This window comes from Labrus mixtus, chromosome 12 (genome assembly GCF_963584025.1).
Source record: "Labrus mixtus chromosome 12, fLabMix1.1, whole genome shotgun sequence".
NCBI classification, from domain to species: Eukaryota; Metazoa; Chordata; class Actinopteri; order Labriformes; family Labridae; genus Labrus; species Labrus mixtus.
Window position 1 is genome coordinate 22,468,739 of NC_083623.1, and position 72,089 is coordinate 22,540,827.

Here is a 72,089-nt window from a genome sequence, read left to right on the forward strand (position 1 = left end):
CAGCAAAGAGCTGTTTTTAGAGCAGATGAAACTTTTCTTTCTCTCACCTAATAAGGCAGGGAAAAAATCTAATTACAGTTAATATAACCAACAGAAGCAACAGAATGAATTGTTGGTCATTACCTTACATTATTAAAAAATTTGTCCCTCTACAATCTGACTGATTACCACTCACAGCTCAACAATGTTTAAGTTTTATAACCACGATGCTATATAATTAATAACGCTCTACAACTCTAACAGGGATCAACTGAAATGTATTTTATCTTTACCTATTAACACCTTTTAAAGTCCTGGTTTTATGAAGTAAGTATTGTCGGCAAAGTGCTGCGAATGTAATGTGTCTGGGAGATATTTATTGCAACGGGTCTTGGTTTCTTTCCCAGGAACTGGTCTGTTTATCGGAGCCAAGACTCAGTCCTCTGTTTGCCACCCAGCGTTATCGGCCTCACTATGAAATTCAAATCAATATCCTCGTAATAAAAGTCCCAGGCCTGCAGCAAATTTGAATCTATAGCTTGGAAAGCTAAAGAGATCTATGGAACTGCCAGGGCCGGTCTAATGAATGACCAATCACTGTAACATACAAACACACACACACACACACACATACATACACACACACACACACACACACACACACCCACACAGCTGCTCACTCAGTTAACCTGCACAGGTACCACACATCCATAGACATCCCACACACACATGCAGACCTGTTGTGTCACACATGCAGTCAGTCAGGCTGGTGTGAAACATGACTCTCTCATTAATAATGGATGGTAAACCAGGATCTGCACAACACCACTATTGTTTCACTAGACACAGCATTTCCATCCCCTCGATACTGTGTTTACACTTATTGACTCTTTTGAGAAACAGAGACAACGTGAGCACTGAATCCATCTTAGCATGAAATTACAGGAAATGGATTTTCTTTGAACCTCAAACTGTGAATATATTTCGTCGCCGTAATTTTTTGAAGTTGTGCTCTGTAGCAAATAGTTTATTTTATCATGAATTGAGATTAGAAATCAAGGCTTTTTCCTAAATGAGATTGTTTCAGTGATGTTAAATTATGTAAGTGAACTATGTGTTTGTTCTGACTGTTCAAATCGGATTTGAAACCGTTAGATAGAGATAGAATACATCTGCTTATACTCGAGATAAATGACACATTGATACATAAATGCATTTGATTTTAAAAAAAATGCAGTCTTATTAAAGGTCACATATTTTGCTCCTTTCCAACCAGTTTAAGTAAGCCTAAGAGGTCCCAAAAGTAGGTGTCTGAAGTTTCATGTAAATCCTCTCTGATCCTGTTTTTGATCATGCCTATAAACCCCTCTATTTCAGCCCTGCTCAGAACAGGCTGTTTCTGTGTCTGTAGCTTTAAATGGAAATGAGCTGTGTTTGATCAGCTCAACTGGAAGGGCTTGGGTGTCTCAAGCTTTCTCACTTCATGCCCAATCATTTACTGTGAGAAGAGGGCAGAACGAACGCCTAGCTGTGGGAGTGTCACACACCTGGGGGAGGGGTTACTGCCATTTGTGATGTCACAAAGGGAAACTTTCCAAACAGCCTGCACACATTTTCTGAAAAATGGAGCAGGCTAAAGACTGAGAGGATGGACTATATTTATAATTGGGAGTTTGCAGACAGACTATGGACACATATTAGTGTTAGAAAAACATGGTAAAGCATAATATGTGTATGTGTAAAATAAGTGTAGGTTCTAGAAATTTCAATATATTGCAATGCCATATAAGACCATGACCTCAATGATAATTTATACATATGAAACCAAACTTAAGTTTGCAAAGGTAGAAATGCAGCAGAGCTGTTGTGCTGGATTACATCATTTTGTATATTTGCACAGGGCATGTATTAGTTTGGGACCTGCTCATGCAAATCTATACCCTTGCTTTAGTTTGTGAAATAAAAACATTGACTTGAATATTTACCGACACAGATATCCTGTGATAATACTAGTCCCATAAAGTTTTCTGTTTGCTCTGAGACTTTGGCCAACCTTTTACCCGATCAATACTTAAGGAAGCAGTTCAAGCCAATTTAAGAGAAACCATGACAGTATTTGAGGTTTGAATTCAGCAGGCTCGTCTCACATCACAGCATTAAGACAGATTCTGAAGAAAAGGCTCAAATCCATCAGAGGAGTGAAATCTCATCACAATGAGATTGATGACTTGCATGAAATAAGGTTGTATGGATTTTGTTTTGGATCTTTCAAAGGCTCAAATTGTAAATGTAACCATTGGGTTGTAGATATAAACAGTTTGATTATATGTGCACTGTGTGCCTTGATGTTTGATTTGGGTGATGTGTATTTAAATATTTCACTTTCTATCCCAATGCGCCTCATGAAGCACAGACATGGTGGGGATAGGATCCAAATCATGAGGGCCCAGGGTAATATTAGGCTCATGGGATCCTGCTCATGTGTAGGTAATAAAATACCCCAAAAGTGTTTTTCTTTTCCACTGAAACACAAAGTACTGCCAGTATTTCAGTGTTTTTGCGTGAATGTCAGAGACTGTAAATATTAATGGATGAAGCCTGAGTGACGCCCCCCCATCTGTTACAGCAGGGGGCTCCGGAGGCTCATCATCTGTAGCTGCCATGCTGGAAATCTGTCTCAGCCTAACTTTCAGTCAACCTAACAGGAGTCTGAGAGCTGGAGCTGAGGCAGGTTTTAAGCCTCCTGACAAACGCTTACATCACACCCACCTGCCAATCTGGTCAGCTACGCACCTAACTATGGATAACACATCGTTCATAAAATCAAAAACCATGATGACAATAATGATCAGACCAATATCATTTTTAGTACCAGGCTGTATAAACTGGCGTTTTTGAATGGGGTGTGTTTGTGACTTCTGGTGTTCTTGGAGCCAGCCGCAAGCAAACTTCCACTTCCACATTGGCTTCATTGCCGCTTGGTGAATGTGTATGTGATGTCCAGAGTGTCTGTGTATGCTTGCTTGCATATGTAATTATTGGATTATATGCATGTGTGAGCACATCTGTTATCATCTATACTTAATGTAAGTAATGCTTTAATAGATCTGAATAATAGCATACTTTCATGTGGAAGACGGTCATAATATGATGAGTGGTTATGTGTCTGTGTGTGTGTGTGAGTGTCTGCGTGTGTGTGTGTGTGTGTGTGTGTGTGTGTGTGTGTGGGTGTGTGTGTGTTTGAGTGTCCCAGTGGATTGTTTTGGGAAGTGAAGGGTTGGAAAGCTGAATGCTGAGTAAGCGTTGCAGGACCAGAGCTGGGAGACTGCAGTGCTGCTGGCAACACACTCAGATCAGAGCTCAGACTGATACTCAGCAGAGGGGGGAGGTGTGTGTGTGTGTGTGTGTGTGTGTGTGTGTGTGTGGGGGGGGGGGGGGGGGGGGGGGGGGGGGCACTTGAAAGTTTTAAAAATATCCTATAAATTCTATGTATGTATTGCATATTGCATTTTAGCTAAACACACATGCAATTCCACTCGCAGACAATTTCAACACCTACTGCAGTGTTTTCCTTACCTGATGCAAAGCAGAGCCTGAGTAATGAAACAAACAAAACGTCCTCGTGTTCACACAAACAAAGGCCTACATGCTCATCATGCACATGGTACAACATAAACACAAACTCACCACTACAAAGATGTTATCATTTTATATTCATAAGGCAAACAACCGTCAATACCTTTTATCACACTAATAGAGGAGCATCACTATTTGTACAAAAAGTCAAAAATATCTCTGCATACTTTCTTAATTAGACACACTTGCACAACCAGGAGAACCACGCAAGCATGCGTACTGCAAGAGCCTGAGCCCACGCCCCGACTGACACACTGCGTCACGGCCGACAGTCAGAGCCAGCAGCCTTGTTTACTCCCTCTAACCTGTGTGCCACTTATTGTGCTAGAAAAGCCCTCATCTTCTCCTCCTGCCCACTTCCTCCGCTCCCATCTCTTCCCTCCACCGCGCTGCCTCCCCATCTTCTGAGTCACCCTCTGCTGCTCATATCCACCCCACCCCCTCTCCTCTCCTCTCCTGTGCTCGTGTCCTCTTGCCTTCCCTTCCCTCACTCTCAGTCGTCTCCTTCCCCTCATCTCTCTTGCCTCGTTATGAATGGCTCTGCTGGGCTTACAAGGATGTTTGTCACTCTCTATTCACTGTCTCCATTTCTCATCCTTTCTTTCATCACTTATGTGCGATCCTCTTTCAGCCTCCTCTCTGCTTTCCCTTCTCTCCCTCTTATGTTTGAATCCATTGCCTCTGTCTTCAGATAAGTGTCATCAATAACACTGTGACTTGGTATATTTACAAAAATCCAGGCTGATATAATGACCCTCAAAGCCTCTCGCCCCCACCCTCCCCCTCTGCCTGTATATTAGATTATATAACTGTGTCCCCATGGACCTTGAGGACACTGCAATCTAATTTTATCTGTTCATGTCGGTGGTGATGATGGGAGAGTGCATCACTGCAACATTTAACACAGAAAATGATCTCTATGCTCTCAGACGATTCTTGATAAAAACATCAATTAAAACATGACCCAAAAAACAAACTGGCTGCAGTCAGCCTCCCTGAAGCCAGTTATGTATTCATCCAGGCAAAGAGGATGTGGCTGCACTGTCTCTTCATGATACCCTGATTATTTTGGGATGTGAGATGCAGATTCCTGTTTGAAAGCAGTGTATGAGGCTAACATGAGAACAGTAAACACAGAGCTGCCATTTTGATGTCTTTCTGTGAAAGGAACTCGGGAGCTGCCTCCAAGTTTTTTTCTGTTCTCCCAAAACGACCAGACCCCTGCATGGGCTAAGTTTGCCAAACAGCGCCATGTGCTGGTTGCTACATGGAACTGCATCTGGTTTGAGATTAGTTATTTTCTGCCAGCAGATTGACGTCTTGTTGTGGCTACATTAGTTGACAGAATAAAAACTGCAGCAATCAAGGGGTGATATTTATACCTAAACTAAAGGCAGCATTAAAAGTAAGAGTTAATTACTCCATGTGTGTTATGCTTGTGTGCCTGCTTGATTGTTGTTTCAAGCAGTGTAAAGAATGGTTAGTGTTGTAAAGAAAGAAAGAAAACGGAATCATAAAAAAAGCCATTGGCCACACGTCTCCTCCTCTCATCATAGATTAGTGTTTCTATTTGTTTGACCGCAGAAAGGAAGAAAGAAAGAAAACAAACGTGTTAAATTATGTGTCATGTCCAGCTCTTCATCTTAAGTTATTTCAGTTTTTTCCTTGTAGTATTTCCTGTTTTATTTTTGCGTTACTTACATCTTCATTCCAGCATTTTCTCCTAGTGTGTTTCTTCCCTGTTTTTTTTTAATCATTGCTGTTTTTTGGATTTAAATTCTGCCTGCTCCCTTTGGATTTTGTCTGCTGATCTTGCTTGTCTATTTTTTTTGCAAGTAAAGACCTTTTTCTTAACCTTGAGACTGGGTGAGTGTATTGTCGTGCTTGTGCTTCTTATCCACAGTGGGTTTTTTGGTTGTACATTATGTAGCTGTGATGGGAGAAATGTGACCCACAGCGGTAGAAGAAAAAACTTGAAAAGCTTGCAAATACGAAGGGGAAGAAGAATGAAAGGATTGAAGGAAATATGGGAAATTAAAGAAAGAAAGTCTGCTGTGAGACAGCAGACTGTCATTTCCTCTCCTCAGCAGCTTCCTCTTACCATTTCTAACAGACTCTTCACGTCTCTCACTGCAGACACTACAGAGTCAGAGGAGGATTTTTACACAACTTTATGACTGCAGCATGTACGTACATTACCGTTTGTTACCCTGCACAATATTACTTGTGTTATTTTAACAAGAATTCAATTTAACTAGGTCTATTAGCAGTTTGTATTTTTTGTCTGAGTCACACCAACCAAGAGCCCTGTCATAAAGCAGTGCAGAAACAACAAGCACACATCCATTCATACTCATCACTGAGTGCCGATGTCAGTGACGGAAAAGGTCTGATAAAGTTGAAACTTTTACAGTATATTAGGTCGCCCTTAATGTCAGTTTAATGTCAGTTTACACGGGAGGAATTATTCAAGTAAGAAACAAACCTGTTGAGTTTTAGTGTGGACTCCTGACTGTTTTATGATACACTCCCCGCCTCTGTTATAACTATTTGTCAATTTCGTCACTCACACACGTGGTTTGGGTTACCACGGTAACTTATTACCTTTTACATCATTGTCAGTTTACCATTTTTTCCTGTTTATTTATTTTCTCTTCTTTGTAACAGAGAAGTAATGACAAGGCCATTTAAGTGGACATACACACACCTGCAAGCATGCACGAACACACACACACACACACACACACACACACACACACACACACACACACACACACACACACACACACACACACACACACACACACACACACACACACACACACACACACACACACACACACAAGCACCAGTTTGTCTTTTTTTCTTGAGTTTGTCTTGAATTAATTAAAAGAAGAAGAAATACCTAAAAAAAGGAAATATTTAAAAAAGGAAATCTTTCTAGGTTTAAACCAGACCCAATAGAGCAAGTTTAGCAGCCACCACTCCTTTATGTGTAAAATAAGAACATGCACAGACGTACTGACTGTCAGATGTTGTCTTTTGTCTGACAGTTGAAAGAAAACAAACAGAACCAGCATGCTGTCAATGTGATTTGACAGTGTGTTCCTGAGAATTCTGTCTTTTCTTTTAGCTAGTTTTAAAATACTTACAAAAAGTCTTTGTCATCTGATTATTATAACAGCTTCTACCCTTTGTGAATAACTGTTGTGAAAACCTACATGTACTTCCTGCAGACTATTTCTTACTAAATTGACACTGTCAGTAGCAGAACTACATAATTAGATTAACAATAGAGGTAACATGATGTCCAGCAGTGTCGCTGTGAAGAATTCAACAATCAAGTGTGGCTAGCTGCCACAGGTGGCCGCTACGCTCAGGTTACAGACTATAAGTCCAGAATGTCTGAGTGTCTCTCTCTGCCTAACCTCCTTTGGGTCTAGTCTGTGGTTTTGGACGGCTCCAGCGTTTTCCTCTGGGTGTTATGGCTGAAAGGCATCATGAAGTCATCAAAGTCCACCTCCAGGGACAAGATCTCCTTCCGCCGGTCCATCTTTGACATAAGCTGGCTGGTGGTTGGTGGCTTCCCCCACATCTGAAAAAGACGGACGAAAAAGATACAGAGTGACACGGTGAAAAAGACAATTTGATGTATTTGTTTACTAAGGCAGGTTAGTGTACACATTCACCCACTGATGGCAGACGCTGCTATGTAAAGTGTGACATCAGAAGTTACTGATCACATTAATACACATTTATACACCGCTAAAGAAGCAGTGGGAGCACCATGGGGTTAGGTGTCTTGCCCAAGGACACATCAGACCACAACCAAGACGGCCAAAATGTCAAAATGTATCAAAACCGGTCCAAATGTATTTCACAGGCAGATTATCAAATCATCTAATGTATATTAAGACCACATAATCCATCTTGTGATACAGAAATGTATATTTTCATGTCCCGATACGGACCATAATATGGAAGTTGGTCTAGTAGCTGGAGAGGTGCCCTTGGGCAAGCCACCAAACCCCCAACCACCATGGTGCCCTCCCTGTCTGTAGCAGCCCCACTCTGACATCTCTCCACTAATGCATGTCCACAGGATATGTTTGTACATGTGTGTGATTCGGACCTATGTGTGTGAGAAACATGTCTCTAAATAACAGAATTTAAACCAGAATTTCCCCTCAGGGATTAATAAAGTATATGATATTAAAAATATATATATTTTCAATAAAAGCAATCAGTGGCTTCAGTACAGTAAGGAAACCTGAGGAGACTGATGATGAGCCCTACTGTTTTTGGCACAAAGGTGATATCCACGGTGTTGGATTTTCCTGTAGTGATCCTGGTGTTTTCTGTGATGATGCTCTTTGAATCTTTCTGAGGAGAGGTCTTTCCTGCTGTTGCAGTTGATGTCTCTGTGTGCATGGACACTTCTGCAGCAACATCCTAAAGGGGACACAAAGACTTTTAAAAATGACCTTCATTTTATTAATGTATGCTGAGCAAAGGTTCTCCTGTGTCGCTGTGAAGTCAGTCAGATTGAGGAGGGTTTCAGATCAGACCATCTCGTAGTTTAGTGTCATCACAACAGTGAGAGAGAGAAAATACTCATTATGAGATCAGGAAATGAATGCGAAACATCTGTCAGTTTGAGAATTAAAACTTTGGGAGATTCCAGCAAAATCGACTTGTTCCAACGATGACATACAACAGTGTTAATCATCAAAGAGCATTAGAAGTGCTGTGATTTCAGAATGAAAACTGTGAGAATATGAAAAATACAAGAAGTAATTAAATCACAGAGCTTGTAGGTCCAGCTTACTTCTCTAAAGAAACGTACTGGACATGAAGAATATCCAAACTCTTGACACACTAACACACAGATCTGTTAGCTACACGACTAGAAAGTGCAGCTGTGTCAATACAGAGTAAATCCAGATGTTTACAGCTGCCACTGATGGACCTTTGCCCCTCCACATGCAAATGATCGTCTTGTCCTCTTTTCAGGCGTCTGATATATGACACCAAAACTGTTTCCTTATTTGGACCCCTCACTTACACTTCAATCAGTTAGAGACAAACATGTCCGTACACCCTCGCGTCTGACTCCACTTCACTTACTACAACTACTGTATAAAACTATAAATATCAAACTTAGTTGTTAATGGTAATACTACACATACTTTTAACATTATGACTGATATTGTAGCTATACATCTATCGTATTCATTGTTGTTGCTGTTTGTCTCCATCCTTCTCCTTCCTACACCTCCCTCTGGTTCACTTTCCAGGCCCAACACAGCCACCAGGTACCAGTAGATATCTGTTCATCATGAGTCTGGTCCTGCTTGAGGTTTCTGACTCTTATAGGAAGTTTTTTCCTCTCCAGTGTAACTTTGCTAAATGTTGCTTAGTGATGGATTAATGTTTGGTCTTTGAAGATAATAAAACAAAAAGTCCGGCCTGTGGCTCCTTTCCCACATGTCATTTCTCACTCTATTTCTCACTCACTTCTCCACTGTCCTATCAAATAAAGGCAAACAAACCCAAAATAAATCTTAAAAGAAAAATGTTTTTTTTAAATGATTTGTGAATATACTAAATGAATCTGTGCTACAACACAACCTGGTACTTTCAGAGTCTGGATGACAAAAAGACAAAAAGACAAAAAGACTTTGTCAAAATGAAAAGAAGCAGCAGTGTGTTCTTGTTGTAACGTTACCCTTGTGGTCTAATTTGCTTACTTGCTTACAAGTCTCTACCTTACAGTAATCAGATCTCTTCACAGGCTTAGGTTTCTCATGCTGACAGAAAAAGCAGCAGTAAACAGACACAAACCATGTTGGAGGAAAGCTTCCAGTCAAGAGTTGTTTGAGTTTTACTCTGTGAGAATTTTGCTTGTGTTCAAACAAACGTAGCTGCTGCTGTGAATCCATAACTAGACGCAGCAGCAGGAAGGAGAGTGGGAGAGTCGGTGGGTGAAATGTTCTTCTCAAAGAAACACACACAGTAAAATAGGAAAGTTTTGAAGGCAGACAGTTTTAATATTTTTGGATTGGGGTGGTAAAAAAGAGATGTTAATTGCGTTTCTTTTGTACCTTTCCTTTAGTTTTTTTAGCATTGCCCCCTGTTTTTTTTCCTGTGTCCTTTGGTTTCGGTAAAGAATCCATTTTGTCTTTTACCAAATCAATTATCCTGGGGTCTCCAAAAGCTCTGGCAATATCCATGCAGTTTTGTTCTAAGAAAAAAAAAATATAGAAAGTTAAAATAACAGTAAAGTCACATTGTCAATCTTCAACGAGGAACAGCTTCCTACCATCCCTGAAGGGTTTTTTGAGCGTTTGAACATTCAAGGTCACATATTATGAAAAATACACTATGATGGTTTTCTTACACTAACATATGTCCCAAGTCATTCTACAAACCCCCCAATTATGACAAAAGTCCATCCTCTCTGTCATTTAGCTGCTCCACTTTTCAGAAAATGTGTCCTCAAACAGGCCATTTGGAGAATCTCCCTTTGTGACATCACAAAGGGCAGTAACCCCTCCCCCAGGAAGGTGAGACTCCCACAGCTAGGTGTTTGTTCTGCCCTCTGAGACTGCCTTCTCACTACAAACAATCGGGCATGGTGCAAGAAAGCCAGAGCGTCCTGAGCCAACACAGCTCATTTACATTTAAAGGTACAGACACAGAAACAGTCTGTTCTGAGCAGGGCTGAAATAGAGGGGTTTATAGGCATGAACAAATATCGGCTCCAAGTGGATTTTTACCACTACAGTTCACAGACATGTTTTGGAGAGCTCTGACACTTATGGAAACGTGTTGAAAAGTTGGATATGTGACCTCCAGAAGCTTTTTCACATAGTATTCATATCAACAGTAGAGTTTTAAAAATCTTCATTAATATATATATATATATCAGATGTACAGTCGAACCTTTCTTGTTCTCGGAGTAAACGTTGGCACCTGCCTTGATGAGAAAGTCCACACAGGAGGGTCGAGAGCTCTCGATGGCCCTCATGAGGGGTGTGCCTCCACTGAGGCCCTTGGTATCTATGTTGGCCCCTGCCTTCACCAAGAGCTCAAGAAGTTCCACTTGTCCAGCCTGAGCCGCATGGTGGAGAGGCGTCCAGGAGAACTGGTCACACGCATTCACATCCGCCCTGTCCGAAAGAGGTATTACAATCATGTGAAAGAAGGACAATAAGCAGGGGACACAAACCTGCTTGTCTTTCAGTATAGTACAAATGTCAAGATATTTTTTTAAACAGGATATTTCCCTTTTGTTGTCTATTATTTTCTGCTCTTCACTAATGAATTAAACAGTAAAAAGACTTCATTAAAAAGTAATGTGTACCGTATGATATGTCTACTGCTGACTCACAACAACTCTAGACTCGAAGCAATTTAAAAAAACAATCATGAAAATGAGAGATTTTTCTTAAAGAGGATGTCCTGTCCTGTTGACAGTGAACAGGCTGATCAGCTTCTTGATGTTTTAAAACCAGATCACCCTGATTCTAATTCTGTGATGTGTCTTCCATTATAACTCCATCCCATCTGCAGTACTACAACCAGTAGTGCTTGATATCTTCAAAATGAAACCCTTTTAACTTTTTTGTATTTACGTATTGTATTTTGTATAGTACCAATTCATAATAAATGTTATCTCAAGTCACTTTACAAAGAGCAGATAAAAGACCTTACTCTTTGTTATATTATCTGAAAAAAAACAAAATTAATCTACCATGAGCACAAAGCAACATTTAGCAAAGTTTACAGTTTACAGCAAAAACATTCTTTTAAGAGGCAGAAACCTCGAGCAGAACCAGACTCATGTTGAACAGACATCTACCACCACCACAACAACAACAATGAATAAGCTGGATTTGAAGCTACAATATCAGTATTTAACTATCTCTATACATTTTAGCATAAAGGTTTAGGGTGCACTCACACTAGAACATTTTGTACTGTACCATGTTTAAGCACGATTGTCACTTTTCTTAATATGGCTGCTTCATAATAGAAGCAAAACTTAACACACAGTGTGCTTCTGCTTTATTGCTTACAAAGAAGCTGCTGAAGGAGTGTCTGCTGATTCAAGAATTCTGGGATATGTACTTTTTTAAACAAAATATCTGATACCACACATAACCATAGGATAAATTCTGGACTGATAGCCTACCTGTAATGCTGTTAAGTTTATAGGCCCAATGTTGGCAAATAGTTGTTTGTGTACACAGAAATCAGCTATGAAGCAACGTTATGAGGCCATGCTTCGGCCACCTCAGGCTGGTTTAAGCTTTGCTACAGACTTTTTGTTTTTGTTTTGAAGAGCTGAGCAGGTAGTGTACAGTGACAACAGCTGACTTCTGCTACCAGAAACAACACTGATGGAGCAGTGACAATCAAGCACAAAGGTAAAGTTGATGAGCTGATGGAAGCTTTAGAGGTGTTTAAAAAAGGAGGAAGCAGCAGATTCAATCAATAGTGTGCACTATGATAGCTTCATCACTACACAGACTATGAAATCGTCACATTGTTTTCACACTTTTCATTTGATGAATGATCTAAACTTTAACCCTCTGAGGTCGATGCTGTAATAACGGGGTTGTGTTAGCTCTAAAAAGGAAAGGTACAACAGAGCAGGTTACTGTGAAATCCACTCTTTTCGTCAGCTCGGCGGCTTTCCGGTGATAAGCGAAATCCAAAAGCTTTTCTATCCCACTGAGAAAATCAGTTTACAGTGACTGTCCGGATCCAAGCCTCACAAAATGAAGGTAATCCATTATGATTTAATCATTTTAGTGAAATTGTTTCATTTCTGTTAGCTCACTCAGCTAACACGGACGCTGCCATCTTGTTTTGGTCTGTCAACCAATCAGAGGCTGTATCTGTGATCAACAGGTAAGGGCCAATGAGAAGCCAGTGCAGCCTGAAACAAACTTTGTCTGCTCTCAGCATAGAAATACAACAGATAGAACTGTTTAAATGGATTCATCCTATTCAGCTTATTCTAGTATCAGTAGATCTTTCTCTTTTTACTAAACATCTTTAAATAATGTGTAGATTGTCCTTTGGAGAGGGTTAAATTCACTTAATTGCCATAAAAAAACTTAACTAAACTAAAAGCAAACTGTAACTCTTTGTTACAAAAAGTGTTGAAATATTTGTCCTCAAATCAGAATACAAAAGAAAAGAATATATGATCTTCCTTACCCATGTGTCAGGAGATATTGAGCCACTTCATAGTTGCCACTGGCGCAGGCTGCCATCAGTGGAGTCTTGTAAAACTGATCTTTAACATCCACAGGAACTCCCTGGTTGAAAGCAAGGTTCAGCGACTCCAGGTCTCCACTTTTCACACAGTAGTTGATGTTGACGTAGACCTTTTCTGGCTTTTCCAAGTACCACCCTGAGTCATTCATTATGGGATGTTCCGGCGGGTGATCTCGGTCAAATCGAAGGGGGTCTGAGCAGTTGTAGTAAGTCTCAATCATAAAGTGAGGAGGGCCTCCATCTGCTCTTCGGGGCATCAGCTCTGGGAGAAGTGTGCACATAGGCATAGGAAGGACAAATTTACCCTTCTTCTTTCCTCCTTTCCCTCCCTTTTCCCCCTTCTTCTTAGGAATATACGAGGAGATGAGGAACGGTTTCTTGATGTACTTGACCCCTTTGAAGAAATCATTGATGTTGACACTCCCCTTGTCATGGGCTGAGATGACGTGATTGACCTGTTCTACATCAACTGGAGCGTTTAGGTCTTCCAACACTGAAGTAAACATTTCTGTGGTTACCGTTTCTAAATTGGCCCCAAAGGCTTGCCGTAATTCTGTCTCATACTCATAAGACCAGTCATGGAGGGTAAGGGCCCATAGGTCTGACAGGAGGCTGTCACTGCTTGATTTTTGGCCTTTTCCCTGTTTTCGCTCTGCTTTCTTCAGCTCCTTGGCTGCAGCTTTGTGACCAGCGTTTTTGGCAATCTGACGTGGCAGGAAACCTTCCTGGTTCTTCACTTTCGGATTACAACCTAAACAAAGAGCACTGTTTCAGAAAATCGTTTACAAAAGGTAGAATTACCTTGTTTCATTTGGTTTCTAATATTTCTCTTCTAGCCTTTTCTTGTTTTTATTTTTTCAATATTTGACCATGACGTAAATTTAATTTCCTGGCCCTACACGTATCACAACACAGATATTGGTTTACAGCAGACAACAATACCGGTTCTGTCTTGACACTCTGACCACACCCCTCTAAGAATAAGTGAGCACAGAGAAACCCATATCTTGTCTCTGCAAACCAAAAAGGCATGTTATTGTAAACTCTCTCATAGCACCTCTTTGTGCCAGGAACTTGCAGCAGTTGGCATTTCCCGAGGCTGCAGCGTAGTGTAGAGCTGTGCAGTCATCTAGGTTGATCACACCCATGTCTGCTGAGTATGCGGACAGCACCTGAATCACCTGGAAGACACAGAACACCAAAGAGAAACACATCTAAATCCAAAATGTCAAATACCACTGTAACCCATAGACACCGCTGTGATATGGGTTAAGGCCTGAACAATACATTTAGAAAAAAATGGAAGATGTTTGGTGAATGTTGGGAGAAGATTACACTGCTATAATCATGTTCTCGAAACCATACATTCTGCTAAAAGCTCCTTCACTTTTATTCTGACTATAGCTTCGTATTAATCAGACTGAGCAGATATGTCACCTCAAGGAAGCCCCCCATGGCCGCATAGTGTACTGCTGCCAGGCGCTGTCGATCCAGGGCATTGGGATTTCCACCTATCTTGAGAATGGCTCTAACTAGCTGGAGTGAGCCTGACTTAGCCGCCCCCATCAAAGCTGTGACGCCGGTTGCCTGAAGAGTCAGAACAGAGAGGGGAAAGGAGTTAGGTGTAAGTTGAACAAACGACATGAGAAGCTTCTCAGCTGCATGTTCAAGCATTACACTGTGTTTTACTCAAAGAATTCAGCGAGATTGACCACATCCTCCGTGGCACATCCTCAGATCTCCTAATGTCTCAGTGTCTAGTCCCCTTATGCAATTTTCACCTGGTTTGTAGCATTAGGGTCTGCCCCTCCATCCAGCATGATGAGACACATGGGGGTGCACTCCTCGGCTCTTTCACACATCAATTGGAAGACGTGAATTCCCTGCGCTGATACATTGTTGACATCTGCCTGGCAGGTTAGTGCAACTTGCAGGCAGCGAGTGTGACGCTTGGTGGGGTAGATGCAGTAGAACAGCACACCTAGTTGTGGGAAAGGGTACAAAAGATAAGCAGGAGTTAATACATAGTGAAAAATATAAAAAGTGGAAGCTTAAAGGAGTGGTGACTGACTGACAGTCTCAGTCTCTTGAGCAGTAACTAAATTTTTTAAAATAATGACAATATCGAAAAAAATTAAGAAAGGTTGGTCCTGACATCCCATAGTGCAGTGATGTCCAAATCCAATCACATGGATCCTCTCTCTCTCTCCTACATGGAGCTAAATTGAGCATGTTGAGATGCTTTGTTTTACATCAGCTATTGAACAGTGACTGGCAAGCCTTCAAATCAGCAATGTCATGTCCTGAGCTGTCTTCAACTCTGTCCTTGTCTCTCATCCACTCTGGTCTGCTGAGCTCCTTGTATGTGTATAAAAAGAGGTCAAACCCTGCCTGCAGAGAAACACCAAAAACCATGGACAACACAAACACATCACAAAACTGTTTGAATGTAGTTTACCTAATTTATGTTCACTTGTTTTATTTCAGCTCAGTGGTAGAGCCTCTTAAGTTGGAGCGGCAGTGGAAGTGGTAAAAGCGTTTACGTATCTGGGAAGTTTGACTGACGATAAGCTGAGCTGTGATCCCAACACTGAAATGATTTGTATAAAAGGTCATCAACGTCTCTTCTGCCTTTGTAAAAAGGTTAGATTTAATGTTGACAGAACTCTCATGACTCTCGTGTTTTATACAGCCTATATTCAATCTGTCTTAACAGTTTGTGTGATCAGCTGGTATGGAAACCTCAGGGTTAAGGCCGAAACCTCACTTTCTAAAATTGTGAAGGGCAGTGACAAAATCATATGTGCCCATCAGAGCAGCCTCACTGACCTGTACAATAAAAGGCAAAATCTGCAAAAGGCAAAATCCATCCTGTCAGTCAGTGCTCACACCATTCACTTTGAATTTCAGATACTTCCTTCTGGTTCTCAGTTCAGATTTCCCTCAGTAAAAACCAATAGATACAGGCTCTCTTTTGTGCCCAGTGCCATTTCCGTCCTAGTATAGTTGTGCTGGTAATGCTGTCGGTACCAATTTGGCTGATGTTGCTGTTGGGTTTCAGTTTGTATCTGACCTTGGCTGTGTCGCTTTGGTGTTTCTGTTGGAAACATTGTCAGCAGTAACTCTCTCATGTATATAGGCTAATATTATTGTGGTTTTGTGTGGTTTGACTGTGTTAATATATGCACTTGTGACTTTTATTACTATTAATGAATACTAACAGTGACCTGTTTATATTCTTGTTGACTCAGCACTTTAATCTGTCTGTAATGGAAGCTGCTAAGAGCATCAGTCCAGGATCACTGCTGTTTCTCCAAGGCTGCATTAATCTGCATTAAGCCTCTTACCTTTCTACCTCATTAGCTTTCTACATGTATTTAGTCTTTTGGCCTTTTTCTGTCCTTTTAATACCTTGCTGCAAAACCAATCGCCCTTCTGGGACAAATAAGAGGAGATACAGACATTGGTGCTTACAGATTGCCAGTTGAACGCAAGACATTAGCACTCCTGTCATGCCTTGTTTGCAATGGCTAACACACTGGGCCGCCCCTGGTCCTCCATCAGAGGTAGTAACAGAGACAGAATTGGGGGAAATGTGGTGGCAATGATGGTAATGTTTAATGTTGAAGCTGGTGAGGCGAAACAACACTGTGTGTGTGCATGTCTGAGTGTATGTGTATGTGAAGCTCCCAATGTGTTTACACGCCAAGCCTCTCCTGCTTCCAACCACAGTAATGCCGTAACGCAATCTGAAGGCATTATGTCTCTGAGTCCCTGCCCATTTGTATCTAGGTAAAAAATATATATCTGGTTTGAACCAAATTTAGGGGCTGCTTGCAACTAGCCAATCGTGGTGACTCTGTACAAACTTGCATTATCAGGCTTCTACATGACTCCTGTTGGCACTCACTCGCTCTCTTGCTCTCTCTCCTCACCTCGATGGTTCTTAGAGCACAACAGCTGTGCAACACACACCAGTGTGTTTTTTTACTTTTCTGGCATGTATAATGATCTGCAGTCAGTGTCCTCTAAGTCTGACATAACTGGCTGAATGTAACAGTTACAGTAACAGCTGGCTTGCATGATTTGTGCGTCATCTGGTGAATGGGGCTTAGCAGAGTGACACTAGGCAGCAGAGGGAGAGGTGGAAGGGTTTTTTTTACCTGGAATGTTCATGTTGCCTACTTACACTTTAAAAATACCTACTCAATTGATTTGAACCAGCAGACAACTTTAAATGAGGCAGAACAGGATTGGTGAGCAGCAAACGTGTTTTGGGGCATTCCCCCTTTGCTTTAATATAAACATTATGTAATGATGCTAATCTGGGAGTGGACAGTCTTTAAACAATTGTAACATGGTCAAAGTAATGAGGAAGAGCAAATGCAGCTCTTGTCCATCCCTTGAAATCTTTACAGTCTTTGCTTGAAACAGGCAGATATATGACTGTAGACAATGAGCCTACTGGGGTAGAGACTTGGCTGTAAGAGTTGACTCTTAGCAGAAGCAGTCCTTGGGGAGAGCAGGATCATATCAGGTTACTCAGCACATAGCAGGAGACGATTGCCATTAGTGGTTGATCTGTAATTAGATGTAGCAACGCTGCCTGACACACACACATGCACACAACTGTGCACACAAATCCACGTACAACATACAGAACATACATGATACAAAAGCATGTATTCATGCACACGAGCACACATCCAAATACTTTTCTGACTAATACGACCTCTGCCTCTCTCCCCGTCATCCTCCTCCCCTCTCCCCTTCACTTCCCTTTGAGTAGAGTGCCATTTTCAGTAATTGATGCCCCGGATACACTGTAATTGGGGTCATTATCACAATTGGTTTAAAATGGTCCTGAAGAACAATTTTGGGCTGGCTGATTGGAGTTGTACAGGATACTGTCTTCTCATCAATATGTAAACAGAAGCACCATGCATTTTCATGAGCTGTAAGACAAGGCAGGGCATTTAGAACCGACCTGCTGGTCTAACATGAGATGGAAACGCCTCTATTTGAGACGTCGACACTCACGTCGAGCTCAAATGAGAATACATTAGTGGAAGAGAAGTGGTGCCTTTGCCTCTCCTGATTACAGCTACTACATTATTTACATTTAGCCGCATTTAGGAGCTTTATAAAGGAGAGTTTTACACAGGCTCATAAGAAAAATATATTAGAGAATATGCTACTTATCCAGAGTTAGTCAGACCTGTCTATCTGTTTGAGGACTTTGAATCATGTGTTTTGATGTTTAGAGGTAAGGTGATACTCTCTTGAGTCTTAAAGACAATCAAAGACAAAGACAATCATATAGAAAAGAAAGGATTAGGAACATAAGCTCATCATTCAGATTCAGTCTTTTATACAAATTGCTGCAACTGATGATTGTTTGTCTGCCTCTACTTTATACATTAATTACCAGTAGCTCAAATGTCCACCTAATAAATGACTTAAAGCCCAGTACAACTCATCTGTCAACAATTATCTTCCAAAGTGTTTAATCTTTCAAGAATTCACAATATGCCCAACCTGTACTGTATCGCAAATGTGATCGCTCACCTTTGCCCTCAGCGTCTTGTAGCCTGAGGTTAGCATCATTTTCGACCAGAAGTGCCATTATGGCATCGTTGCCCATCTCAGCAGCCAACATGGCCGCAGTGTGGCCCTTCTTGTCCTGAATATCAGGGTGTGCTCCCTGAGAGAGAAGGAAGCTGGCCAGGTCTGTAAGGAGTCAGGGAGAGTATGGACACAGTCAGGAGAATGAAGTGACAGTGAAACTATTTGGTTACCAGTGGAATGGCCTGATTTATGGCCTGATCCTGTAGCTTGGACAACTGTCTTTTTTTACACATGCCCTCTTACTAAGGCTACAGTCCAGTAATAAGGCCTTGCTTGCATTAAAATAATACATCACAAACTCAAGACCCCCCCCCCCCCCCCCCCACAAAAAACTGATGTTAATTAGGGATTTTGGAAGTTGGAAACACTTGAATCTATTGCATGATATTACACTGAATTACAGATTTGTAAAGTGCCGTGCAAATGCCGGCCTATCAGATACAGCTGGCCAGTGGAGGAAGTACAGAAAAGGTTAATTACCATGTTTGTTGGCTGAAACTGCCACGTGAAGCACCCCTATGCCGTCTTTTGGCTCTGTGAGATTGATGAGGTTGTCTACCCCAAGGTTCACCATCTTCTCTATTTGCACCATATCCCCCTTATGGATGTGCTGCAGCAGGCGGTAGATCTGAAGGACCTCCAGGCGGCCCTCTGCTTCTCTCCCACTCATTATGAGGCCAGGAAAGGACTGGTGGGAAAAAAAAAGACTTCATGAAAAATGCCCTGTTACTTATATTCAAGACTAATGGTTGTAGCAGTTGTATATGGCTTTTGGGAAAAGTGAATTGTTTTTTCTGGTGTTTTGGTGTTATGTAGCTTAGTTTAAAACACTCAGTAGAATTAACTCAACAAAGCAAAAAAACTTGTTTGGATTTGTATAACATCGGTCAGAGGAGCCATTATGGTGGGCAATTAGAGCAGCAATCTTTTTAAAAGAGCCAAACTATATTTGAGAGATGCAGTTTCTGATTTTCACATATTTTTTCCCTGGAATTTGACCTGAATTTAGGTCTCGACTCTTAAAGCAATTCACCAAAGTCTCTCTGAATAAGGTTAACTAAGCACTACACATATAGGACTAAATAAAATAAGCATTTAGCCTAGGCTTACTACTTTATGAGGGACAAAAAATGACTAAAGTATAAATAAATAAATGAATAAATAAATAAATAAATGTTGGGAGAAATGCATACAATAATGTATAACTAATTAAATAAATGCATCAATAAATATATAAATAAATATATTCATATATTTATTTATGTATTTCTGTGTCCATGTTGTACAAGGAAAAGTAAATATATAAATTAAGTGGGCCGTCCTAACATTACTGAAGTAGGATTGGTCAATTTAGAAAAACAGACAGAAGCATATTTACATATATACTTTTCCTCTTACAACCTGGACACTGGAAATAAATAGATGTGTAAATGTAAAAATACAGAAATAAATTAATAACTCAATTAATGTGGAAATGTATGCATTGATACATATATAACTGTAGAAATACGCTAATAAATTAATAAATGTATAAATGAAATGTAAAAATATATAAATAGCCTTTTTCATTAACAAAGTGTATTTATTATTTATTCATTGATGTATTGTTTTCAGCATTTATATATTTATTGATGCATTTATTTAATTATTTATTTATTTATTTATACATTATTGTATGCATTTCTCCCAACATTTATTTATTTATTCATTTATTTATTCATTTATTTATACTTTAGTCATTTTTTGTCCCTCATACTACTTTAGGTGACTTTATATAAATAGATGTGCATGTGTGTCCATTTTAATCCCAAAGTGACATTCAATTACTATGATATGACGCACTGCTCTTTTACTTGTAATCATTTAAAACATGTTTAATAGGCTATAATTGGTTTTTTTTTAAAACAAGACGACAAAATGTTTGAACCTTTAAAACACGAAATATATGACGTTTTACACCGAAACACTTCATTAAAAGGATATTCAGACTGATAAAGAATAAGTAGCTCATTTCACCCACCTGCACTCTTAAACTGAAGGGACAGCCTCACGTTGACACTGAGCTTCTTACGTTACCGTCCTGGGAAACATTAAAGTCACTGGTTGTCACTTTGTCCTTCACATATCTGGAAAACGAGGACGGTCAAACGAATCCTTTCTTCACATCTTCACATGAGGTCTTTCCTTGATTTTAAAGCACAACTTTTCACTTCGTGTAAGCCGCAGGAAGGAAAACAAACTCAGCTCCATGGCAACGGAACGCGCGAAAATCCCGGGAAGGACTGAGCTTTAGTGGTTATTGATGCTGCTTTCAAGTGCCGCTGGTGAGCCCGTTAATACGATGTTCACGGCTTTCAATACGTCTGAAACGACGACCGATCTAAATTACTCTTAAAATGTAATATTTTTAAATATATATGTTCTTTACTATTTAGATACAACTGAAATGTGTGAAATAAACACTAAGCCTACTTATCTCTAGTCACATGTTGTTCCATAAACGACACATTTCGACATGTTTCAGATATCCTCCTTGTGTTGAACATTCTGTCTGGTTTAGCACTGGGTTGCTTATTCTTCATTATGGCCCCAGTTAGCCTCAATAAACTGCTGGTCTACCTAGGGTCCACAGAAAACTTGGCTACCATTATTTTTTACCACGTAGGCTATCCTTACATCCTTTATTAGGCCTATAGGTAGAATTACCTGTTCTTTGCCCCTGACCGCCACTGCATGGATCAACTTACAGTCTTGGAGAAGACTTTGTCTGAGTGTGAGTGACAGTGAGTGCAGGGAGGCTTCAATTCTCCAAGTAGCCTAATGAATGCCAAGAATAGAAGTATAGGCCTCCTCTTTATTTCAAAAGACTTTCTTAAAGTCCTCAGGTTGATCAGCAGAAGCATCACAGCCATGCATGTAATAAAACTGAACACATGGTGTCACTGTAGTGCAGCATTTCTTTTCAACTAACTCCTTGAAGTTTTCTGTCCAGAGGAGATAAGAGAGAGAGCCAAGAAGAGTTGAGCCAGAAACAAAAGAGCATCCAGCTGTGTGTATTTGTGAAAGCCAAAAAGTGCCAGTTTAAATAAGTGAAGTCCAAAAGCATGGGCTAAACCGTGGGTTAAAACTGGCACATACTTGCTCATTTAATAAAGGAACACAATCCAAATAAAATAGAGACAGTTGATACCAGCTGTGTAAAACTTGAATACTGTATTTGAGGCATACTTGTGGCAAATCATACAAAACATATACAGTACCTAGTAAGGTGAAGTGGTGACTCATACAGCTTAAAAGGGGAAGACTGCTGACAAATATTTACATTCCTTCAATGTCATACAATGCATTAACATATATCAAAAAATACAGTTTCACACCTTACAGAGTAAAAGTTAAAAAATACTTTGCATTGTAATAAAAAAACATAATTTGCAGACATTATTTCATGAATAATTTCCACAATACATAAGAATAATATATTATGTGGCCCATCAGCTGTATTGTCTCTGCAGATAATGTGCAATGTTCCTTTTTAAATCCATTTAATAATATGTACAAGCTTGATATCATGCACACTATATCTCCTAGAGACATTTTAATGACACTTTTCTAAAGGCAGGAGGTGTGTGTGTAGTTATGCAAGAGTCGGGATATCTGAAATAAAGAAAGGGGAAGACTAGGTTCATTATTTGCTATTTTTAGCTTTGCATAAAGATTCCACTGTAAGATAGTAACAGTTTATAAGATTAAGTACTTGATCCTTCAAAAGGTTTAGATGTCCCTTAATAGGACAGAAAGAAATCCCCATTCTTCCCCTTCACAATCCTCCGGCCTACTTTGTGTTTCTGGGCAGAAGTCATGTCCTAAAATGGTCTTATTATTGTGCCGTCTTACGATTTTTTAAATCCTGTGGTTATTCGACTGGACTGTCAGTGACTTCATTTGTGCGTTTCCTTCTAAAGAATAGTGGTTTGGACTGTGACCCCCTTCGTCTACATCACTGAGGATTCAAGAAGATTGGCATCCAGCACCATTTTCTGGGAAGTGAAACAATGAACGTGTAAAAATGAAACTTCATCAGAAAGAAAAATGAAAGTATCCTCTGAACATGTGACGTGATCTGGGTTCATAGCACAAAAACTAAGGAAACCGACATCCTAATCTCTCCATCTTACAGAATTTCCTTTTGTTAACCACAGTGAGAGCTGAAGGCAATCTGGTGTAATCAGTCAAGAATTCAAGTTTATAGCACAGCATTATATATGGAATAATACGATAACCCTGCAGTGTGTTTCTTTTTTAAAAAACGTACTAAAATAAAACACAATGGCTTTTTGCAGAATCTGTTGGCTTTAAAACTGTGAAACACAAACAATGATTGTGGTTGAAAAGGAACCTTTTCCCTTCCCTATTAGCACATAAAGTAAAGTATAAAATACATCTCTCCACACTGAATGAGTCCAGTCCAGTATTTTCAGTCTGTTTGTCTCTTACAGTCCAGCAGACAAATACAATGCATTCCATCCAATAGTTTCACCCAGAGAGACTGATTACAACAAGACTTCATCCAATCACACGGTCTCGTACAGCAGCGTCCCACTGAAGATGGTCAAAGGTTCAGAGGAGTAGGCCAGTTTGCCGGTGACAAGGTCGATACAGACTGTGTCTCCCGCCTGCATGGGCAGGATGATATTGAAAACAGCCAGAGCTCCAGGGATGTGTTTTGCCTCGGCCATGGGCTTCTCCAGGCCTTCAGGCTGATACCCAGCTGAGTCCACTCGGGCCACACCAGTGTTGGACTTGGACAACACCGCCTCTATCTTCATGTTTTTATGGCCTGTAAGGATGCCACTGAAAAAGTACTTCCCACTCACTGGAGCTGTGAAATAACCTGGAGGGAAGGAGGAAACAATGAAAACTTAAAATTGTGCAGTTTGGAGGTCAATTGTTGGTTTACTGTAAGAACTGAATGTATGGAAACATCACTAATAAAAAGGGTCAGGTTATAACAACAGAGTTACCTCAAATCTATCTCACCATTTATATATTCTGGTTCTATTTTCCCCATGTTTGAAGTATTCATGGCTAGATTTCTGCTACCACTACAATTTAATAAAGACAATTTTGTTGCTCATGCAGGTTGTCATGACACTGAAGCTTCAGTGTTTAGCCAGCTCTGCATCAGTCTTGAAACCTTTCTGAGTTCTAACCTCTCTCCATTTATCAAAAGCATCTCCAACATTTATCCTAATTTCATCATGTACAGCAGCAAACCTACAGTAGGGCTATAGGTGAGAGAGAAAACATGTTTTTATTTCCTTTTATTGGCATAACTAACCCTTTAAATCTACATCAAAATCCCCTCTTTTCGTGTTGGACAACTTAAAAACAGAAAAGTAGAGCAAAAGAGTCTTGTTTTGGGGAGAGCTCTTCTTAAACTATTACATCTGATATAAGCTCACCTGTTTTGGGGTTGTAGACGTTGTTTTCATTGACAAAGACGCTGTTGAACACTATAGTCCCTGCACTTCTCATGGGGCGAGTCAGTGCAGCGGAGAAAGAGAGGCGTGGCACGTGAGCATCGGACCCTGCATGACCTGATCTCGGAGAAGAGGTAAAAAGAAGGAGTTAGCATGGAATAGAAGATAAAAAAATATATTCAGTTCTTATTGATTATCTTGTTAATAAGAACAACACGTACCCTGTTCTCCCCTGAGACCTGAGGAATAAGATGAAGGATAAGAATTAATCAACCATCGATACAATCCTGGCTGTTATCCTTTTTATTATCATCACAACAGAGAGCAGATGTACAGGAAGATCCAAGATAAAGTTGATATGGCTAACCTACGGTTAATCAAATAACTCAAAGAGAAAGTTTATGTTTACCTGGGGGTCCAACAACTCCCTGCCTGCCCTCTCTTCCTGGAGGTCCAACCCTCCCTTGAGGTCCTACAAGTCCCTGGGGTCCACGCTCCCCTCTCTCCCCGCGTGGGCCCGGAAGACCAGGTGGACCTGAAACCGAAAGAAATACTTCATGAGACATCACAGCTGGGAAAGACACTCCTGAAAATCCTCTTTACCAGTAATGGGCTCTCTTGAGAGATTCTAAAAAAAACATTCAAAGTACAAGCCAAGAAAGTTCAAATATATCTTCTGGTGTGCGTAGCGACGTGGCTTTCACCCTCATGTTTACTTAAACTCCTTCTTCAGAAGGATTATAGACTTAATAGGCTCTTTAAGTGAGTGCTTCTCAGAAATACAGCCTGGATTCTTTCTTTGGTCTATTTTTCCTTCACCCTGACCTTGCCTCCCTCAAACTGAGTGTTTTTCTCTTCTCCAAAAGTTAAATCTCATGCCCTCTGTCCTCTGCGACTCACCCATGAAGTCCTGCTCTATGAAACTGTGGAACTCCTTCACCAAGTCCACCACTGAGGAGTTCAGCCTGTGTATGTCGGAGTGGACGTTCACCAGCTGGACGTTCTGGATGTTGTCGATAAGATCTCCTTGAGACATCACCGTGACATTGAGTCCGTTAACACAGCTCCACAGCCCAGACACGTGTCTGTTCAGGCCCTCCTTGATCCTCTCCAGGCTGTCTGAAAAAGAGTCGAAGCGTCCGCACACCCCTTCCAGCTTGGAGAGTCTTTGGTCCAGGCCGTTGCTGGAGCGCCGGCACTCCCCAATCTCCGTCACAAAGTTGCTCCTTATGACTTGGATCTCTCTGCCCAGACTGTCGAATCTAATCTTGGAATCATCAACGTGCTCGGTCAGCTCCTTCTGCAAATTGTCCACCTTGTAGAGAATGTAGACATTCGTTAATGTGTGTATTTTGGAAAGGTTTCTTTTGAAAAGTAGTCCTGGTTAAATATACTTTTTCCCCCACCTTTGCTCTGATTTATTTTCCTATTGTATCTTATACACACAAAAATATGTAAGCATATAATCTAAAGCATGTCTGTCAAGAACTCAGAGTTTGCAATAGGCTCAAATATTTTTCTAACTATGATAATATTTTGTGAAAAGACGGTTGCCAAGATAACCAAAAGGAATGTTTGATGGACATTGAGGCTGTTTCTGAGTTCATGAAGAAAAGTTATGCTGCTGTACGAACAGTTTAATAAAACAACAAACACATCAGGAGCAAAATGACCATTACTGTTATCATAATGATGTTCGGATCTCCTGTTTAGTTCAAAGGGTAGAGTTCGACATATCGCAGTGCAGTGTTTCTCGACGGGGGCCTTCAGTCCCCAAGAGAGGCCATAGGATAAATGAAATATTATCAAGGAACACAGGGGGGAAGAAAAAAATAATATTTTCCAAAACAAATTCCAATTATTTTCCCTATTTGAGCTGCTTACAACAGAGCAGCAGCTTGGCTTTATACTAGGGCCCGACCGATATGGAATATTTGGGGCAGATACCGATATCTATCTTAGGGAGGGAAAAAATCTGATACCGATATATCGGCCGATAACTTTCTTTGATCTATCTTTGATCTGTAGAGATAGATAGATATAGATATACACATGTACTATGTTGATCATTTAAATGCAGTTATCATACACTTAATAATAATTAGTAAAGACACGATGGCCAGTCAACTGGAAAGTAAAGGTTAGCGGTTGTATCACAGTTTGACACTCTGGAGAGTGGTAATGCTTGTTGTAATCCGTATAGCACACTCTGCTGGTGACAGCCAGAAAGAGCACTGCTAGTGTAATACAATGAAACTCAAATGAAATGCTATTTGAATAAATCTAGTAATAACGGCACATATCTGCGATAAAATTAGCCTATACCGATAGTAACTTGATATGCTACTATCGGCCATATTATCGGCTGGGCGATTAATCGGTCGGGCTCTACTTTATACAAGGCGGTACTTTGGTCCACCACTCTGGTCCGAACTGGATTTTATCATAATCTACTAAATGGATTGACACAAAGTTTTGCAGATATTCATAAGCCTCAGGAAAAAAACAATTCTCTTCTGAATTAGTTGAATTGCTCCAAGACTCTTGATATACTAACACCAACAAAAAAGACGCAAATTAGCACTGCAGATATGACCCTGCTCTCTAGGCATAAAAATATATTGAAGTAAAAAACAAGCTGAGATGGAAATATTTGTCGTGGGTTGTCACTGATTCAACTAGAATTAGAATGCACTGTTTCTGATTTATTAGACATCATTATAGGTTGATGAGACATTAGTTCTGTTAAAGGGTTGCAAAAAGACACACAATCCGTGGAAGTCATACCGTCTTCCTCATCATCACCACATCATCTTACCTCAGAGATGATATCGTCCTTGGCGTTGGTCAGGTCAGTCAGAGTGTTTCCATGCCTCTGTACAGTCCTTCCCAGGCCCTTCAGCGTGTCATTGATGGAGTTAAATGTGACTATGGCCCCAGCAAGCTCTCCTTGGATTGACTTCAGATCGCCTCCTAACCTCCCTGTATGGACGCCGTGACCATCAAGGCGGTCCTTAAGATCCTTTATGTTGATTTTACACTGCCCTGTACACTCCTCCACTTCCTCTCTGAGTCGTCCCACCTCCTCCTGAAGGTTGGAGCACACCTGAGAGCAGACGGATTCTCCTGAGTCGACCTTCCTATGCAGATCTGTTAGTTCTGCCTGGCACTTGCTGAGGCCACTCTTGGTGGAGTTAGTGAGTGAACGCAAGTCTTCCTCTATACTGCTGCAAATGGAACAGTCCTCTAAATCCCGCCCCAGTGTTTCAACCTCTGTGAAAATCCGGTTTAAATTCTCGCCATTCTCCCCGGTTAAATCCTTGATCTTTTTGACATCGTTTGATAAATCGATCACTCTGTCAATCAGCGAGTCTCCTGTTACAGACAAATCCTTTAACCTTGTGTTAAACTTTTGGATCTCCTCTTGGTTGGCCACAACTCTCCACTGTAAGGTTTTCACAGTATCATCAGTAGTGCGACCTTTCCCGTTAGGTCCGCAGGTCTCATTGCACATGTTTGTGGTTGAGGTTAGCCTTCTGTCCAGGAAGGTTGTTATGTTTTCCAGCTGACTTAACCGCCTACTGTGGTCTGTGACTGTATCACCAAGAACAGCCACGTCCAGCTCTATCTTACCGATCTTGAAGCTGTGGTCATCCAGAAGGCCGAGGACTATGTTGCGCAGCTGTGTGAAATCTCTCTGGACGCTGTCCTTCATGTTGTTCCCGGTGTTGGTACACCTCTGCTCGGTCTTCCTCACAGTACTGTTCACCCTCTTCTCCAATTCTCTCAGTTTGCCATTCAACCTGTCCTCCGACACTCTTCCCTTTCCTCCACCTGTCCCGGCCAGCTCCTTATCCAGACGCCCTTTAATGGTGTCACATTTGTTAGCTGTGGTGGTGACACGGACCTCTACATCAGACATCCTCTTCACCAGCTCAGTGACGGTGTTGCAGCAGGCCTTAGAGCGTTCAGTCTCACTGCGGGAGATGTCCAGGCTTTGCCTCAGGTGCTGGTCCATGGAGCTGATCAGCTTCTCCAGGGCTTGGATCCGCTCCCTGTCCTCTTGCTGCTGGCGCCTCAGGTCCTCCACACCTGCCTTAAAGAGACAGGGATTACAAGAACTGTTTGGTAATGTATTTACTTCCTACATTATTTAAGTTTAAAGTAATGTGCATCTTGCCTTTTGCATATTTTTGACATTCCAACTATACACCTACAGTAGCAACAATAGAAAGAATGAGCTTCAGTGATTATGCAGTGGCAGTCTTCATCATTATGCATACCCCTTTATTTGAAGGGGTATGCTGATTCAGTCACTGCCACTGACATGGCACTGTCATTACAATGACATGACGTCTATCATTAACATGAAGGAGGCTTTATGAATGTTTATGAAAGTTGTCATTAAGTGTCATTCGGTCAATTATGTCACCTTTAATGCAAAGTTAACATTTTTTAAGATGTCTTTGTTATGACAACTTGACATTAATGTGGTGGTTGTTAATTAACATGTCATAACAGGGCTGATTATCAAACAAATGAACATTACACTAACCTGTCATATGTTGTGAATGTTGACATTGCCTGTCATTACACCATTATAACAGTGTCATGAATCATTTACCTCAAGTAAAGTGGGACACTTTGGACTAGTCTGGACTAGCTATTAAGATGTCATTGAGTGTTATGACACAGTCAAGTTGTCATAACAAAGACATACTAAACAATGTCAACTTTGCATTAAAGGCGACATATTTGACCAAATGACACTTAGGGTGCACTCACACTAGCCAATCCGTACTGTGCCTAAGCATGCTTCACCCCTAAAGTCCAGTTGGTTTGACTAGTGTGAGTGCTCCCATCAGTGCTTCACTTCCTTGGCCCTGGCACGCTTGGAAGAGATGCAGTCCATGCACGAGCACAAGCACGGGTACACAACATGGACAGCCTTATTTTATGGAGAAATCCTGGAGTGTTCTGGCTGTATATCTGACTAAAGATAAGCCATAAATTCAGTAAAGTAGCTGTCATGTTCTCTGTCTTGTTCTCCGATGTGCGATCCTTTTATTTATCGTTTTATTTTTTTCGAGTCCGCCTGTCTCGTAAACTAAGCACGCTTAATAACTACGTAAAGCCAATCAAGTATGACGTTTTTACAACAGGTAACCAGGCTCAGGCCCGGTTACTCCTGGAGCAGTGTGAGTGCAGGCCAGAGGGGGAATGATGGGGGAATGATGGTGGGGGGGGGGGGACAAGAGTGCTTAAGCAAGGTAAGGGACAGCTTTGCCTAGTGTGAGTGCGCCCTTAATGACAACATTCAAACATTCACAAACATTCATAAAGCCTCCTTCATGTTTATGACAGTGTTGTGTCAGTATTATGCATACCCCTTCAGCCAAAGTGTTACCAAACATATGCTACTATGCTAATTAGATATAGACAATACAATAAACAACAACACACGTCAAGCCAAATACCATCAAATTAATTCAAAGGAGCTAATAAGAGGGTTTTGGTTTAATTTGATATTTTCCAATGATACTTTATAGAGTATCTTGTTGAGGGTAGTGTTGAAATGACAAGGCAATAAGATTTACAAAAACCACATACACTTTTACAAACATGCAAAACAGTTGTGAGTAAAATGGCGTCAGAGGGTTGTTATGGGTAAGAGAGATTATGTGTCAGTGACCAGGGGTTAGAGATTAACAACAATGTTTGGTTTTATGTTTAATCCATCTTCCCAATCCTTTCAAACTGCTGAATTAGAATGTTTTGACCACAGGATACTTGTGTACCATTTTCTACCATCTTTGTTGATGCAGCGGTTTACACAGGAATGCAATTTTCATGTATAACCGTCTGCAGGTGGTTAATACTTTTTTCCTGCTTAAGGCATTGGAAATAACTTACAGGAGTCTATGTGGAACAGTAAGTAAATACATTTTTACAGCTACACAAAGTATGACAAGACATAACATCAATGACATCAATAAATGATGCAGACAAAGGGGAACAATGTTTGTCGCTGAGGCCTGCACATCAGATTTGTACATATTGAGCCTTACCTGGCAGGAGGAGCAGGACAAAGACACCCTTCTCTCTAGCTCCGTCAGTATCTCTTCCTTCAGAGTATTCAGCTGGTTTCCTCCAGACCCTCCTCCACCCCTGACCACTCCGTCCAGTTCATTTCCCCCTCCGTTCACAAGGTGGTTGTTGATGGTTAGCAGGGTCTGGTCATGGACCTGAAGAAAACAAAAAGACCACTAATGGTAAAATGTCTATCATTGCATTAAAATTATAAATATGAGGGCGCCGGATAGCCTCGGTTTTATAGTGCGTCACACGAGCAAAGGCTATAGCTGCATTGGCCGTGGGTTCAAAACCAACCCTTTGCCTAACATTTGTCTCATTTCTTCTTTGATATGAAGGCTGTTAATACAAATACAAACAGTGTTTACCTGTGTTCTGTTGTAGAGATGGTCCAGTTTAGTCTGGATGGTGTTGATGGTGTCCTTCATGTGTGGCTGAGCTGAATCAGCAGGGACAATGGCCCCATTCAGACTGGGCCTACACAGAAGAAGGATAAAGGTTTCTTTAAGTTTTGGATAACCTATCCTAATAAAGAGGTACCTGATGGATTAGACATTTTTTTTAAAATCTTCCTATCCTAATTACAAATCCCTGAACCTGTGTTACAAAATGAGTGCAAGCTGTCAAATAAATTGACATGCTGGAAAAATAAAAACATCAAATGACAACAACATCAACCTGTGTTTTTCTTTGAAAGTAAAAAAGCTTCTTGTTGCTGCAAAAATGTTTTTACCTGTTTTAGACTATGGTGATCTTTTGTTCATGCACGCCTCTGCTCAGTGTCTCACATGGTTGATACAGCCTTCCATTCGTCCTTGAGGTTCATAACAAGCTGTAAAAGTCTGACTCAACCATTGTGAGTTGTACTTTCGGGTAGGATGGATTTCTCTGGAAACCCGTAGGCATTACTGGTACATCTTTATAGATAAGGCAATTCTTGGTCTGCTCCCTCACTATATTATATGTGTTTTTATCATGCGGAAAAATACCAAGCAGTATTCTTTGCATTTTCAGGACCTCTTTATGCTCTCTGTCCCAAACGCTTGGACAGAAATTGGGAAAAGGGCTTTTTGGTTATTCTGCACACTCAGCCTGGAATTTTGTAGAATGACTTGAGCTGGTGTCCTTAAATGTTTTTAAATCTAAAATATAAGACGTGGAAGCAGATCTAGAGGATGACTTCAACGTTTTAACTCGACTGATTTTACTACTGACTCCCAGTTTCGACTCATAGATAGTTCTCTTTTAATGCAAATGTTAGTGTTTTGTAAATTGTACTTTGTCTCACTTTGTGCCTCTGTCTGTAACTTTGAGTTTTTTGTTGCTGGCTGTCTTGTTAAGGTCTGCCGTGGAAAATAGGTTCTTAAACTCAATGGGACAAACCTTGTTAAATAAAGTTTAAATAAATAAAACAATAGATACTCAGTATCAACACTTAACCCATAAAACTAGCACATGGCAAGTTTAATTGGATGCAAACTGGTCGGGTTTGCAGGTGATTGCACTCCATGCCTTGAAACATGTACAGGACTTATTGAGAACAATATTTACTTACAGTTTTTGGTTCATGCCATTAATGGTGGTCTGCATGTTGTGGAGGTCTTTGGTCAGCCCACGGACTGTATCCTCCAGCTGTCTCATCCTCTCAGTGTCACCTGGAGACAAGAGAAGAAAAGTCAATATGCAGATACATGCTGTCCAAGAATGTATAAGAAGCAACCTCTTTACTCATGCACATCACATGTTATGGAGAAAAAGTTGAAAGTAAACATAGCAGTCATACTGAATTAAATTCAAATAAACTTTTCAGATCTTTCTTCATGTCTTTCTTGTGATGTTTAACTACTATCCCTGAATCTTTTTTGAAACACTCTACCTTCTCCTCTCTGTCCACCGCCATTGTTGAAGCCCGTCTGTGGGACACGGGGTCGGCCTCCATGGACTTGGGTGTCTGGGGTTCCCCGTGGCCCATCCTGGCAGTCTTCCCCGGAGTAACCATGACAACACTTCCACTCCATTTCTGTCACCATCTTGTAAGCTACCTTATACCTCGGCCTTCTGTATGTCCGGTAGCTGAGGATGAAATGGAAATCATCTTATTCTTATTCGTTCTGACTTTACAGGACTTCAAAGCTGACTTGTGTCAGATCACCAAATAGACATATATGATTTATAGTGTGAACATGATACAACTGTGATGGACCCCTAGTGGTGTCAGACTGCTGTACACTGTTAATATTTATGTTCAGTGAGCAGGGGTGTTTCCAGACACAATTGAACTCCATTTATTTACTTTTTTTTTTATCTCCACCATGTACTTCTAAATAATAAAAGAGGATGGCGACATATACATCTTCATAGGTTAATTCTTTAAGAACTGAAAATGATGTTGTCCAAAGTCACAATAAATTGCATGCAAACTGTCGAGGAGTTTGAAGGATTGCTTGCAAAGAAGTGCTCTTGTGAAAAAGATGTACAAAGAATTTACTTACAATTTAAAACACAAGAAGATTAGACAATATGTTTAATCGACATATTAAGAAAACTACAAGCAGCCTGTTGAAACACAGCCCAAGTTGTTGGAGACAAGTAGCAAATCAGAGTTTTGGATTTTGGGGTGGTACTTGGGGTGGCCAATAAGATTTCAAGGGGGCCCATGACACCGATGGCCACTCCTCTGGACACACCTTGGCAGTGAGACATAAGATATCTGAATATTAGGTCATATCTAAAAATCAACGACTGTTGTTGGAATAAAACTGCTTTAATAACTTTAGATGTTACTCTTGTCTGATATTCCAAAAAATATGAACTATAATTAGACAGCACTGTCTCTCAGCTTGACTGTAAATTATTCAAACTAAAAAGAAAGTATTTTGTTTTTGGATACTTTCTGTATGTGTCATATACCTCTACAGCTGAAGAGACTTACTGTTTGAGCAACAACACAATAAATAGACCAGAATTGGCCGGAAGTCTCAATAAAGATTTAGGGTGGCCTCACAGGCACATTAACAAGCCTTCACTGTGAACGTTCAACTGCTCTCCTTTTTGCCAGCCCACAAACATCACTGTAGGTATCGCAAGGCCCTTTTCTGTGCCATAGAAAAGATTTCATCTTCCAGCTCCCTGCTTTGAGAGCGTGAGAAAAAAGGAATCCGACGTCTTCTTGGAGGAAAAACAAGAACAGGGGTTGGAAAGACGGCCGTGGGAGGAGTTTGTCGAGTAAGGGAAGGAGTAAGAAGGGAGGAGAGTCATAAAAGAAAGAAAGACAGAGCAAGAAGAAGAGATTGTTTTTACAGGACGAGAGACTAGACTGTGGTGCCTGGAACCCCTGTCAGCCTCATTCTTAGCATAGTCCAGGTTTAGGCCAAGGCCTCTGGCAGGCATGGGGATCAAGCAGCCAGGACAGGGTCAAAACTGGAGAAGGCTTCAAAAGAGGTAAAACATCAGGAGTGCTGGATTAATGCTGTCTTGAAAACATCCACATTTGGAATAGTTACACGATACAAAGACAATTTGCTCCAACAGTTGTATAATCAAATTCCCTTTGGTCTGCATCAGGCAAACTGAAACTCCACCACAGTAACATGAGTACGTCTGAGAACAGAATTCAGTGAAAAAGAATAAACAGCCAAATCCTTTTTTTAAAGATATTTTTTGGGCAATTTTTACCTTTACTTGATAGGACAAAAGACGAGACACGAGAAACTTTTGGAGGAGTGGACTAAACGGGGATGACATGCAGCAAAGTGCCAAGGTTGGATTTGAACCCAAGGTCTATAGCCTCTGTCCAAAGGGTGCACAACATAACCGCTTAGGCTATCCCGCCCCAAACAGCCAAATCCTGGACTGTCATTAAATCTGTAGCAATGTTCTGCCTGCACAAGTGAGCCACAACCTGACACCCTCCTGACCAGTCTCTACTGGAAACAAAGCAGACAGAAAATGAAAAGAATTGAATGAATTCCATATCTAAAGGCAGGAAAGGATGGACGGGAAGAGGATACAAGCGTCTGTGGAATCTGAAGACAGGAAGTTGCTGTAGTTGAATTGAATCGCCTAAAGATTATATTTCAGTAACAGAGGAAGAATCAGAGGAGATAGAAAATACCAAAGATGGGACGGATACTCACGCAACTCTAGGACATTGGCCCCAGGTGCAGCGTTGATAGTCTGGCTTGATGTATGTCTCCACTCCATCCTCCATCACACAGCTGACAGTGCGTGTCACCACATAGGCACACCAGTTCCTATAAAATAACACACGCAGGAAAAAGGGGATGAATAACTTTGCGATGCCTGGCAGTTTTCAGTGAGTTAAGAGTTAGGCGTTGACAAAAAACATAGCAGCCTTCTTACGCACACACACACACACACACACACACGCACGCACGCACACACACACACACACACACACACACACACACACACACACACTCACACACACACACACACACACACACACACACACACACACACACACACACACACACACACACACACACACACACACACACACACACACTCAGTATACACTCTGCTGCTGGTCTTTGTCTCCAGGCAAAAAAAGAGAGACTTGAAAAAATAAGAATCTGGATTCTTGTCACTTCTTTGATTGTTCTGCTCCGCTGTGAGGCTTGAGATAAATATCTCAAAACCCTGGGCTGATTATATTTCTGTCCAACTTTCAAGAGAAATTGTTCTCTTGCACAAATGTCTGATCCGTTCAGGATAACTGCATGAGTTTAACAATGGCTGCCATTGTGTGCCTCCCAAACTCAACACTAACCAACCCACAGAAAGACACACACACACACACACACACACGCCTACATATTTTTGAAGAGTTTAAACTGCATATCCATGTGAAAATCTACCCTTGGTAATATATTTTTTTGAGATTTATTTTTTAGCTTTTATGCCTTTATTAGAGAGACAGGACAGATAGAGTCAGACATCGGGGAGCGAGGGAGTGTGGGGAATGACATGCACAATGACAAGGAGCCACAGGTCGGATTCGAACCCAGTGCGCCTGTTTTCAAGGACTTTGGCCTCTTTGTATGAGGCACGCACCAACCACTAGGCAACTGGTGTCAATACCATTGTACCTTTGGCTGCCATAGTATGCCTCCAAAACTCAACACAGACAAACCCACAGAAAGACAAACACACACACACACACACACACACACACACGCACGCACGCACGCACGCACACGCACACGCACACGCACACACACACACACCTTAACAACAGGGGACTTTCATTCTTCACTATACAAGTGTGGACTTCTCTTTCTGGTCGTAAATAAAAAAGTAATACCACATTTAATTGTTATGTCTTTAATCATGATGTTACTTCAAATGTGTTTTTGTGTTTTGCCAATAGTTTTATTAAAATGTTTTTATAACTCCAAGTGAATCTATCAACATTTGTTTTAGTTTACAGGAAATTAAATGAATGAATCTGGAATAATTGGCCTCTGTACAAAGAGTTGACATTTTTAAGCCTTTCTACTTAAAGTATTTTCTTGATCATATGCACACTAAAGGAGTTGTTGATTTCTGTAATCATTTATCGGGTATAACAGCAAAGACATTCCTTCTTAGTGCAAGTGAAGTGAGAGATTTGGGAAAAACCATCTTACCCCCTGCTTTAACTTTATAACCCCTGACATCCAACTTTGGGGGCTTCCTGTGTAGCCAGCCATTTCGTAATGACTTTCAGACATTACTTCTTTTTTTTTTTATAGTCAGACAAGAAATTTGAGAAGCAAGAAGGTAGTTAGTCTTAAAAAATCACATCCAAGAAGGGAATGCTTGGCAGCACTTGCATGCAGTTGCCTATTACTGTAATAAGCATTGATTACTAAACTCAATTGAACTAAATCATCATTAAATTACGAGCAACAGTTTTCAGGATTGTATTACTGCAGACTGCTTTCTGCCCTTTTTAATTTCCTCACAGACTGTTTTCATGCAAAAAGCCTGAAATCATCCAATCGACCAAGCAACTGAAAACAGGAGTGAATACCAACTGGAGAATATTGCAGGGGATTTTGGCAAAAAACAATTTGGGCACTACTCACACGTTTAGCTGTGTTGCTCATTGATCCTTACAAGTTATACCTTGTTTTAAAGGTGACATGGAATTCTTCTTGTGTGTGTGTGTGTGTGAACACAAATGCCAACCCTGAATAAGTCTGTACCCCAGTTTGGGCCACCCCAATCAAAAGAAGTCTGATTGACCAGAAACCCTTATGGGCCTTTGGTTGACCAAACATTCCATCCATTGGCTCCAATATTAGCTGACTTAGCTTATCTGATCTTTTTTTGTGATGAAAGCCCACTTTGAAAAACAGCGCTCCAACAGCACTGGATGGATGAGAGTGCTGAGAGCTCATCTTAAAAGTTGAATGAGCAGCTGGAAAACCAATGCATGCAGATACAAAAAAGTGGCTGTGTTGAGCTGTGTTGCTAATTCTTTGTGTTTGGCACAAGAAGCAAATGTGCTGCTGTTTTATACATCCAGACACACTGACCAAGATGGAGTCGTGTTTCTGGCAACTTGGCAAATATAAGTGGAATATTCTCTCCCATTGAAGTACCTTTTTTTTTTTTTTGCTCTCCACCAAATCCTGTGAGACAAACTTGGTCATTGCTGGTAGACATGCTAGCAGCTATTAGTCTGTCTCCTTTAGTGCTGATCTGGTTGTGTTTGATCTGTTTTTTTTTTTTTACTGAAGACAGAAGTCTGGTGCAGTGGGGTTTATCAGAAAAATTTGATTTTATATTTGATCAAATTTGTATTAAACAAATATAAATTATAGCAGCTTTAAGGGAATTTAACAGGTTTAAATTTAATCCAAATGTATACCCTAAATCAAACAAAATAAACTGGAAGAAAATTGTCCCCACGCACTGGCACAGTTATAAGAAACACATACACGCTCCCACATACTACTCTATGTCTACATGCTTCTCAATTTGTCCTAATCCCCTCTGACCTGCCTTGACCCCCAGATATCTTTCCTGATAAGAACCACAGAAAGGTTTAAGACACAGACGTCCTTCAGTTGCTTTCTATCATCATTTTCCTATTACCCAGAATCCTCATCCACTGCTATTCCCCCGATGGTTATTATGGCCAATTAGTGTCACTCTTGCATTCACCCGAGCAGAACTTTAGTTGGTTGACAGATAAAAGTTGGAGCATACAAGGAGTTCCTTCATGATGAAAAGTCCATCAGCAGCTTCCCTCTCTCTGTCCGTCTATCCGTCTGTCAGTTTCCATGTCACTTCTTCTCTGTTGCTCTCCGTACAGCTCATTTGATTTTTCCCTTTTTGGCCCTCCTTGTCAGTGTGGAATTCTTTCTTTCCATCTCACTCTTGCTGTTCCTTTTAATTCCTTCCTCTCCGTCTGTCTCCCTCCCCGTCCACCTCTGTTTATTATCTCCTTCTCTTCCTCACAGCTTGTCTTTATCTCCTCTTCTGTGTGACTACACCTCTCCACTGTTCCCCTAAGACGGTTATCCTCCCCTTCATTCCAGAGCCAGTCTGACTGACAGAAAGAGTTTATCATGTTTCGATCCTCCCCTGTCCCTGATGACCTCCTCCTCACGACCCCCTATTCCTGTTGCTACTGTACGTGGGAAAGTGAACAGGACTAATGAACTGTCAGATTCTACTTTAAAGCTTTTCCTCAACAATCACGAGGAACGCTCTAAGGGTTGGTTGACCCTAAGACAGGCATGTTAAATATATTTTCTGTTTCAGTGTAAGCCAATAGAGTAAAATGACTTATGTTATATTTAGTTGTTAATCGATTTGGTACCAAAAGGAATGGATAACTGAACTAGTCAGATTTTTTATGAATCACCAGTTATGATGACATTATGGAAATACAAATGCACAACCCAATCTATTTTTATCAGATTATAAAATAGTACAGGTCAGTCTGCCCTCATTGTGAGTAGCAATTTATTTTGTCTGCATCATTTGGATGAATAAGCTCTGAAGCCTGCCGTTCACTGTGCAGCCCTATTGCACATTGTTAGTCATTCAGTGTACACCTAAGCGCGACAGTCGATCAAGGTCATGTTTGACATTTTGGTACGACTGCACAAATCGCACAGTTTGGGCAAAGCCAAGAGAGTCGACTCTGTGACTTTTCCTCGCTGATTTAACCTGCACAAACTGACAGACAGATTCTGAAGTCACCATGGCAACAACAGACATGTATGTTTAAATCTGTCCTCCCCTTCCTCTCATTAAATAAACATTTTCAGAAATATATGCTGACCTCCAGCTGATAGGGCATATTAGTTATGATACAGCTGCTGGTAAGGTTGTACTAATCGGTGATGAAGCTAGTGTGTGTGAAACAGTGAGAGTGAGGAACTTTTCACATTAGATTGTTTCGTACCGTGCCGAGCACAATCGTGGCCCTCCCCCTCCTCTCTCCCCAGCTGGGCTGCGTTCAAAATAGTATCATCATTTCATGCCTGAGTACACCTGTGTATGTACACAGTCCGATACAGCAGGTGACAGAATGCACATAGTTGGTTTGCAAATCCGCCAAGAAGCAGAAAAAAGAAGCAGCAACCATGGCAACCACTTGCGGGCTGAGTCCATCCTGCTACCTGTGGTTGTTTTTTTGTTATTTCTGAGACTCCACCAACGACCCTCTTCCTACTTCCAAATGCAACATACCCATAGGACAAAACAGGCCCGTTCTATATGGGTACAAGAGTTTTTGAAGCAGCAGGAGAACATTTAGAATTACACCATATAGCAGTCCACTTCCTTGTTCGAGCGAGGTCAAGTGTACTCGGATCCTGGCCTGGGTCCCTAATGTGAAACCACCCAGAGAGCGTTTTTGCTGTGTGTGTGCGTATACGCCTATTTGACCCATGCATATGAGAGGACAGAATTCAACCTCCGTCTGTGTGAGTTTTCTAATAGCAATTGTGAATGCTCCGTCCTGATTGAACACGTACAGTGTGAGCTCTCAGGTCGTGACCTACGATCAGGTTCAGTGTGAGCACATAAATCGCAAGCTTTGGTTGTGGATGGTAAACGATTCAGTCCGACAGTGTGAGCTGACATTCAGTCACAACGATCTACAATCGTACATGCCTTGTCGGGCATAACGAGTATAACGGTTGCTTCTTTGCAAAACAAGACATAATGGGTTCTTGGTGTCCTTTTTTTGATTAAAATCATGAGGAGGATGGATTGGACATGAACTTTTCACTGTTGAAATGTGGCTTATTTTGTACATTCACAGTATATCATGTTCCTTTGGAGACACCACCACCAGATCAAACACAAGTGAATGTTTCGAAGCTGAAGTCAACTGTTTTTCATGCGTCTAAAGAGTTCTTTAACGCCTCCTTCCAAAGATTTGTGGCTTGTCGGAGTGATCCAAACACCCTCCTCTATTTATGCACATGATTGTGTTACTGTTTTTTTATTCTGTGGTTTGTGTTGTTGCCTTTAATGTTTCTATAACTTGGACGGCTGGTGATTTGGAGAATCTCTGCCACCATATCTGGTAACAGCTAACACAAGTCCATCCAAACACAGCTGCGTCTCTCCTCATGTGTTTCCAGAGTATTGCGGTTCTTCGCGGTGATCTATATTCTATTATGTCATTGGATGGTTCGAGCCTGAGTTATCTTATACTGTGGCTTGTTGTACTTTAATGTGTGCTTTGGACTGAGAGTTTTTGAACAACAATCTAAAATCTCCATCAGGAGTTGGAGCAATACAGAGGGGATGGAGAATGTTTAAAATAAGACAGTGGTGATAAATCAAAGAGCTCTGCCTCTTCCCCCTGCAGTCCCACTGTGTTGCTTTAAGTCACTGTGATTCAGTAAGACAGCTCTGCCAATCTATTATCCTGACTAAGTGACTCTCAGGGTCACAGACACAGCAGATAAAACATAAAGTTGGCAACATTCACACACCATCATCCCAGATGGGGAACAGGCGCTGTGTCCCAATCGAAATAAACACAACCATCACACTTTTTATCACGACTGAGCAGACGCAGATGTGGATGCATGGCAACACATATACAACACAAAATTCAATAAAGTTGGGATGTTGTGTACAATGTAAATAAAATCAGACTGTTGAAACCCAATGTTTGATTAAAAATAGAATCAAATGATGTGCCTATTTCATGATGCCAACAACAGGACCTGGTTAACATGACGCTGTAACAACCTTTTGAAACATTGTTAGGAATGACAGGGAACAGTGAATTTTCCTATTGTTCTTCCTTAGCTTTCTTTTTTTTCTTTTTTTATTAAATTTGTACTGGCTTTCATGGCGGAAATATAGAATGGGTCTAAGCTGTGTTGATCTTGGTTGTCCAATAGTCTAGACAGAGTGGGTGCTGTGTTGCCTTTAAATGAAGTAATAAATCTCAGGCAGCAGAGAGAGGACCCGTATGGACGCCGACTTGGATGCTACCTGGCTCGACGGCTGACCTACACTAAAACAAAAACTGAACTAGGGCTAGCTTTTTGGTTTGTGTAGCCGGTGCTAGCTCGTAACATGTTGCTGTCATCACATTTAAAACAGGCATATCATTCTACAAAATCAATAAATGTTCTCCTTCTGTTACTTCTGTTTTCACTTATATTCTGCTCAGCATCCCGACTTTTTTGAATTTGGGGTTTTACATATATATTATTTATATATATTTTTACATATATACGCAAACATCTAATTGTCTCTGTAACTTCCAAACAGCCACACTGATTGTGCACATCACCCTCTCTGCTGGTGTATTTTCCATAATTTAGTCATGGCTTCTCCCTCCAGTGAAATACATAAGAGAAGTCTTTATACTCGAGGCAGGATGACTGTTAGTGTAGCACTGAGGGAGTGTGTCTGCGGGTGTGTGTGCTTGAGTTTAGGCGTATGCCCTCCACAAAAAGAGAGTACAGTGTGTTGGTTTATTCCCATTCATGTGTGCCTGCATACATGTTTCCTGTTGGATGGTCGACACCTTCCACAACTTTTCACATTACCCCTCCCCCCTCTCCCTGACCACTGTGAAGCTAAGAAATTCAAACAGTAATCCAATAAAGGCCCATTAATCCAAACAGCTGCGGAGAAATTGCTCAAATGAAAGTTCACTAACAAGACTTGGCATCTTTTCCACAAGAGTAAAATAAAGTTACAAGTACTACTCACGGTCTGGGACAAACACACAGCATGCAACCATGCAGTCAATAAAGACAGCCACACAAGGACAATAAATGTGTGTGCATGTTTGTGTGTGTGTGTATGTGTGTGTGTATGTGTGTGTGTATGTGTGTGTGTGTGTGTGTGTGTGTGTGTGTGTGTGTGTGTGTGTGTGTGTGTTAGCATGCGTGGGTGTGCATGTATGTGTGTGTGTGTGTGTGTGTGTGTGTGTGTGTGTGTGTGTGTGTGTGTGTGTGTGTGTGTGTGTGTGTTAGCATGCGTGGGTGTGCATGTATGTGTGTGTGTGTGTGTGTGTGTGTATGTGTGTGTGTATGTGTGTGTGTGTGTGTGTGTGTGTGTGTGTGTGTGTGTGTGTGTGTGTGTGTGTGTGTGTGTGTGTGTTAGCATGCGTGGGTGTGCATGTATGTGTGTGTGTGTGTGTGTGTGTGTGTATGTGTGTGTGTATGTGTGTGTGTGTGTGTGTGTGTGTGTGTGTGTAGGTGTATGGGTTTGCATGTTAGTGTTTGGTCTCTCTACAATGACATTTTCAGAAGCTAATCTCCAAGTTTCATGTATACAATAAAGACAGCGTGTTTGTGTGTGTGTGTGTGTGTGTGTGTGTGTGTGTGTGTGTGTGTGAGAGAGTGTATGTGTCTCAATGGCATTTTTCAGCAGTTAATCTCCTTAACAATATCACCAAAAGAGGAAAACACTGCAAATAAACAGTCCACTTCTTGTACATTTTTCAGATTGTTTATATCTTCAGATCAGATTAAAATGTAACAGATCAATGTAAAACTTTAGCACAAAGCTTCCTTTAACTTTAAACCTTTGTGTTATTTAAGCCCCCAAATCATTTATGAGTATAATGTCTTTTCATTGGATCGACTAGATTCAGAGCGACAGATTGACGCCCTGCAACCAAACATTTAAAATCATCAATATTTCCAACTTCTCTCAGATTTTTCAGCAAGTTGGTTCCAACGTCTCGGAGAGTAATGTCTAAGAGAAAGCATCACCAAATGTTTTCGTTCTGCTCAGTGGAACAGCTAATGCTTCCCACAGTACAATGTGTGGGAGATGTTATGTGCTGCTTCCTATAAAAGGTTAACAAGATAATTAACCTAACCAAATGTTTTTATATTGGAAGTGTTTTATAACACCATGTTTTGTTTAAACATGTGGAAAGACTAAAAGATGATCTCTAACTGGTTGGTTTTAGAGAATCCACATCTGGTTAAATTGACAATACATTAAAGAACAGCTGGAGTAATGTCGACTAAAATTATGTAACCTGTCCAAACAAACCTGATTGAAAGGTGCATTCATCAAAATGTGCTGACAGCATATACAGTACAATACTGCAGCTGTTTAAACATATAGGCACTCCTGACAATTTCTAAAAAGTTTCAGGACAGCATGCCCCTGAAAATGTACAAAGTTTTTGATGTTTACAGGATATCCAAGATGGCGAGCAAAGAAGAGCTCAACACTCTGAAGACAGTATTGTACTTATGTTGATGCTAAGTTTAGTATTATTGAAAGAGTGGAAACATGCTTACGAGCAGATTAGAGGATGAAGCTGCTTTTTTTACGGTCACATCGATTACTCCGGTTGCTCACTAGTTGAGGGATATGAACATCATCACCCCCTCCTGTTCACCTGCATTTAATTTAAACCTTAACATGCTGCATTCACACACACAGCTCACACAGGACATGTCAGAAAAAAGAGATGTAACTATGTGTGAATACAGTAGAAGTCATTGTAGGTTAGAAACAAATATCAACATTTGGTGTTTAATGCCTAAAATCATGTTGGTATCTTTGAGGCCTTTTTTAAGTGAGCTGACTGCATTTATTATCCTGTAAAACATTTGAAAATCTGTCGTTAAGTCATTAATGCTGCATTGTTTTTATGCATGTTTGCTGTAGATAAAAGTGCAGAAATGTTCTCGCTTTGCTAGCACAATGTTATAATGCTACTTTTGCAAGTGAACGCCTTCAACTATCAAACTGTGTGAAACTATTATAAACAGTACACATCATGTTATTATGTGCTCCTGTGTATATTACATGCATTACTTTGTACTGTTATCTATGAGTAACAGCTACTTGTGCACATGGACCATCCATACCACTTTTTTATCCTGGTTATGTATTGTGGGCTCATGTTTTTTGTATGGGTGGGATATGTATGTATATATGTGTTGTGTGGTGTGTTTGTATGTTTGCTGGCTGCTGGAACACCTAAATTTCCGTGCTGGGATGAATAAAGTATATCTTATCTCTTATCTTACAAACAAAACAATGAGAGTGAGACATATGAATTGGCAAACAAATGCAAATCTACACACTATGCTGAAATGAAGCAACATTATTCAGTATTTCGAGTTACGTTTGTGTCCAGCTGGAGAAGTGAAGCTCTTTCATTTGACTTGCTTTACCTGACCCTGCGGGCTCACTTACTGCTGTCTCTTGCTTGGTGCTGAGCAGATAGTAAGCAGGGTGTTTTAAGGGCCTTTTTTGGGAGGGAAACAGCTGCCTATTAAACAACATTGAGAGTGGTGAGTGAACCAAAACAGTGAAGTGTTGGGCCATAAAACCAAAACAATGAGCTTAGACATGTTGTAAAGCTCTGTATGGCTGAGGTAAACTGCAGGCTCTGGTGATTTGTCTCCGTTTTCACCACCACAAGGCATTTATCTCTTACTGCAGTTTCATGAAATTGTTTGTTTTCACATAAATATTCACGACAACACTTAAAAATTTAAAAGTAAAAAACTGATTTGCTTACACGGACACTCACTGAAAACGCTTACATGCATGTTAATCAAGACACACATGTCCTTCACCTGCAGACACATTCAGACCAATAATGATTTCATTACTTCTCTGCCGGGCACTAAGCAGTAAACTTTCATTGTGCTCGTCTTATTCTTATTTACTGAGCCATAACTCAGCATGACTGGAACTTTTGCACCTGTCTGAGCATCACTTTATTTACCAATAAAGTTCACCTCCTTATAAAACAGCAGACAGACACTCACATAGCCATGCAGGAAGTAGCGGCCTGACATCTCAACTCACACATACCAGGTTCATTTTATCCAGCAGCGTCTCTGCATGAGCCCTACAGAAGGGGGAGTGTGTGTAAAACTGGAATAGTCCGAGACAAAAGTGACACAGAGAGTAAGTGGGCGGATGAAGGAATGAAAGAATGAGAAAGAAAGAAAATGGGGTTCAATAGTTAAACAAAGAAAACACTTGGCGGCGCCTATTGTTAAAGGATCTTTCATTTAACTTCAAGGGAAGGCTTCGACAGCGACCTGAATGAGTGGATGGAAAGGGGGTGTGTCTAATGTTTGAACTGTGACCCAAAGGTCAAGCACCCCTCCAATGTCCCTGTGAAGGTATACCCCTGTACACACACCGCAAAGCACACAGACTGTCACAAACGACAGCCTACACACTCGAGTGCACTCACTCACGCTCGAGTGAACGCACGCCGACAGACAAACACACACACACACACACACACACACATGGGGCAGACGCACACATTCTTACGATCTCTCTGCGCTGTCTTAAAATGCAGTTTTACTAGCGCACACACCATTTTCCCTTTGGACTGGTTCCAACATCAAGGGACAGTGTGACTGTGTAAACTCCTCTCTGATTGTTTAGCCTGGCGGTCACAAAGATATACGGAGAATGTCTATGATGCTGCCCTTTGCTTTAGCATGAGGGCTCAGATATATCATGCACGGAGGTCTGCGCCGGGTGCTTCTGGTGCTCGCTTGACTTGTTAACCATTTATGGAGCGTGTGCATTTGAAAAACAAGTCCCCTCAAAGCCTTAGAATTTCAGTTTCCTAAAATAGTACAGATAATTAAAGCAGGTAAGATTTTATATGCTGCTCCAAAGTAGAAAAAAAAATGTTTTGTGGTTTAATGTCTTGTCATGTTGTCCATTTATAATTTCAGATGTGGGATATCCTTGTTCAGTGGAAGGGATCCAAATCCCTATAGAATTCTGTACTTTTATCCTAACAAGATAAAGAAAGCTTTTTCCGATGAATTGCATGCTGGGAACTATGGTAATTAGGTCACAATAGCTCTAACCTGAAAGGATCCCTTTTCCCACATTTGCATTCCCATATATAATGCGATTTCTTTACTTCACTAATTAGCAGAAAGCAGAAAATCACACAGATAAAGTGAGTTTGGAATCTTTCCAAAGTCCTGTCAGGACAAAGACAATCCTGTTACAGTCGTAATGCTTGGAAACATACGCTGCATCTTGGAATGTTAAGGGTCTTCCAGATAGGATACGGTGGGTGCTGAGAGCGTATCTGCACCGCGCCGAGCTGAGTGCAGCCCCGAGGTCTCGCTTGCCATCCATAAACGCTGCACAGAAGTTAGAAATTACAACGTGGGCGCAGCACTCAGTGAGGTGACGACACATGGACATGTCCAACAGGAGGGAAGATCAGATCACAACAAAGGGCACTTTCCTGAGCTCGACCTGAACATGTATTGTTTAGAAAGATATTTCCAACAGTTTGGGTGGACCAGGTGTGTTTTAAGAAGCAGCAGAAAATCATGTCGTGCTTGTGAAGCTGTGGTTGTAGCTGCAGCTCCTCGACGAGCCGTAACTCCCCCAAATCCTGCCGTGCCCTGAAGATTTCATGAACCCACACCGACTTCTTCTTTGCTGCTCGTCTCCTCCTCAGCAGGAGAAAGGTGAGGGCTTTCCTCTCTGACTAGTGGACAGATACATTGTGATGTCTAGAAGCTTCTGAAGTACAAGCTGTAGTAGAAGCCTAGGAACTTCCGCCGATGATTTGTGCGGGTCTGATTCCACACCTGCTCCTGTGCCCTAGCCCGCGGCCAGCGCAGCTCACACTGCATCTTATCTGAAAAAACATTTCACTAATTGTACCGATTTTTGCAATCCATCAGAGCAAATATACTTTCATAATACTAACTTATACTTAAAGTTTTTAGTGACTACTGCCATGCTAGCGGTCCATCATGCTTCCTTTGTAGAGAGTTAAATGCTTACATCAATATGCTAACACGTGCTTACAATGAATGGATGTTTAAAATGTTTCAGTGCTGCCATTAGTCTTAATATTCTACTATGAGTGTGATAAGATCCTTGCTAAAGAAGCAAAATGTGCATCCACACAAATGCTGTGCTTTTGAGCAGGTATAACGTTAACCATGTTCACTGTTTTGCATGTTTGCAACCATTTAATGCTTATTAGCAATAAATGCAAAGCGGAGCTCGGTCTAATGGGAATGAAATTACTAAAGCCAAAGACATAAATCAAATTATATAAAACAAAAAAAAGTTGAACTCCCTAAGTGAACAATAAAAACACCTGAATGCAATGCAACAGCATTGTCAAGTATGACCGTAGAACAAACAGCAGGAAGTAAAAGAAAGTCCTTTTTTACTTCCACATACAGGGCAGGATCAGGGTGAGGAAACAGTCAGGGCGAGTCTGACACTGAAGTTGTTGGATGGGGTTGAGGTCAGGGTTCTGTGAACATCAGGCGAGTTCTTTCACATCAAACTGGGAAAAAAAAAAACGAAATTAATGGGTCTGCCTTTGTCTATGGGGGCATTGTAACACTAAACAGGAAAGGGCTTTACTCAAACTGTTACCACAACGTTGGAAACAGAATCGGATGAATTGTGTATAGAATATTAGATTCCGGCCAGATTTATTCAAGAAACATGATGTGGGTTGTCATATTTTTGTCACTATTGTGGACGTGTGTTGCTGATCTTCCAGAACACAGGATAAGACATTAGACTTTGTCTTCGTTCTGCCGCTCTTATTTCCCTGTCTCAGTGTAACAATCAAACAAGGCAGATGTCACAAAACAAGCCAAACACTTATTTTAGAAAAGCAGCAACATGTGATTAAAAAAGAGTAACGTGTGTGCAGTTGCCTCTTCTTATGGCCCCTCTTAGGAACCAAATGCTAATGTAGAGGAGAAAAAAAAGTGGGAGGAATGAAGTGTGCTTCCTGACAGACAGACATGTCTGTATCTTATTCATGATGTCTCATCCTTCAAACTGCTCGTGATCCTAAACACATCAGCAGTCCACCTGCATCCAACCCCAAACACACAAGCTCCTTCCTCCTTCCCCTGTCACTGCCTCGAGCTGATGTGCAGCTCGGACATTTGGCAGGAGATGTGTCGGGCCCGCTCCGGGTCCTCCTGAGCCCCCCCCCCCCCCCCCCCACATTAGACCCCTGCTGGATGTCTTCAGTTCATCTGACAGCCTTTACCACTTATGGAATACTTCACACATCTGTCAAAACAGATCAATTGAGTTCAAACAGATGTCAGAGGGGCAAACCGCACTGCCACGGGCCAGCGCATTCTTCTCCCCGATGCGTCACCGTGCGAGTGTGTGTGGTGTTTGATTGTGTTTGTCACAGGCCAGTCATGCTGACTCCTTCATAGCCTACTGGTTTCAGCAGGAGGAAGGCATGTAAGGACCCTCTCTTCTCTTCCTCACACAGTCTGTCTTTTCTCTTTTTTGACTTTCCTCACTGTTTCATCCTCTCTTGTCACGCCTGCTTAGTTTCTCTCACTTCTCGCCATGTCTGCTGTTTCTTTTGCACTCTTATATCCTCTCCTGCCAGATTTCACTATCGCTTTGTTTATATTATAAGTTGAGTTTTTTACCTTTTCTATTCTTCTTCCCATTTTTCACTCATGGAACTCACTTCCCTTCTCCCCCCCCCCCATGTTAACCCAGATAACTCTTCTCTGTATCCCGCCCACTGTCTCTCACTCACAGTAGCCAACAGTTCAGCTTCATCATGCACCGAGCAGGTCAGCCGTCCACACGTCCTGACTCAGGCGGCAGTAGCAGCTCTGATGTGGGAAAGAAACCTGATAGAATCTCATATTGCCGAGGCTCAACTCGCAGAAGTCTGGCTTGCGTTGCGTATACACACGTACACACACGCTAAGTACAAACACATGCAGGCATGCGAGCAGACACAGACCACATGTGCGAGGTATATAGGCTCGGTCCTTCATTTACTTTGGCATTCTGTTCACACACATGCACACACGTAATAAGTCAATCAATAAGCAGAAAGTTCCTCATTCATCCAATTAGAAGCTTCCAACTACTGTTCAAAGAGATGTGGGGGGAGAAGGCCTCAGGCAGAAACTAATAACACACTGGGGCTGTATCAGCGCAACAAAAACAAATATAATGATCGTAGACCTGAAGTCTAAATCAGTCAAATGTCTCACAATACACATTATAAGTCTCGCAGATTACTAATGCCCAAATATTCAGCATCCCCGCAGCTCATCAATACCCACAGAGCTGACCATGTACCTTTACTTAAATGGAAAACACTGCTTGTCAGAATGATGGATTCCACTAAAACAAGGCTGAGGCTGAGGCTGAGGCTGGTGGGGGGGGGGGGGGTGCTTTAAAAATTTCTGCGCCCCCTGAGAACTTTTCACTCGGGGCCCTGAAACAGTAAATATCTATAAGCCTTATAAGCCCTGTCTAGCTCTCAGCCCCCCTGAATCATCACACTCCTCCACCATCCCATCACTCCCCATTCAGGGAGGGCCCCCACTGTGAAGAACATGTACCCACCTATCACATGTTTACAAAAAATACAACATGTCACACTATACTGCAAGGTATTTGTTGATGATGATTTCATTTTATGGAGACATTCAAATCAACAAAATGATTTTTCCATTCTTAATTGCGCTAATCATTTTGGTTTAAATGTGATTAATTGTTATTCAAGTAATCACTAACAACATGAGGGCTACAACCTCATGTCAATTTATTTTAAATAATGTCACGTTTAATATGAATTAGTTGTCTAATGATTTAAACCACCAATTGACACCCATTCAATCTTCAAATACCTCTTTGGTTAAAATTACAGTCAAATAAAACAGAATGATATTCCATCCACAGTTTAACAAAACTGAGGAAAGCATCTATCAGTGGACTAATCAATTAGTCACTCAGTTGGGTCCGCCCTTAACCATTGCATATTTGTTCAAAGGTCCACTGGAAGAATCCTAAGGACCCCCTTAGGTCCCCGGACCTTGACTTTAGGATCCACATGGCTGGACTACTTGTTGACACAGGCCTTTATTACAACTCTTCAATGTAAACTTGATCTATTGAGTGTTTTAAACTGCTGCGCTTCTCTTGTTTCTCAAGATTAAGAAAAAAAACAACACTTAAACGTATGGAGCCACAGGTGTGCACATTTACGCACAAAGTGCTCTTGTTGATCCTACCTGTGTCTGCTGGCCGCTCTCTGTCCCGTCTGGACACTGGACTCCGAATACCCGAGACCCCAACTAACCCGGGCCAACGTGAAGGCAAGCAGGTAAAACACCGTCTCCATCCTCAGGTCCGGTGAATGTTTCAATCAAATCAATGTCATTTAATTCCAAAAGTTTATCGAAGAAAAGTCTCCCGGTGTACAAGTGGGCTTCAGTAAAGTTCTGTCGATGAACGCAGTTGGTTAGCCATGACTTCAGAGGGTGAGAAAGTCCCGTAAACGTCGCACAGTCCAGTCAAGTGCATTTCAGAGGGTTAACTGAAGCGATGGAGTCAGACTGCTGCTGCTGCTGCTACTGAAGAGTGGAGCAACATGAGGAAAGTTTCCTGTCAGAGCTCCAGGAGCACTCATGCCCGCTGCGCTCTCTCTCTCTCTCTCTCTCTCTCTCTCTCTCTCCCTCCCTCTCTCTCTCTCTCTCTCTCTCTCTCTCTGTCTCTCTCTCTCTCTCTCTCTCCCTCTCTCTCTCACCGTTGGTTTGAGTGTGTCCCGCTCCCTCCCTCTGCCCTCGTGTAGGTACATTTCCTCTCTGTTTTTAGCCCAACTCATTTCAGTTCCATTCAGCTAAAGCTGTAGCCTACTTTATCTGCTATTCACATTCATCATTTTCAAATGTTCAACACAATTACAAGAGGACAATCCAAATGAAACAAGTACCCTCTGGTAAACCTTAAAAGCCCCAGACATTGAAGGTCTAACACAGGTGGAACTTAGAACATTTTGTTTCACAAGGATTTTCAAAATCCAATAATTCAAAATTAAATAGAATTGCATCAAACAAATTAACATATTCTGATAATCCTAAATGTTATGAGGAATATTTGCATGTTAGCACAACTGAAACTGAATGCCTGTAGACTAAAAACAAAGTAACAAACATAGAGTTTGTAGCCAATCTAAAGCCTCTTTTTCATATTATATTAAGAGTATGCGTAGTTGTAGACATATAGATAATAGAATGAATTTTCAGGGTTTTAAGGGATTTCTCTTGTTGGCTTTAACCATTAAAGGTCTCATATTATCCTCCTTTTCCAAAAGATTAAATACGTCTCATAGCTCACCAAAACATGTCTATGAAGTTTCTTGTTCTAAATCCACTCTGATCCTGTATTTGATCATGTCTATAAACCCCTCTATTTCAGCCCTGCTCAGAACAGGCTGTTTCTGTGTCTGTACCTTTAAATATGTAAATGAGCTGTGTCTGACCACGCCCCTCTCTGTAAGGGCTTGGGTGGCTTACGCTTTTTCACACAATGCCCTTTTCGTTTACGGTGAGAAGGCAGACTCAACCCTGTCTTTTGCCCTTTGTGATGTCATGAAGGGAAAATCTCCAAACGACCTGTTTGAGCACACATTCTCTGAAAAGTAGAGCAGGCAAAAGACGGAGATGGACTCATAATCGGAGGGTTTGTAGACAGACTGGGGACACATTTTAGTGTTAGAAAAACATGTTGATTCTACTCTACAAATCTAAAGGACTTTCTTACTTCAGTGGCAAGAGCAAAACATTGGTTAATCATTACGCAACTGAAACCTCCTTAAGATCAGGGGTTGTGTAGCATCATGTTTACTTTCAGATGGATAGTGGAGAGGGAGAGTGCGTATACACTGAATGTCTGTGTGATAAGCTTTAATCTCTTTCATTAACCCAGTCAATCTTAAAGCAATCAGTCTGTCTGCCCTGTTCCACTTTTGATCATGTAGCAGATTTCAATCTTAGTAGTGGATGAAATCTAGCAGCCCTACTTAAGACACACACACACACAGCGTGTAGTAGCAACTCTTTATCAGCCGGCTGTTGTCGGGGTGTGATTGATGCTGCTGTTCTCCCACAGCAGAGAGAGAGAGTTTGACTCCATGCCATGATAAGCACTGCACTTCATTTCCCCTTCCACCTCCTTACTGTCATTATCTGTATCCAAATTTAGCATACATGCTAAAAAAAGTTAAAAATAGACATGCAAAATCTAAGCAGTTCCCTTTTCAAAGATACAAGTTCAGTTTAAATTTACAAGTCAGCAAAGTTTATTTTTAGTGAATTAAGAGCAGATGGAAAATGTACAATCCCAGACTTTGGCTAGTTTGCACACTTTTCATCGTTGCTAATCAGTGTTCATAGAACCCTGAAGCTTTTGTGAGCACTTTCATCTGAGGTTATTATCTTTTTTTCCAAAAGTGCCTCCCTTCCTCCTTGTTTATTTCTACATTTTCACTTATTGGAAGCTGCGCATCTCCTACTCTGTGGGCCACGCTGGAATGCCAAGCTCAGCAAACCTCCCCTTGGTCCACTAATGAGTTCAGCTCTCCCAGCTGCTCTGTCACAGACTCTGTGACTCCCCATCGAGAGCGTTGCCAGGCATGCCGAGGAGGATGAGACTGTTAAAAACACAACACATACAACTCAACTTGTTCATGCATGATGTAAATCAGATTGCTGACAACTTGGCATCTCATTGCAGCATGAATCAACCCATCCGACAAGACAACAACAAAACAGATCTTTCTTCACCGAAGATCGAGTGCCACTGTTTGGGAGTCAAGTTGTTCCCTGACTTCTATTTTTGTCTTGGTTTTATATGCAGCTTGTATCTCAACATCATTATGAATCAAGTTGACAGTTAAAAGAGTAAAGGTATCTGGCGTACACATAAAATTGGCCACAGCCCGCTAGGACTCTTGTAAAGTTGAATCTATCACACAGACCTCTGAACTTTCTGAGTCCATGAAAACAGTGTATTAAAATTCCTGCCAAACAGAAGTTGGAACACATAAAGCCGCCTGGGAAGTTGTGACCTCCGCCTGGTGATGGGAGAACCACTGTACTGTATGGCTCATTAACTGTAGCTATGAAATGGTAACCTGGCTACTACCCCTTTCAAATGAAGTGTGGATGGTGTGAGAGGCTGGCCAGGCTGCAGCCTAAGTGATAAGGCTGAGAATAAATGAGAGGCCTCACAAACCACGTGATGCATGACACAAAGCAGATATGAGAGGAACTCTGATGGGGCTAAGTTGAAATAAGGGTTGAAGGCTGTGAAGAAGGAGGACACACATCTTTTTAGAGTGCACAAATGATCACTTACATTCCCCCTTGTTAACTATAAATCTTGAAAAGCAATTCGTCCTGACGGATTCGCACAGACACAGTCACGCCCTTCAGCCGAATCCCTTCCCTAAACGACTTCCTTCTCTGGAGCCAAAGCTCCCACAGATACATTTTTGAAACATTTCCAGAATCAGATGTGGAAATGAGTACCACCTTTGTGTGACAGGTGCTGCCAGCTTATCTGCTGTGCATTTCAAACACACTTAAGTTCATTCAGCCTCTGTGTGTCGTGCACAGCGAAACATATTTCTTCACCCTGGAAGTGTCTCAAGGAGGATTTGAGGTTTTTTTTTTTTTTTTTTTTCAATTACTAGTCTTCAGTTCCTCTTACCCTGAAAGAGGATCATGATAGCTCCTATAATAAGACTACCCCTTTGGTTGGAAATCATCTGACTTCATGGAACAAGTAGCTGAACTGAATAAATATAAAACAAATACCCTGAATACCTTCTGCTACATCTTTTCAGAACTGAAGACTGAGTCCTATAACCATGTTAACCCATTGGCTTCTCCGTATAAGACACTATAAACTAAAAAGATCAGTGAGCTATGAAGGTGTCAGACGCTTATTTGTCATTATCCATCAATCAACTAATTAATCAATCAATATTTGTATAGCGCCAACTCATAACAAGTGTTATCTCGAGACGCTTTACAAAAGAGCATATGGGATAATATGCAGGAAGGATTTCTCCTTTGTATTCCTCTCGTTCCTGTTGTCCACACTTCCTTGCCGCTGAGGTGGAGGCCGAAGCAGGCCGTTCGTGAATGATGACAGTGGTGGTTGTGGAGACGATACAGTCCGAGGCTGGAGGCTGGGCATCAGGGACGTCGGGTGGTAGTGGTGCCAGAACACCTCGCTGAAGGGTGGGGGAGCTCAGGCCACTCGAGAGCCTGGCTTCTGCTGCCGGGACAAGGCCTCCTGACTGGTGTCACTTTACTCAACAATAAATATGCACTGATAAAATGTACATTATTAAATTACACTGAATTGTGAGCAGAAGTAGTTTACATGCCACACACTACTACATCTCATCATCATCATCATGGGCATTTTGCGGATACTTTGCCACAAAGCAGGGTTATTGAATTGTAATAAACTTTCCAGGTGGATGTGAGGAATAAATGAGGGCGGCTGTGGCTCAGTGTTAGAGTCGGTCGTCTCTCAACCAGAAGGATGAGGATTCAATCCCCAGCTCCTGCAGTCCCCTGTCCAATGTGTTCTTGGGCAAGACACCTAACCCCAAACAAGTTTCTCTATGAATGTGTTTGAATTGGATTAGTTAATTAATTAGTAAGTCCATTCTGATGGACACTTCACATAGCAGCCTCTGCTATCAGGGTGTGAATGTGTAGGTGTGACCTGTGGTGTAAAAAAGTGTAGCCACACTAGAAAAGCGATAGACGAGCTCAAATCCGTTTATCATTAACCATGAAGCATTTGACAAATTAAGATTAGACCCACTAAGAATAAACTAAGAAACATGTTTCAGTTCTGAGCTGAACTAAAGGAGCCTTTTGGAGGAGAGGTGAAACAACTTCAAGATCTTCAACCAAGTTCAGTTACATTTGGATCAGGTTTCAAATTTACCATGACCTGGATGATTGAGAACCTACACAGACAAAATGTATATATTGCACCTATGTGAGTAGAGTTGTCTTCTCTGGACCAAATGTCCTCACAAAATGTTCAATCAATCAGGTTTTTCAAATATTTTAGTTCAACTAAAGTAATGGACTGACTGATCGGCTGATGGACTGACTTGCATGCCGAAAGTCAAAATGCAAGCATGGTCAATTCAAATTGGTAAAGAAACTGTCTTGAGAACAATAAAAAAGTCAAAAGTCAATAATGCCTTGTTGGTATTTTTTCATGTGACTCAGAGTCTACACAGCTTGACCTACCTCTGGTCCCAAACGTGTGATCACATGTTAAAGACCCCCAAAGGTCCAATCCAGTGGGAGCTCTATACCATTCGACTGTTTCTTTTAGTTTATGTGCTGATAAATTATATTTTCTCATGCAGATGCAGCAGGGGGGAAAACTTGCTGATGAGTTTCTTCTGCTTTCCTCTCTCACAGTTCGCCTCCATTCACTCGGATCTCTGGCGTTTTCATCGGTTTGTGTGGTTTTGCACTGTGAGGCTGTCTTTGAAGAATGCGACTGGACAGCATTTCTTTCCTTTCCTGTGGTTTTGGATTAATCGTGTCTTCCTTTCAGGGCCAACTTGCAAAGTGGGATGTACTTGGATTGACCCTGTCAGCTGTGTGGCGTTCTTTGGCTGGTCTACTGGACTCTTGACCAAAGCCACCAAAGCCCTCGGGAAGATTAACATTCCTGTGAGGAGGCGGGGGGGGGGGGAATGTTTCTTGCCATTATAAATAGTGAGGATTAAGCCATACAACACAACAAAACAAACAACAAGGCTTTCTGTTGTAGCAACACACAATATGTGTTGATGAGGGCACAGTTAGTGTACAGAATGGATTCTATGTATTTTCAATAACTTACATTTTACTGACTTTCTATTGTTCTGTTTTATCCCGTTCTTATTCTACCTACTCCCACAACTTCCTCTACTTCTTTTATCTAGACTTTGTGTGTGTGTGCTGTTTGACCAGAGCATTTTTCTGATGCTTTGTGGCTGCCATGTTGACATTCTGCGAGGCTTGGCCTGCATTTCACATTTGTGCAGGTCAGGCTGTTTTGTTTGCTTTAACTATTATGGGAGACCCCCAGTTGTTATTTCGCACTTTGGAGGAACCTTTTAAATGCCTCTGCTGGGGTGGTATGCTCTGCTGCACAGAGAAGACTTGAGCTTCGGGGGAGGTCTCTTTAGAGTGTAACTCTGTCAGGTCTACAGTCCAGCTCTGGACCTAGCTCTGTTTTTTTTTTTTTTTTATTCCTGCGAGGCTTTAAATGCCCAGGCCACATGCTCATACAAGGCAGCCTTCATTCATAAGTCACAGTCTGCAGTTTGTGTGCAGCAAACATACAGTAGTCCTAAGCAAACCCAGACTCCTTTCACACAAAGTACCTTCATTTGTCTCTAGACTTTACACACACAGAAGGAGTCAGTCTTTGAAGCATATCTTGACTCTTTTATGTTGTTCCAACAAAAAAGTTAGCTCACTTTAAATCCTCGTCAGACAAAGAAAAATGTAAGAATTGCGTGATTGTGGTGAGCTTGTTTTGACTAAGACAGTGAGTTGAGTGTTAATCATCACCAGTTTTACTGAGTCAAACGCTGCACTTTCAATAAAAGTCATTAAAACAACATGTGCACATTCTAAAAAGGTTCTTATAAATACATCTTATTGCACTGACCCTTCCTCAAACAACACAAGTTCATTAACATCTCTTGTTACTGAGCTCTGGGGCTCCACTGATTCAGCTCCGCGTTGACAAAGGACTTCTTAATGATGCAGAGACATGTGGGAGAGTGGAAGCATGACTTATATCCCACGATAATAATCCATAACTTGAGTTGTGTTCTTGGACCATGATCAAGCTTTTATAGCACTATGAGTATGATGAATGCTATGTTTCATTTCTATAATCCTGCCGAACTCAGCAGCAGTAGTCAGGAATTTTCCAGTAACAGCAATAAAACAGAAGATGACTTTCCCTGCTGAATCAGATTACTGACATTTACAAATATGAATTACTCATGCAACATGTCTCGCTTGGCATATGTAGTGCTTTATTCTTTTTTAAAGCGAGGTAAGGCCTTTAACACAGGATGTTAACATGTGTGGTCCTGTTCTGAGCACAACAACAACAAGCTGTAAAAACATCCCTGACATATTATCACCTCATTAAGTTAATAAGACAAACATAGCAAACATAACTGTTGGCTGTTCACACGTGGATCAGACAAGGAGGAAATTAAAGCATTTATTTTTTATTCTGCTACATGAAGCTTTACAGAGGAAAGTGGAAACTTTGATCCTTTAATGGATGTATGTTACTTAAATCTCTTAAAGTGTCCACCACCTTCTCCAATGCTGCATACGTTCGCTAAGCAGCACTTTGCAGAATCATCGTCGACAACATACCTGTCTATCAGTCTTTAGTCCGTCCTACAAATCGTGGAGCAGGGGGTGTCAAACTGACTGTTTGTATGGAGGGTCTCCTCCTTGGTCTCCTGTGTCTGCAGCTGTGGGCTCTCTACTCTGACAGCTAGTTTAGTAGAAGGTTGTTATTGGTTAGGTTGGTTCTTTGCTCTTGTGGGAGAAGTTTTCCTTCCTGCACATAGATGAGCACACTCGATACCAAACACCCATATTGTCTGTATTTCAGAGACAGAAAGCTGACGGCTGAAGGATCATCTGCCTGTGTTTTATTCTCCCACGATGCTACTGTGCTGACATTAGCATCGCCTCGTGCTTGTTGTCGGCTGTTTCACAAAGTAACAAGTAATGAGTGCTTTTAAATGTCAGTATTTGTAACAGCGTTTTTGAATCTGGAAAGTAACTAATGCCGTCTATACAGGGACTTGTCCTAATGGATGGCCAGGGGTGGCATGGCGCCCCCAGAGTAATCGGATTGGCAACCCAAGGTACCACCCAAAAGTCCTAAACTGTGATTGGTTATACAGTATGCCATGTCAGAGGCAGGACATATGTTTAAACCAACTATGAGGTATTTCTTTTTTCAAAAGCTGCTAGTCTTCTTTACATATCAATGTTGTATATTTTTAAAATAAATTGTAAATAGAAACATATGCTGCATATACTGTATATTTAATAAAACAGGTTAATAGGAAAGCAATGCACTTTCAAAGCATTGCCGGTATCTTTTGCAAGTTAGACTGTGCAGGAGTTTGCGTGCAAATTTAAGGGTACCTTAAATTGTGGCCTTGAACATACATCTTCTTTTTGTGTCATGGAAAAGAAAGCTAATGTTTCCTGTTCTTTGTGTTATAAAGTAGATATTAGTGAGGTTAGATAGAGTAAATGATTGATCTTTATTTTGTATGTGTTGGTGCGCACATCACATTTCAGGCCACCCCTGCATAACTCAGAGCCCCGGTTGGGCCACCCCAGTCCAAAAAGTCTGGACACACCCCTGCTTCTATACACTAGAAGACTTTGCAAAAACTTAAAAAATATTTTTTAAAGATTAACGTCTGACACCATCTCATTCGTTAATAGTTATCTCAAATAGCAATGGTGTTACTTTTATTCTCAACACTAGTCCCAACGGCCCCTTTCATAAAACACAGATTTATCTTATCAGGATTGTATAAAAGATTAGAGAAAAGATAGATCCTGAGCCATTTCTACAGCTTACAGATGCAAAATTCAAGTTAATACAGCGTCTTACTTTCACTTTAAAAGCTCGAAGGTCTGAGACTCCTCAACTCTAACACAGGCATGTTTCTGTTTATTTTCCCAAGATAGTGTCTCATTGCTATCACATGTAGAAATAAACAGCCCGACCCGGGTCTTGGCCCTGTCTATCTGTTCTGCACTGTTGAAAATGGTGTCCCAGAGATGGCGGGTGGAGCGCAGGGGAAACAATTTCCCTATCATTTTGGTCATTACTCCCGGCCCTTATCATCACGGATGTTTGTCCAAGAAATCCTGCACTGCACATTTCTTTTGAGGAATGGGGATGGCAATACCGTCAACACTCCGCTCCAGAAATCATGCAGATTGTCTCATATTGTCCTGGCATGGGGGAAGCAGAGGAATCATATGGTTAAAAAAAAAAGGAAAATGGATGCAATGTTTTAGATATCAATTTACCTTAAGTGCTGCATGCCCATATTACAGCTCCAATATGGCTTTGTCTTCAAAGACAACATTCCTATACTCTTACATTTTTTGTTGCAGATAATTGTTGATGAGTGCACTTTCCAAGCTACTTAATAGCTGCCAGTGAAGGCACACTGGGTGACTGATGTGATGCCTTTTGCTGTGAATCCCGTCGTCTTACAAGATGAAACGGGCCTCCTGTGTGGGCTTTGTTTGAAGAGGCTGCGCTCATAAACAAACCACGAGGGAGTTGCAGCAGGATGTTTATGGGGATGTGATGTAGAATGATTTAGGAACCGCAGGAGTTTAAGCACTGGGGCCCTTGCCACTCACACAAACATATATGCACCCTCATTCACATTTTATGTACAGACACACACCATGCAGCACTACACACTCTGTATTTCTCCTGCAGAGCAATCACACTCAAGTCAAAGTAAAAAAAAAAAAAAAAGAACGCTGCTTAACTTCAACAAAGCCACTTTTATATTCAGTAAAATAACCTTAACAACTTTCATTTAAAGTTTGCGTGCTCTGTTGCTGAGCTTTAAAAGTCATTTTCTCACACTGACTGCAGGGGAGGCCAGATGGGGAGGTTTTGCAACAGAGAAACAGAGTGAGACCAAAGACAGAGAAGAGGAAGAGTCCATCAGTCCAGTACACATCTGCAAAGTGTTAACCCCAAATCTAAACCAGAAGTCCAACACCATAACACACACCATGAAAACACATGAATAAAAACAACAGATTTGCACATTTTAGCCTTCCACTTGTTGTATAATGTTTCCCATATGTCCAGAGCGATTGTATGTAGCTGCTTTGTCGTTGGGTTGCTCTCATGGGGAAAAAACTGTTTAAAACTAAGTAGTCTTTGTTATCAGTGCTCAGCTTATTTTGTGCATTTTGTTCCATTTTCAGTGCGACAAACACTTTGTCTGAACTCTTGTTCTGAGGCGGTTGCTCCTGGGACCGATTAAGTCCGAACATAGGACAACAGCTATTTAGGGTAGTGACATTTAGACTGTTCCTTACTTACCAAAGATTGTCTGCTTGTTTGTGCTGTGTGTGTTATGATGATTAATGGAGATGCTGGGTCAGAAGTTGAGAAATTGAACCACAAAAGAGATAAGACTCATTGTATCTCATTATGCATTTACATTTTAAGGGTGCGGTCATACTGGCAATCTGTACCGTGCCTAAACACAATTCAACCCTAAAGTCCAGTTCGTTTGGCCAGTGTGACCGCTCCGTGCCGTGCTCAGGTACGGTACACTTCCTTGGCCATGGCACACTTCGGAGAGGTGTGCTTCGGCACGGTACACTTCATGCACGAGCACAAGCACGCGGGTACACAACGTTGACACCCTTTATTATGGAGAAATCCAGAGTGTTCTGTCTGTATCTGACTAAAATGACTCAAAGAAAAGACACAAATCGTGCTTCAGTACAGCACGGTACGGATTGCCAGTGTGACCACACCCTAAGATAGGTGGCAAAGACTGAGTGCATATTCCTACATCAGATCATGTCTTTCCAGGAGTGGGCTAGGGTCTGGAACCTCACATGTGGTGATACAGTTAATTAAATGTGAATTGGAGCAGCTTCTACTTTGCGGACCTAGCCTTCCTTTTGTCTTTGAATACTGTATATATTTTTTGTCCAGCACCCAGTACTCAACGCTTGGGATGTGCGTGCTGTTTGAAAAAATGTTGTATGTCGTGCAGAAGAGTCCCCAAGGAAAAGAGAAGCGAGAATAATAAAAGCAGTATTTAAAGAAATCACAGAAATTCCTAGAAGAGATCCTGAAAAGATCCCCAAAAAATGTCCCCTTTGCTGTCCTGTCTTCTTTGTGGCTAAATGATGTAATGCAGCTGTTTTCTTACTATATCTAGTTCATGAAAACATTTCCAATGTTTTTCCAAAATATGGTGGCAGGTGGTTCTTTCTCAGGGAAAAAATCCCCAAAGGAAGTCTTATGTTTTATGTTTCCAGAAGCAACAACAGTTGAGATAATCATAAGAATACAGCTCAGTATTATGACTGTGGTAGAAAAGAATATAGAAAAAGGAAAAGATAAACAAGGTTATGAAATACTATATGCAATATTCCTTGGTTCCTTACACCACTGAGATGATCTTTTTACAGAGATGTCACCTGAAGCGAACTAATCCTGCATAATCCTATTTTAATATGTCAAAATTTAATACTGCGTGATCCACAACCCCAGCCTCGCTGCCAAACGCCCTAGAAGGGAATATCCAGCAAGAGAATTAGGGTCTTTTGGGGTCAAACTCATGCTTAACTGCGTACGGCCAAACCTGACCGCTCAACTGATTCCCTTATGAACCAGCAAGCCGGGCCGCTGCCAGAACAGGGGCTTTAAAGAGAGCAAGTTAAAAAAGCAAAAAGGCCAAAGCGCTGAAAGCTTTTCTTTGTGTGGGTGAGTGTACGACTGTGTGTGTGTGTGTGTGTGTGTGTGTGTGTGTGTGTGTGTGTGTGTGTGTGTGTGTGTGTGTGTGTGTGTGTGTGTGTGTGTGTGTACTGTATGAATGAAGAGAAAAAAGGAAAGTGAAAACAGATTTGAATGTGTTGGTTCTTTCTGTGTTTGCATGTTTGTGTTTTTGTAGGAGTAGACCATCGTATAAACCACCTCCTACACCAGCCGTCGCCTTCAGCAGCAGGTTCAGGAGCAGAGGCAGCAGTGCAACAGTGAAACACCATCCAAAGCAAACACCGCACTACCTCTGTTTCACTCTGGATTCCCGCTATTTGGAATTTTTTGTTTTCTAAAAGGTGCTCTTTGTCCACGCTGACGTGTATAGATCTGGTGAGGCATGTGGGAGTCCACCCTCACTTAAGAACTGGCCCAGGAGGGCTGTTTAGCTGAAACAGATACCGCCACCTGAATATGCACGCTGCCGATTAGAAGAAAACTTGATTATTGGCCCTCACAGACCTGCCAGTAAGACCTTTTCTGCTCCCCACTCCTGCTCTGCCCAACTTCTTTAAAATTTCCCTGAAGGCAAGAGGCCCAAAACTAAGATGGTGAAATATAAATTACAGCATTACTTGTACCTCCAAATGTTTCATTCAAACCACAAGTTTCCCAGCTCCTCCCTGCGCTTTGAGGAGATTGAGCAGACAAAACCCTTTTCAGTTTTGAAAGCGCTATATTTGGAAAGTTTGGAATTCCCTAATAAAAGCAACGTTTTAATACACCAGTAGTAAGGGGATATGTTTTTTTCCCTCTCACGCCTCAACCTAACTTTGAGACTAGTGATCCCAACCCACACATGCCAGCATACAAAGCCCAGCATTCATGCATTCGTCCACCGTCCTGAACGCCCACTGCTCTGACAGCATACAGAGAGCAGCAGCCAACAGGATGGAGAGGAACATAGAGCTGATATTTCATGGAAAAGGAACAACATGAATAGCACTGAATGAATAGTCCCCTCAAAACACCGACAGTTTTAAGTGTTGAGTTCAGAAGGGGGAGTGTTTGAGGACAACACACCAGTGTTTCAAGATCAACTCCTTTTTTTCTTTTTCAAGAAAAGCGAAGGTGTAACTGTGGCTACAGTGTGTAGCATTGACGAAATGCTGTTTATACTGTAAAGATTAGTAGAAAAAAGACTACCGGGCTATAAGGTTTTCAACCAGACTGTCAGGGCTCACGGGTGTTAGAGGTGTGGTGATTTGATCTATGTTCAATATGTCTGATGTTGGCAAAGGGTTTAGTCTCAAATGTCCAGTCTACTTTTCAAACATTACCTCCTCGGCTTCTGGATTTTAAGCTCTGAACCTTAAGTCTAGCATTATGTAGCTTTAAAGGAAAAATCCCAGTAGTCTCATTCTCATAACAGTGGATATGTTCACTGTAAGTAGCACTGGCTTTCCACTTCAGCAATCAGCTAATTAAGGACCATGATTAGACCTTTACAGCAAAACAAGTTATGCACAAGGCTTGCATAGCTCCCAATAGGGCTCAACAGTGTGGTAACAAAAGTAAAAATTTCATTCATTTTCTCATAGCAGATTTGATTATTAGCCATAATGTCATAATCATCCATGGTAGACTCAACATGAGCTACCTGTGTGTGAAACGATGTCATATGCTCCTGTAGGAAACACAAGTTGGTATGATATCAACCTCGTTTTAAGGGAAACATGGTTTATTCGTGATATCAGGGAAAATAACTGCACTACCCACAAACAGAGAGTGTCACAGTGACATCTCTGATTGATGGAACTCGCTGTTGCCATGGCAAAGTTTCCCGCCCCTTGGCGGCATATGCGTATGAATAGTTGAACAAGAAGCTAGCTAGTTAGCTAATACGAAGTGTACTAATAACCTTGTTATGTCACAGTGAATGTAATTTTTATATTGAATAACACAACCTACACTATACTACAACACTTGTTTTAACAGTATAAACACCATTTGGTAGTCCAAAAAGCAAGAAAATTATGCACACAGTCTTGTATCTTTGCCTTTTTTCTCAGTTTTTTAATGTCGGTATGACGCTATTTGTCGGTATCAAATGTAGTAACGAGTATTGGAGTAGCTGGTTGTCTTGGTTCCATCTCTTGATATGAGGATTTTGTGAAATATCAATAGAGGATGTGAACTGGGAAATATACTTCTGAATCAGAGTCGCAGAAAAAGTGGGTGGTCACTGTTGAGCTCAATTTGAAACCTTTTGTTTATTTAAACAATTGACCCTTTGTTGGCTCGCTGATTGGTCCACTGACTCACCAATCAGAGAGCCCTGTCTCATAGCAACCATTGCTATGCTACTTTGGGTTAAACAAATGTTCACCTTGACAGAGTCCTTTCAGTGCGTCCTGATGAAATTGTGATCTTAATTTTGTATCTACATCAGAGTTAAAAGTTGCTTTGGTTGTCTGCAAGAGTGACTCAAGATATCCACATCTTAATCCAGGAGGGTTTTTTTTACCCCCGCGTGGATCTGTAGCATTTAGCACAAAGTGATGTTGCTGTGATTGTACAATGGTGCAAATAGGCTAACTCTCAACTGTATGTCGAAGGATCTGTTGCCAATATTTAGAGGATATTTCAGACCCGTAGCTCTTGAAATTGTCACTGATGGAGTCCAGAGGTAGGTTAGTAGATGGTGTGACCGCTAGCAGCCATGGGAGGACAGCTAATGTTAGCCAACATCACTAGCATCAGACATCGGTCATATTTCAAATGATCTTACCAAGTTTTTAGATATTTTGAGTTATCCTCATACACCCTACTGTATCTCTGTATTTATTATTCAATTGAGGCCAAGTTTAGGAAATATTAACATCTAAAAATGTAAGTCTGTCAAATCGTGGAGCATTTTTAATCGTTTCAAATGGGAAGGAGACCGGCATCAAGAGATGTTTTCTAACCTAGCAACAGTAACTAAGGAGTGCCATGACAGGGGGTTACTTCCTGGTGAGGGCGGGGCTTGACAAAGGGTCAGTTGTTGCCATCGCCTTCTGAATAAAAAGAAGGGAATATCGGCCAGGTATATCAGGGTGTGGGTTGCTGTCAGATATAATGGGACACCACTGTAAGGAAGATTGGTTGACATTGTAGTATGAGAATGAAAAACAAATCCTAGAAATTAAGAGGTAAAAAGCCACAAGTACAATACATGTGATAGCCTAACGATGAAAATGTGGTCCTGTGTTCCCAGATAGGCGCTATCATCACAATCAAATCACAAAAGGTCAAATACAGATGGATGTTTCAGAAGCAGTCTGAACTGTGAAAATCTGGATCTCACAAAAGCAAGTGGCAACCTCTACAGCTGCAAAATAAAACCAACACAACAGTACCATAAACTGCAGTTCCTTGAGGGGCCACTTAAGGAGTCCCTCTCCTTTAAGCTCCTTATAACCTGCAATGTTATAAATGTTTACAGGCTGGTGGGAAAAAAAACATTTAGGTTTTTATAGCTAATTTATCTTTAATGACAACTGTTTAGGGATGGACTTTTTGCATCCAATAAAATGAAATGAAGTCTCAATATAAGGCATAATCAGGAGTGTGGTTGTTCATACAAAGATTTATTTGTGGTAGCCCTTGAATGGTAGTCAGACTGGGTTTTTTTCCCTCCAGAGAAGAAAGCTGGCTGTAGTGATAAGGAGCTTAGTTATTTAAAGTTACACGATTTGTGTGGTGCAGCCGTCATTGGCTCTCCCCTAGGAGAGGTTTGTGAGCCTGCACAAGTCTGCTTCATTCAACAAGCTCTCCCAGCTTACTTATCCTGATAAATAAAAACTCCTGTCAGCATACTCCACAATTAGAATGGCATTATGTGGGAATACGGTGAGAGCAGTCTAACGATTTAGCAATGGGCATACTGTATGGCTTTTTTCCCTCCAGCACCAAGGTGACACCCTCTTATTCATATATGGTCGCTTCTGGCACCTAAAAGAAAAAAGATGATAATAGCCAAGCCAAAGTGGAGACTTGAAAACAGTAGTCCACAGACCAATGCTCTACTGTAGAACCATAATGTGCATAAGGTCTTAGGTCCCAAAAATAGTCTCCTGTGCAAATGTATTTAATGAATATAAAACCAGCTGGCTATAAGCTCAATGTGGAAGACGTTAAGAACTAACCCTGGCAACATATATTGAAAATCCAACCAAGTTTGAATACGTAAAGATCTATATATCTCCTTAATCCCTCAAATGAATGAATTGGGGGATATTGGACCCTTGGAGTATAGCACCCTGGGAGACAAGATCCTGACCAGTTAGCAAGCATCCAGCTTGGTTAGCCTACTGGTTACCCTGTAAATAGATCCCTATGAAGTTAGTGAAAGCCAATCAAGATGGTTGCTTTCTGTGTTTCCTTTTAGTTGCAGACAATGAGGAGTGTTTGAAATGTGTTATGTTAAATGAAGCTCTAGCATAAATTCAGTCAGGAAGACTAAATACTTGCCTTCACGATCTATCTCTCATTCATCCCTCACTCACGTTTCCACTGTCATTCTCGAGCTGTCATTTTCTGGGGCTGTGATTGGGTAATCAGCTCTCTCGTCAGCTGTACTCATCTAACCAATTGAATTGCGTTCCTCCCTCATTGTCAGCCTATCATCGTTCTGCTCCCCTTTTAAAAATGATTATTTCTCTGCCTTAGTTTCTTCATGCTGATGTTTTGTACGCCCCTCCATCCCCCCCATCATCATCCATCAATTCTTCACCCATCCAGTCTCATCAAGTCATCAGCTTCACCACCACCAGTGTCTGGACTCCATGGGGGGGATTTATTCTGTCAACACTCAGAATTGTCATTCTCCAATGACATCAACCACCCCGTAGAGTCCAAGCGCCTAAGTATTTCTTTAAAGTCACATTTCCATGTTATCCATTGTAATGAATCATTTTCTTAATTCACTTGTCCCTCCTGATTGAAATATTATTTCTGAAGCTAATAGACTCTCACACTTTATTAGCCTCATACAATATTTTCTGGATTAATGCTCCAGAGTTAAAGTAAACATGAAACAAACATTTACAAATGACTATGTACTAAAGGCCTGGACCCAGTAGAAACTTGCAACAGCAAGTAGAATTGCTAGTTTTTCATAACATTTTGTTATCATAGCTTGGTGCCAGGGGAAGTTGGTAAAATGCAGATGGTGAAAAAAAAGTCTAAATTTTTGTGACTTCGTCGGATTGAACAGATTTTGCCGTCCAATTTTTGACATTTTAAATGCTAGCGAGGGCAGACCTTAAGACCAAGACGGAAAAGTACCAGAAATTTTCCTTTAAACAGTGTGCCAAGAATGTTGTCCAGCGCAGAGCTCTATTTGTGCCAGCTGTGTGGGAAGACCAGCCACCTTGACCTTAACTACAAGCCAGAGATATGCAAGCGGGGCTTACAGATCTTTGAGCACGATTTACTTTTATCTCTAAAAACTGGCAGACAGACTTGTTTGAGTTATCAAGGACTGTTTTCAGGCCATACATGACATCAGCACCTCTGAATTACCAAACACCAGATACATTTCAAATAACTTATTCTGAAGAGCTTCAAGTGAAAGAGTCAAGATGGTTCAGTGGTTCAAAACATTGTAAATGTTCTTTCCCTTTTAACTCCTATTCCATAACCTGCTACTATCTTTATGCTTGACTGGATTGTGGGAACAATGAGTCACTTACTCCTCCATTAACCCTCCAGCCTCAATGTTATGGTAAAACATTCCTCTGACATTAGCTTGTTTCTTCTTTTTAATTTCATACACGTACTTTGGGAATCTCCCTTTTCATGGGCAGCAGCACGGGGGCCAGGAGATGAATGTCTGCCAAGGTGAAGCACTGGTCCTTGTGTGTGTGAGAGTCTCAGCGTAGGTGGAGAAAAGTGTGTGTGTGCTGAAGAGATCTTGTGTGCTATGTGCTTGCCTCCAAATTTGAAAGACAGCTAAACTACTTCATTTCTCTAGATTAATGATGCAACAAATACCATAAAATACGTCTATCCAATTATGTGTATGCATGATGTGCAACAGACTTTTCTATAAGCTGTATGAGATTTTATGTTTTTTTGCCTATACAGTATCAGTGACAGAAACTCTGGTGGTTGCAGGGGCCCACTAGTCATGCAGATTAGCAACAGGTGGCCAAACGACTGATTTGGGAGCTGAAGGAATCCAGCTAACATGTTTACTTGACCTTAGCCTGCCATCAATTGGTCATGACCTACAGCGAGACTGTTTGCAGAGGAATTTAATCTGCTCAAGAGTATTATTAACTTCTGCCACCATCACTGTTTCAATGACAGAAAACACCAAACGTGGTGCAGTCACAAATCCTATTCTGAATATGTTGAATGTAGAAAACTCTGAAACATATGTAGGAGGATGTATTGTGTAACAAACAAAGTAAAACCACATCAAAACTCTACAAATTCAAATCACCAAAGAAGTTAATGTGAGGCAGGAAAAAATCACTTCAGAGAAGGCTTTTGGGTACAGCATGGTAGCTGCTAAGTTTGTTAGCTTTTTGGAGATGTGCAGATAGCTTCAAGAGTGATCATCAGAGCTCTTTTGTTGAAAACAGCTGTCTGCAGCTTAAACCGATACTGATCATTGAAAGAATGAATATGGAGAAATATATGGTTAGTAACTAAGATTTACAGATAGTGACATAAACAGTAATATGATGTGAATGTGGAGAGAGAGGGAGAGACAGAGGGGGTGATAAGGGGCTCAAGGTGCCAGTTCCTTCGGCAGTCTAAGCTAAGCCTATAGCAGCACAGCTAGGAGCTGGTCTATACCTGTGTCAGCCCTAACTATAAGCTTTATCAAAAATGAATGTTTAAGCCTATTCTTAAAAGTACAGAGTGTGTCTGCTTCCCGGACCCTGACTGGTAAATGATTTCATAGGCTAGGGGCCTGATAACTGAAGACTCTACCTCCCATTGTACATTCAGAGACTGTAGGTATCATAGGCCTGCATTCTGTGACCGTGTTCTCAAAGGTAATTACGGCACTATTAGCCAGTGCAGAGAAGCCAATACAGGATTAATGTGGTCCCTTTTCCTAGTTCTAGTCAGTGCACGGGCTGCAGCATTTGGACAAGCTTAAGAGTCTTTAGAGACTACCAGGGCAGCCTGATAAAACAGAAAGACAATAAACCAACCTCTAGAGGTAACAAATGCATGAACCAGTTTTTCTGCAATGTTTTCAACAGGATATGACTGATTTGAGATATATAACGAAGGTGAAAATAGGCTGTACTTGTTTCCTTGAAATTTGTTGAAACTTTAAACCACCTCGAGTCAAACCCTCTAAAATATCCCTTTATATGTTGGGAGTTCACATAGCTGGAGGCAGGGCCTCATCAAACCAGCAATCCCTATAGACAGCTCATGCTGAGCTACCTTTTTTAGCTGTGTGTGTGTGTGTGTGTGTGTATGTGTCTTGAACAAGATTTTGTGGAAAAGTTGACATCATGGGTCAAAGGACAGCTGATTAACCATTGCCCATGGTAACCATGGTAACCATGCCCATTTTCAACAGAAGGGGTTTTTGAAAGCACATAGCGACCTCTTTAGCCCATCCATTGAACTCATATTGTGTTAGAGACTTTTGGGAGGCATTGTGAGACCACGCAGAGTTCATTTTCCTCTGATGACGGTTTGGGTAGCCTTCCAGTTTCAGGTTGATTTGCACAGGGTCACAGCTATTTCCAATTCATACTTGTTTGTAAGTGGGTCATTTACGTCTACATTATGTCTTTTTAACTTTAACTTTCTAACTCTCTTATCTTATCTTATATCTTAGCTGTGGGAAATTTAAATCACGATGCGGTCTTTGGAGTCAGACTTTATAACAACTCTGTGGGAGGTCATTTTGAAACTGACCAAACTGTTTAACACTGTTTCTGCTATAGTGTCAGACGTTTCATCTCATTTATTGTCCACATGGATCCAGCTTAGTTTTCATCTAAATCTCCTACTGCTGTCAAGAGTTCAGACCCTGATCATAAGACGTGTCTCAGCAAGTTACTTCTATCATCATTCTTTCCGGTAATATTGATCAGTCAGGAAGATCAAGGGTTCTGCATTATTTCTCATAAAACTGTGATGAGTATAGATGGCCAGGGATGCCCAGCAGACATAAATGTCACACTGTGAGTCTCACACTGTGAGACAATACAAGTTAAAGTTAAATTATAATACTGAGAGAGGCAGCTGAACAGAACCTTTGTGTTTCTATTTAAGAGTGCAGCCTCAGTAGCGGCTTCTCCCCGCTGCGCTGAGAAGAGGAGTCCTGCTGCTGTGAGATCAGAGGCTGCAGGCTGTTGGCTGTTGAGGTCAGCCACAACACTGAGGGGCTGTCTCATATGTTTAGCCTGGAAACTAAATGGAAGGAGACAGAAGGTAATTTACCACACACACACACACACACACGCACACGCACACGCACACGCACACACACACACACACACACACACACACACACACACACACACACACACACACACACACACACACACAGCAGAATTAGTAGTGCCAACAAAGCGTCTGCAGTCATGAAGAAAATGACCTGATAGAAACTGTAACCAGCACTTTGATGCACACTTTAAAACACACATCACACAGCGACACATTTCACACTTCTGCACTACCAGGCTTCTCCCTCATAAAAACCCGAGTTTAAAGCACACTCCCCGTAGAGCAGTTTACACGCCTTCAGAGCTGCCACGGTGACAGTTTGAAATATAGTATTTTCCTATTTTTTTGGACAATGGCCTCTTAATAGTTATGGTTGCTGTCAGGTTAGAGCCTTGAGTCTGAAATAAGCCACTTCGTCATGGTATAAAAACTGTAGTGTTATCTTAGCTGATGTGCTTCTATCTTATTGGATGAATTTAAAAAACTGGTATTTATACATTAACAATAAAGTGGAACAGCTTTCATAAAAAGCTTCATATCCAGAGCAACCAGGGAGCCTTACAGCTAAAACCTGTACCATTTTACTACTAATTAATTTAGCAGACGCTTTTATCCAAAGTGACATCAGAGAGTCAGTACAACACCAGCAAGGATCTAGAGAGGAGGAAACGACGTCAGTAAGAGCAAACGAACAGCTTTAAGTCTGATCGGGCACACAGGTGCTGATAGGAAGTGACCAGAGACAGAGCAAAACATCGAAAGCTGCTCTTGAGGGCTCTAATCAGCATCAAAACCATCTTCATCATCATCGTCACTATCATCATTAAGGTCGTAGGTATTCATGAAAGAGCTGGGTCTTTTGCTTTTTCTTAAAGGTGCAGAGGGACTCTGCAGATCGAATGGAGTTTGGTTGGTCGCTCCACCACCGGGGAGCAGAGGAGGAGAGTCTAGCTATAGACTTACGGCCCTGTTGTGAAGGTTGGATCAGACGCCTTTCATTGCTGCATCAAGAGAGGTGCCTTTCTGACCAGTTAACTTTGTTGCCTATGCTGAAAATCAAAACATGCTGCACCTTTTAATTAAGAAGAAAATTATCATATTTGTATTAACTTGCTGGATATGATCACAACTTTGCACGTCTTGTGAATCCAACTATTTGCACTATGGTTAAGAACAAAAACAAGTGATTCATTTTGATGAACCAGCCTGATGACCTCAGCAACATATTTTTCCTGTAACAGTTTAAGATGGACAATGTATGGGTCTTCATGATATAGCTATGGCTACAAGAGATGAAGCGTTCCCTGTGAGAGTACTTTAAAGCAATAGGATTGTTCATGCTTTTTAGAACTGCACGAGATGGCCCTGTTGACTTCTTACTTCAAAGCTCTTTGGATTAGACGTGTGGAGGGACGTTTCTTTGAAGCGCATTGCTTATCATGAGATAACAGATGTAACTGTCAGACCAATGTAACTGGTGGACAAACTTGCAGCAGGAGAGTCTTTAGAGACTCACTCTAGTGAGTCTCTAAATACATCTGCATAACAATGACAACCAATTGTTTTCTGATATTACCCCTATAAAGCACCAAACTTTGTGTAGCGACCTCTGTGACTCACTTGGTATTTATAAAGGACTTGACATGTTTTATGATGAGTGAACGACTACTGGACATCCTCCACCTTCTGAGCCACAGCCGCACCTACCGCCACACAACATCTGTTGACCTTTTGTAACCGAATACATTTCATGGCAATCCATTACATAGTTATTAGGATGTTTCCGACACAAACCAAAAATGTCAACCCTAATGTAGCGTAAAAGGACAGTAGGATAGAGTAGGAAACCAGGGAGAGAGAGTGGGGAATGACATGCAGGAAATGAGCCACAGGCCAAATTTGTATACTCAGCCTCTATTCACCTCATTCAAATGATCTTTTTTAACTTTTATGTTGGACCAAATCCATTTAACTGTCATGTCTGTACACTTATCTGTTTCTTTAATTATAGCATTCAGACACACACACACACACACACACACACATGAATGTACGCATACATCATCCAATCAGATCGCCCCATTTGCCCTTCCACATTAAACTGCCTGGTGAAAAGAGGTCGTGAGTGAAAATGAAGTAATCAGCCTTCAATGACAAAAGCAGTGATAGGCCTCGAAATTCTGAAGAAGTAGCCGTGTGTTTGTGTGTGCATGCGTGGGTGTGTATGTGTGTGTGTGTGTGTGTGTGTGTGTGTGTGTGTGTGTGTGTGTGTGTGTGTGTGTGTGTGTGTGTGCGCGTGCGTGTGTGTGTGTGTGTGTGTGTGTGTGTGCGTGTGTGTGTGTGTGTGTGTGTGTGAATCAAACCAGAGATGGGAAATTTGCCAAAACTTTCAGTGTTTTCTTTTCTAGTGCTTCTTGAAACACCAGATGGGATTTAAAAATATATCAGGTAAAGTATCACATTGAATCATTAAATGTTTTTCAGATAAGTTTTGGAACTTCTGCTCCATGTTTGGTTCTTTTGAGGCTTCAGATACTGCTCCCTGTCTAGACTCAAATTAAAAATAGTATTATCTTTAAAGCCCTTCAAAAAGTCCACAGCTGTACTGAAACTCAAAAAGTAGGTGAAGAGGGA

At 41.2% G+C, this 72,089-nt stretch overlaps 2 protein-coding genes across 3 annotated transcripts; both read right to left on the reverse strand.

Annotated features, from left to right (window-relative positions):
- Nucleotides 1–6,293: 6,293 nt before the first annotated feature.
- On the reverse strand, nt 6,294–20,806 carry ankef1a (ankyrin repeat and EF-hand domain containing 1a). 2 transcript variants are annotated; one of them, XM_061052588.1, is made up of 11 exons: nt 20,555–20,803; nt 19,015–19,222; nt 18,475–18,636; nt 14,688–14,887; nt 14,344–14,493; nt 13,964–14,087; nt 12,847–13,657; nt 10,561–10,787; nt 9,720–9,859; nt 7,912–8,067; nt 6,294–7,210 (listed from the first exon to the last, which is right to left on the reverse strand). In XM_061052588.1, exons 2-11 carry the CDS (start codon nt 19,202–19,204, stop codon nt 7,055–7,057), a joined length of 2,316 nt encoding a protein of 771 aa, XP_060908571.1. In that variant the 5' UTR covers nt 19,205–19,222; nt 20,555–20,803; the 3' UTR covers nt 6,294–7,054. The 2 variants fall into 2 exon arrangements, with proteins under 2 accessions (XP_060908571.1, XP_060908572.1); XM_061052589.1 differs by lacking the exon at nt 9,720–9,859 and having other exon boundaries at nt 20,555–20,806.
- A 922-nt stretch (nt 20,807–21,728) lies between these two features.
- Nucleotides 21,729–50,018, reverse strand: emilin1a (elastin microfibril interfacer 1a). Its single transcript, XM_061052590.1, has 12 exons — nt 49,634–50,018; nt 34,244–34,360; nt 31,984–32,180; nt 31,663–31,762; nt 30,476–30,584; nt 30,083–30,259; nt 26,833–28,110; nt 24,915–25,329; nt 24,424–24,549; nt 24,236–24,253; nt 23,997–24,131; nt 21,729–23,425 (listed from the first exon to the last, which is right to left on the reverse strand). Exons 1-12 carry the CDS (start codon nt 49,741–49,743, stop codon nt 23,106–23,108), a joined length of 3,102 nt encoding a protein of 1,033 aa, XP_060908573.1. The 5' UTR covers nt 49,744–50,018; the 3' UTR covers nt 21,729–23,105.
- Nucleotides 50,019–72,089: the final 22,071 nt, after the last annotated feature.

Coding starts and splice junctions, on each gene's coding strand:
- emilin1a (XM_061052590.1), bottom strand. CDS start 49,743: ATGGAGACGGTGTTTTACCTGCTTGCCTTCACGTTGGCCCGGGTTAGT. Junction 32,181..34,243: donor GGCCAATGTCCTAGAGTTGC/GTGAGTATCCGT, acceptor TTTCATCCTCAG/CTACCGGACATACAGAAGGC. Junction 25,330..26,832: donor AGGACGATATCATCTCTGAG/GTAAGATGATGT, acceptor ATTCTCTACAAG/GTGGACAATTTGCAGAAGGA.
- ankef1a (XM_061052588.1), bottom strand. CDS start 19,204: ATGAGTGGGAGAGAAGCAGAGGGCCGCCTGGAGGTCCTTCAGATCTAC. Junction 14,494..14,687: donor ACCCTAATGCTACAAACCAG/GTGAAAATTGCA, acceptor CTGACTCTTCAG/GCAACCGGCGTCACAGCTTT. Junction 9,860..10,560: donor TTACTCCGAGAACAAGAAAG/GTTCGACTGTAC, acceptor TTTTTTTCTTAG/AACAAAACTGCATGGATATT.